The sequence below is a fragment of the Aegilops tauschii genome, chromosome 4, assembly GCF_002575655.3.
Source record: "Aegilops tauschii subsp. strangulata cultivar AL8/78 chromosome 4, Aet v6.0, whole genome shotgun sequence".
Taxonomy (NCBI): domain Eukaryota; kingdom Viridiplantae; phylum Streptophyta; class Magnoliopsida; order Poales; family Poaceae; genus Aegilops; species Aegilops tauschii.
The window spans coordinates 185033017-185105105 of NC_053038.3; the positions used below are offsets into that span (position 1 = coordinate 185033017).

A 72089-nucleotide genomic window follows, 5' to 3' on the forward strand; every position below is an offset into this window, starting at 1 on the left:
ACACCAATGAGGCAACGGGTACTCTGCGCCCGCTGGCGCCCGCCTGGCCTTGGTCGTCACGGCTCACGTCACGTGCACCTCGCGAGGTGCCCCCTGCATAGATATCTCCGCTCCTCGGGAGCCAGCCTAGGGAGGCTGCCCCTAAGGAGGTCTTGCGTCGTCCACCTCGCGAGGGTCTTGAGTGGTTGTTGATGAAGATGGGCCGTACCAGGCTGCTGGATGAGCCACGCCCTGGGCCGCAGGCAGGCAAGTCTGGGTACCCCTGTTCCCAGGACGCCGATAGATATGCATGTCTATGTCTATGTGTGTGTGTGCGACGACTCTCGCGACTACTCGTACACACCATCGATGTCTTGTTCTCCCTACACACACAAACTTAGTACCGCCTCATTTTGTTCCTACGATAGGAATATCATAGGAGTGGGAAACAATATGAAGTGAGATAAATGGAGTACGACGTACAAGAAGAAATGTACACGCACTCACTCTGCCTCCGAGATACCCGCGAGTACACGATGGAGCGCATTTGTACACGAAGAGGCAGCTTACGTACATACGTAATGATTTGACCCTTTAGTTTGTTCACTTAGTAATGGAGGGTCGGGGACCACACGTGAGCGATACAAACAGCGACCTGGAAGCGGGGGCGTGTTTTTGATCGAGTTTTCTTTCTTGGTACATTAAAAAAATTGTCCGCCAGTTTTCGTTTCTTTTTTCCGGGAACGCGCGTATTCTATTTAAAACCACAGCTATGGAGAGATTTTTTTACTCCATTGTATATATAGCCTCTTGTTTGATAGGGTTTCTCGCGTCTCGCTCTCTCACCCTCTCCATATTTAACCAGATGACAATGTCCACTCTATCTCTCTCCTCACCGGTGGTCACAGATCCGGCCAAATCCCGTCCGCTGCGGGAGGTGAGGAGGTGCAGCGTTGACGTTGTCGCCGTCGGCGATGGAGGAAGCCAATGTGCACCGTCCTCTCTGAGCCAACGCTGGTGCAGAGGACTGCGCCCTTGTTCGCTGCCGTCGTGTGGGCGGATCCCGCCCGCCCGCCTAAGCGATATCTCGCCCACATGAGGTATAACTTCTTTTGGTTTTCATGCTTCATTGTACTGGTCCAACTCCCTAGGTCGCTGCATGCGGGTTTTCTTCTATGCCACTACTCCCCAGCTCCCCATGTACAGTACTCCATCCGTCCCGAAATGTAAGATGTTTTTTGATACTATGATAGTGTCAAAAAACGTCTTACATTTTGGGACAGAGGGAGTAGCTAGGGTTCGTCGGCTGGTCCAACATCACCTATTTTTCACTATTATAGAAGAAAGGCCACTCGAAAAGTTGTCCTGGTTTATGCCTCGGTGGAGGTATACATGTTTTTTCGACAAAAAGTACATGGTGGTTGTGCGGTCATTGTCCATATGCTCCTATTGCTACTGCTAATCTAATACTATCACGGGTTAAATGAAGCAATGCCCATGGTAAAGTGACGTCCCTTTTAAGTAAATTCTTCTGTCCTGCTTTTTTTCTCGGGTATCCTGGTTTAATTCTCATCAAAATAATCATGATGCTTCTGTTTTTTGGTGTACTTTTCATAAAATTCTTATTGACAATTGAGATGTCGTTGTTAATCTTGTACCACTGCCAAAACAAAGTAACAACACTATATTCCATTTTCATATTTTTGCAAACAACAATGCGTATCTCCATACCCGGGCATGTCTTCCTCAATTATAGTAGAACTGCACGAAATTGGATGGCCATTGTTGTTCCGCCTCACTGTCCTCTGCCACGTGGTTCTTCCTTCCTCGAGCTTGATTACCGAGAAGAAACAGACCACGGTGAGGATTTGTCGAACTTCATTGGTGCCTCACCCAAACTTGATGCCAAAATGGATGATGCATCACCACGATGACCTAACGATGCTCATGGTTGTGTCTCATGGTTGCATCGGCTGGTGAAGCTGATCGATTTTCAACGAAAAACAAGCTGTCTTCCATCAGTGCTCTTTGCTTGTTACCGACAAAGATGATATTCTTCATCAGTTCACATTGGTTGCGTCGGAGACGCAGTCGTCTTTCAGCTGGTGCAATTTTATCACACAATTGGCTATGAACCAAATGTTTCCTCGAAGAAGGATCGACGTTGGTACTAAGGGCAAAAGTTTTGTATTGATTTCTAAGCCTTCTCACAACATTGTCTTCAGCTCTCCTTTAATTTTATTTGTCCAACTATTAACTAAATATGTGGTCAGACTTTGATTAAAAAAATGGTGTGGACTAAAAACCCAGATGGACATAGTAGCCCTCCATTTTTATTTACTCTGCATATTATATTTGACTGAAGTCAAACTTTGTAAAGGTTGACTTAGGCCGAACACAACAAACTATAATTATTGAGAGAGGGCAAACTGTAAATACTCTCAAACCTTTGCGATCATTGAAATTAAAATTATTTATTTGTACACACTCTCACACGTTTCCGATAATTTGGCGCATGTGTGGTTGTTCACTTAACAGAGGGTAGTGTACTGCACGTGAAGGACAGCAAGTGCGACCAGGATGCGTGGATCGTTAGTTGATCGTAAGTAGTTTTCTTCACTGGTACGTTAAATAAAGAGTTTCGTTTCGTACTTACACAATTTAAAACGATTGTTACGGAAAGAAAAAGAAAACCACTCCACTATATATTAGTAGTATACACGAATACTATATAAGCTGGAGCCTCAGCGGTTGTTTGCTAGGGTTTGCATTCTTCATACTCTCGCTGCACTATATATAGAGGAGATGACTATTTTGTTACAAGTAACAGAACTATATATATATAGAGGCCGATCCTTTTTTCTGAACCGGTATCGTTACTGTTTAGAAAACAAAACAAAAGGGACATTATCTCTCCCGTGTGGCCGCTCCACCGCCAACCTCCTCTCCCATGGCTCCGGCCGCCGCCCCGCGCCCCACTTTCTCCCCTGGCTCCGGCCGCTGCTCCGCGCCCCCATCTTCTTCCCTGGTTCTGGCCGCCGCCCCGTGCCTCACCTTCTCCCTGGCTTCGGCCGCCGCTCCGCGCCCTCCTTCTTCCCTGGCTCCGGCCGCCGCCCCGCGTCTCACCTTCTTCCTGGCTCCGGCCGTCGTCCCGCGCCTGACCTTGTCCCCTGGTTCCGGCCAGCGCCCCACGCCCCACCTTCCCCCCAGCTCCGTCCGGCACCCCATGCCCCACCTTCTCCCATGGCAGCGGCCGCCGCCCCTCCCCCATCCCCAGCGCGCCAAACCCCAGTTCTCCACCTACCCCATCGTGACGCCGCCCATTCTTCTTCCTCCTGACTTCTCCTAGCCATGGCGAGCGCCTCCTCCCTGCTCCAAGCTCGCTCCAGACTACGCAGAGTCGCCAACCCCCGCCGCCTCGCGTGGAGTACAACCCCGCCCATGTACGAGGTTCAAAGACCTTATATAGAGAAGGAAAGGAGATGTTAACGTCGGCATCTTCCTCGTCGCCATCCCGGTATGGTGCTTGTCCTGTGTTCATCCTCTGCCATTGATTTTACTAGCTAGTAGCAACATAACCTCCCCCTGCACATTTTTCCGGAAGTTCTAGAACTCTTAGAGATTCAGTCCAACTATGTTGCTTCTGCGATTATGCGTACACAGAAAATCACACTGAAGATTGTTTTGTTCTCTGAACCTAAACGCATTTGGTCTTTAAGCTTAAATGCATTTATTCTCTGAACTTACATAGGTTGGTTCTCTGAACATAAGTGTGTGCGTTCTGTGTGTATTGAAGCATCACAAATATTCAGTTGTACTTATTGGATGATCATAGTGACTATTGAGCTTACTTTTCGGCGTTGGTCGTGGCTTTGCTGTGGCACACCTCCCACTGCTTCTCCTCGCTGGACTAGTCGACCTGCAAGAGATCAACTCAAACAAAAATTACTCAAGGTGGACTTGAGCTGAACTAGTAAAGGTCTTAGAAACTGCATGTTTGAAACTGGTCATGGTTCTTGAAAGCTAAAAAGTTCGAATCTAGTAAAGGACAGCAAGCTTTTTTGCCATTTGTTTCACTTACTGGAGCGCTTTGCTAATGGGTACGATTAAGTATAACATAAATGAATGAAGAGAGATGTTTCCTCCAACTAATTAGTTTTCTCTGTATTTTCAGTTTCGTGCACTGTCCGATCAATTCTACCGTAGCTCCGAACAACAGGAGTAAAATAAAGCAAGTTCAAGTAAAATCTCAAATAAAAATTCAGTTCAAGTTGAAGCCCAGGAGTATACCCATATGGATCAGACACGACAGTCGATCTTGTTGATGATTCTCAATAAATAGATGGTGAAGTTGGCAAACAGCTGAATCAGATGGTGCCTACCCCTGTAAGTTCACTTGTCATTTTGCGGTTAGCTGAAGATTAATCATTTTCAGAAATTCAAAGGTTTATGGTGCTAATACCATTTCTTTCAGAAAGATTAACAGTTACAAGTAACTGCATTTTGTCGAAAGTTCTTCGGTATAGCCCCCTCTCCATCAAAGTAGAATAGTACGTGTTGATTTTCTCTCCCTTGTTCTGATTGATATCATACAGAAGCTGCTACAGATGAATGAATATGGTGCAGTTGTTCCATTCATTATTTGGGCAGGAACCTGCTGTTTAAATCCTCCTTTGGCTTGGCTGGAACATGAGTTTCAGTAACTCTTGCACAAATTATGGGGAATTCCACGTTCTGAATTGGACTTTTGAACTAAACAGGAAAGTTATCACGTACTGATTCTATTCATCAAACAGTACATCTCATACATAATTTCAAGTGGGAAATGAGACATACTAGTTCCTTATGATGACAATTTAGTACTGCACCATATTATCAATAAAGATATGAACAGATGTTTTCACCATGTTTCAGCCCCATATACTTGTAAAGTTGTAATCAACAGCTTACAACATGGTGTATTTCTTACCAATTTCATTTTATCTACACAATTTTCAGAATGGCCTAACACAAAGTACTTACACAAACACATATGAGATTGCCACGACATGCCGGTGCACAAGACGCCGCAACCACGCCCCCCCACGCGCCGCCGTGACTACCGTCCTGCACTAGCCGCCATGGCCACCAACCACAGTGGCGACTAGGGATCGAGGCGTGGCCTGCTCAGGCGGGTGCTCGCACGCTGCAGTGTTGCTTCTCCGGCGAGGACGCCATGCTGCACGGTGTGCCACACCACCGCATCTCTGTTTTCTTCGGTAAGTCTTCATTAAAAGACCTTGGAATAGTAAGTAGAAGTTCGACAAAAGGAGCTACATCAGTTTGGACCTTAGAATAGCAAGTAGAAGACCTACATCAGTTCCTCAGTACATATCAATTAGCAATGTTGAAAAGTTCAATTCAGCTGCGTGTGTAAGTTCAAAGAATTACTGTAGGAAAGTTTAGAAGTTTGGTTTCGTGAGAAAAAAGTATGATTTTCTATCAGTATTTTGTATGATTCATTTGCCTCAGATGCAACCTAAAACTAGACAAAAATTAATTATGTTTACTGCCTGTAATGCTCTCTCCACCCTACTGTCCGTTTTGGTTGATGGACAAGTATAGACAAAAATTCTTGTACAGGGAAAGTTCTTGCATTACTGCCAGGCAAGTTCAAAAAATAAACCACGACAAGTTCAAAATGAAAATATGGCAACAACAAAAAGGGAGTTCAGAAGTAGGAAGTTGGATGCATCTGCCATTGTTCTTTTTGTGCTCAGGTTTACATGAAAATACACTTCACATGCTACAGCACCTGGATCCATGGACAAAAATTAATATGAGAGAGATAATTTGGTTGTTTCATGCTCTTTAGTGTTTGTTTCTATTCCTGTTAGCACCAAATAGTATTTGAAAATGTATATTTTGTGCTCTCACATATTTGTTTTGGCAGTACAAACACATTATCACAGCGAGTATGGATGCGGCACCTTGGGGAATAATGCCTCCAATGTGCAAGCCCAGGATGACGACGCTGATCACTAGCACGAAGGATACCAAGCAGGCTAAGGATGAAGTACACGATGCAGGCAAGGAGGACAACCAAAACATGCAATCCGTACACATAGCAGCAGCTGCAAGTTCGTCTGTCTATGATGATATGATTGCAACTTCTTAAAAGAAGGTGCACATGATAGTTTGATGTTTCTGCAAGAAAGGAAAAAATGGTTTGAATTAAAAACATTGATCAGTACGAATAAAAGTTAATTATCAGTTCAAGTGCTCTCTCCTGCCATGCATCACTCTTCAAATCAAAACATTTGCTGTTGCTAGATAACAAAAAAAGAGTACTGTTAAATTTAGTAACAACTTACTGATGGAGTTATTTCTACCAAGAAAGTCATGGAATTTATACTAGAGTTGCCGATACTACAAATGCTACTACATATTACTGCACACTGACTATCTCACCTTTGCCATATTTGTGCAGACTCTTGGACTTTCACATGCTCTGCCTTCATTCATGTAGATCTGCAATCCTATTGTTGGCTTAGTGGTGCGTACCAACCTAAACATAGTTCTTGTGATGAAAAATGCCCTGCATGTCACAACCCTAGATTTCTGCTTGTAATTAGTGGCATTGCATCCATGCATCATTTTCAATTTCAATTAATCTTGAAATGGGGATGTTCAAACCCTAGCATCACTTGAATCAAACTAGGTTCAACTAAAAATTGCATTCAATGAAACCAAAATGATCCTTATTGATTTTTGGTATTTTTGGCAAGGGATTTGATCCAAACAAAAAATAATGAACATTTTTAAGGAACAATTTGGGCACTGAATTTAAGTCATAAAGTATTTGAATTGGGGCATTTAATTGCTATAAATATTACTAAATGCTCCAACAATTCTAAAAATAGCTAAGGGCCCGTGAGATAATTCAGTAATTGCCCATAATTAATTTCAGGATTTATAGAAGTGATTTGGTGTTGTTGCTAAATCAAAAACAAATTTGCAAATTAGAAAACAGAACAAAAGTAGAAATTAGAAGGAGAGAGAAGCCACCTGAACTTACCTGGCACTTTTGGCCCAACACTGTGCACCCCGGCCTGCCACCGCTGCCAGTCATCTCCCTCCTCTTGCCAGAAGGCAGAGGAGAAGCGGAGCACGCCCCCGCGCGAGCGCGCCACGCCGGCAGCAGCTTGCCTGCCTCCCCAGCTCTCTAGTCGCGACGCGGAGCTGCCACGAACCCTTCTGCCTCTTCCCCTCTCTCTGGTTCCTCCCTCTCTCCCTAGTGTTCGCGCGCGCAGCCACCGAGCGCCTCGTAGCGCGCCGACGAGCACTACCACGGCCACCGGCCTCCACACGCCTCCCCAACACGCCAAGAAGCTTCGCCGTCGACCTCTACACCGTCTCAGCCAAGCCACGCGAGCGGAAGCGCCCTGCAGCGTCGTCCCCGACCTCATCTTCAACCTCTGACCGCCGGCAACCTCACCGTGGATTCGCGAGCTCCAGACCCTCCCCGATCCCGCCGTTGCCTCTGATGGATTCGCTGTGAGCCTCTGCCCCTTTCCCCTCTCTCCCCGCACTCGTCCGCGTCCTCTAACCACCGTGGCCATCGGAGCCGATAGCTCCTCGCCGTCGGCCATGTCGCCACCGCGGCTACGGCCGTGCAAGCACGCGTCCGAGCTCACCACTGAACTCACCGCACTCCCGCGAGTCGAACACGACCATCCACGACTCCTCCCGTGCCCCGCATCGCCCAAACCGTTGTTGGCCGTACTCCGGCCGCCGCCTCGCTCGCCGCCGGCGCTGCTCCCGGCCACCCTGCGGCCTCCCGTCCGGTCCTTGGATGCGGACGAGCAAGAGCTCCTCCCCGACGCCCTCAGCGCGCCAAACCACCGCCCGTAGCTCAAATCCGAGCCGCGCCGCCGTCGATTTGGTCACCGTGGGCCAGGCCCGGTGACCGCCGATGTGGCCGCCATTAGTGGCTATTTGCGCCACTAATTAATCCTCCACTGAAACTGACAGCCGGGCCCCACCGCCTAACTAACCGGCTAACTTAATAAGATTAAGTTTAATCTAATAACAGCGGGCCCATGTGTGAGTTTTGACTACGCTGACGTGATCGTTGACCCGACCCCACCTGTCTGTTACTCTAGGCAGCTCTGGGTCACTGGCCAGTGGGCCCCACTGGTCAGGCTTGACCTGGTCAGCGCTGTTGACTTGCTGACACAAGCATGATACAGTGCTGATGCTGTAAATGATTTTCTGGATTTAAAATAATTCAGGAAATTTCAGAAAATGTCCTAAACTTCTAAAAATCATAGAAAATAATCTGAAGCTCCAAATGAAATAATTTATATATGAAAAATTATTAGAAAAATCCAAAGAATTTGTTTATAGCATTTTCATGCATTTTTGAACAACTTAAAGTTCCTGTATAAGACAATTTGAACTAATGGCATTTGAAATGTCTTATGTGGAGTTTGAATTTGAATCTAGTGTTCAAACCAACTCCATTTAAATCGTTGCTAGCTGCATTAGCTCAAATCACAGCATATTGCCATGTCACATTCATGCATCATATTGTTGCATTGCATTGATTGTGTTCCCTCTTGTTTGCCGGTGTTTGTCCCCTCTCAGTAGACGTGGTTCCGACGATGAGATCGATGACACCGATGAAGAATTATACTATCTTCAGAAGTGCCAGTCAAGCAAAACCCCCTTGTTCATTCCGATACAATCCCACTCTCTCGCTCCTGCTCTCTTTTACTGCATTAAGACAACAACGATTCAACTGTTATATGCTGCGGTAGTTGAACCCCTTTCCTCTGCATGACCTGTCATTGCCACAGTAAATAGATGAAACCCACTAGCATGAGTAGGAGTTGTTTGAGCCCTGATGTGCCTACTCATTCATGCTTGTTTGTCATGCCTGCTACTGCTTAAGAGTTGAGTCAGGTCTGGTTCATCGGGGATGAATTGGAATGGTGATGAACATGTCCTACCGTGTGTGAGCTAAGTGTGTGAACACGATTTGGTAAAGGTAGCAGTGAGAGGTCATGTAGGAGTACATGCTGGGTTGTCTCATTGAAACCGTTCTCAGGAACTGAGTTCTGCGTTTGTGATCCATGAACAACTACTACCACACATTGGGCCCTGAAATATGACCCCGCTCGACTTATTAACCCCCCTGTCCTCTGTCCAGGAGTTGCAAGTAGTTTCTGGTGTTTGTATTATGCTGGAGGCCGTTCTGATGATTAGTTGCATCGGACAGCTTTACATGCCGTACCGCTTTAAACGTCATCTATCTTTCTTTATGTTTTCATTTTGGGTTCTCTCTCCCATGGCTATGCTTAGCTGGTCGGTGTAGGTCATTGCGTGATCTACTTTTGTTGCTTTCTATTATGGTTTGTAATGAATCAGTCCGGGTTTAAAGACTGGAAGGTTTTATGTTGGAACGTGCGTGGTCTTAATTTTGAAGCACGGCAATTAGCGGTTAAACAAAAGATTGATGAAAGTGGCTGCTCTGTGGTCTGTCTCCAAGAAACGAAGTGTATGCATATTGATCACAGGTTTATTAGGAAGTTTTGTCCACGACGCTTTGATAATTTTTCGTATGTGCCTTCGGTGGGTGCCTCGGCTGGTATGGTCATCATTTGGAACTCCTCTTTCTTTGAGGGTAAATTAATTGAGGCATGGCCTTATGGTATTATTCTGGAATTCCACTCTAAGCATACTTCTGAAGTTTGGACCCTAGTGTCAGTTTATGGCCCTTGCCAGGGTCCGGCCCGCGATGATTTTGTGCAATGGTTATACAACCTTGACATCAACTGTGATGATAATTGGCTGCTTTTGGGCGATTTCAATTTTATGCGGTCGTTGGAAAATCGTAACCTACCTGGGGGTAATGTCAGCGACATCTTTCTGTTTAATGAAGTGATTGGCCATTTGGGTCTTGTTGAACTACCAATTAAGGGACGGCAATTCACTTGGTCAAATATGCAAACTGAACCTTTACTTGAACAGATTGACTGGTTTTTTACTTCTGTTGCATGGACTTCGGATCATCCCAACACGCTAGTATTGCCGCTTGCACGCACGGCCTCTGATCATGTCCCGTGCGTGGTCTCAATTGCTACTGCTATTCCTAAGGCTAAAGTCTTCCGCTTTGAAAATTATTGGATTGATTTGCCTGGCTTTTACGATTGTGTTGCTCAAGTTTGGAACAAGTCTGTGGCCAGATCCTCGGCTGCCTTAACTATTTCCTCTAAATTCAAGGCACTTCAATATGCCCTCAAGAAATGGCACCTCAATCTGTCCACAGTTAACGCGCTCATTTCAGACTGCAACAAAGTGATTCTATACTTTGATGGACTGGAGGAGATTAGGCCTTTGACTAGGCCGGAGTTTAATTTTAGGCGAATTGTGAAATTGCATCTGGAGGATATCTTACATTGGCAATTTGTATATTGGAAGCAACGTTGTACTATACGAAGCATTAAAGTTGGTGAGGAAAATTCGAAATTTTTCCATGCCATGGCCACTGAAAGGTTTCGGAGAAACACAATTTCTTCAATTAAGAATGCAGTAGGTGATGTGGTCTCGGATCACCAACAACTAGCTGGCATGTTTTGGTCTGATTTTAATCAGCGTATGGGCAATGCAAAAGGAATCCGCATGGGTTTTGATTTGGACACCTTAATTGCGCGTGTTGATGGCCTTGAGGATTTATCCCAGCCTTTCACTGATTCCGAGGTTGAATCTATCATTAAGAACATGCCAACGGATCGTGCTCCTGGTCCCGATGGTTTTTCTGGCCTGTTCTTAAAGAAGTGTTAGCCAATCCTAAAGGAGGATTTCATGCAACTTGTGAAGGAGTTCTATGAGGGCAGATGCAATCTGGAATGTCTTAACACTTCATTAATTACTCTGATCCCCAAAAAGCTGAGCCCTGAAGTTGTCGGAGACTTTCGGCCCATCTCGTTGACCAACACGTGCTTGAAGTTTTTAACTAAGCTGCTTGCTAACCGCCTTCAGAAAGTGATCCTCAGATGCATCCACCGCAATCAATATGGTTTTCTTCGGTGTCGTTCTATTCAAGATTGCCTGGCCTGGTGTTTTGAGTATATACACCAATGCAAGGCCTCGAAGCGGCCCATCGTCCTCCTTAAGCTGGATTTCACGAAGGCCTTCGACACAATTGAGCATGAAGTTATTCTCAGAATTTTACAATGCAAGGGTTTTGACTCCCGTTGGACTGGATGGATCAATAGCTTGAAAGAACATGCGGTGCCTCCATGTTTGGTTTTGGTAATTGATGACAATCTCTATGGACTAATGGTTGCCTTGAGTTATATTTGAAGGATTTGTCCATAGGCATTTCTTGAAGTCAATGTGTTGGTTTCAAGGAGTTTATGTGGTGACCAAGGTGTTATTAAGGAATTATCCAAAGATTGGTCATGTGGGAGTTGAGCTTATTGCAAGCATGTCTTGAAGAAGAAGATTGTGTGATCATTCATGTTTACCTTCAAGACATCATCCAAATAAAAAGAGTTGGAAAGATTCATGGTTGATCAAGACTAAGTCGAGAGTGAATCAACTTGATCAACTCACAAAGCGTAGAAGATGTACCGAGAGGGATCAAGCGATCCCATGGTGTGGTAAGCATTGTCAATTACGCTTTGTGTACTAACCCATGATCTTCGTGAGAGTTCTTTGTGGGGTTAGGTTGCGGTGTGCAAGTTCAAGTGAAGCATCGTGAAGAGATCAAATGCTTGAAGCTTGCCGTCCATTGTGGTGACAATGGACTTATGAAGATGTTGCGGTGTGCAAGTTCAAGTGAAGCATCATGAAGAGATCAAATGCTTGAAGCTTGCCATCCATTGTGGTGATAATGGACTTGTGAAGATGTGCCGAAGAGTGGCTCACCCATAATGGAGTATGGGGGAGCAATCAACTAGTCTTCATCGAGCCAACGCAACCTAGAAAGGTGGTCCAACTTGAGGGAGTCAGGATCGTCATCATCTAGCTCAAGTGGACCATGTGCAAGGCAAAGGTTTGCCCTTGATAGGTTTTCTATTTTACCAGTCTCATGATGGTAGTTGGGAGACCGGGTTATAGGATCGATTTCCGTACTATCAAGGGGGGCTCTCGATGAGTAGCTTGATCGTATCATTCGTAGAGAGCTCAAACCATTGCATCCTTGCATCATCTTTCTTGGTTCTTGTTTGGTTCCTCTCTTTGTGAGTTTTGGAGCTTATGGTCATCTTGATGACAAGCTCGAGTTCATCGAAAACGGAGTTCACTCACATCTTCTATGATGTTTTTGATGTTGGAGGTTATGCCGGTTCTTCTCGGTTGGAGGTTTCACTCCTCTATTTGTTGGCATACCTCCACTGCCTCTTCTTACTATAACCAGTCGCTGTTTTGATGCTACTCGTCTTCCTCTATCCAACAAGCTTGAGTTTGCTCAATTCGGAGCTCATATGCAGAAGTTATGGCAGTTTTGGTCCCAGCGGTAGTACCGCGGGCTGGAGCGGTAGTACCGCTTGGGTGCTACAAGCGGTAGTACCGCTCAGGAGCGGTAGTACCGCTCCAGAGCGGTAGTACCGCTGGTAGCCCCCAGCCGTAGTACCGCTGCGGTCTCGTGCTAGTACCGCCTCGATTCGAGGGGTCTTTTTCGTGTCGGGTTTTACGGTACTAGCCGCGGCAGTGGGGGCCGTTGTACCGCTCGTATGCGGTAGTACCGCCCTGACCACCGCGGTAGTACCGCTCTGGGCCCAGCGGCAGTACCGCGATGGGGAGCGGTAGTACCGCTTATAGGGCAAGCGGTAGTACCGCTGGCCAAGCGGTAGTACCGCTCTCTGCGGGGCTGAAGTGGGGGTAACGGTTGGATTGTTCCCCTCACTATATAAGGAGGTCTTCTTCCCCAATGAACCTTATCTTTTGAGCTCGTGTTTTTCCCCCATTGTTGACCTTCTTCGAGCTTGCTAACTCTCAATCCCTCCATGGATTCTTGCTAGTTTTTGAGGGAAAAGAGAGAGGAGATCTAGATCCACATTTCCACCAATCACTTTCTCCTCTATGTGAGGGGAACCCCTTGGATCTAGATCTTGGAGTTCTTGGTGTTCTCCTTCTTGTTCTTCCTCTCTTTTTCCTCCCTAGCATTAGTTGCTTTGGTGGGATTTGAGAGAGAAGGACTTGGGCACTCCGTGTGCCCTTGCCATTGCATTTGGTGCATCGGTTTGAGTTCTCCACGGTGATACGTGGAAGTTACAAGTTGAGAAGCTTATTACTCTTGGGTGCTTGGTGCCCTTGAGCTTGTTCCTCTTGGGTGCTTGGGCGCCCTAGACGGTTGGTGGTGTTCGGAGCTCAATCATTGTGGTGTAAAGCTCCGGGCAAGCGTCGGGGTCTCCAATTAGGTTGTGGAGATCGCCCCAAACAATTTGACAGGTACCGGTGACCGCCCCCAAGGGTTGCCAAAGTGTACGGGTTCGGTGACCGCCCCCAAGGGTTGCCATTTGTACGGGTTCGGTGACCGCCCTCAAGGGTCCCTTAGTGGAATCACGGCATCTTGCATTGTGCGAGGGCGTGAGGAGATTACGGTGGCCCTAGTGGCTTCTTGGGGAGCATTGTGCCTCCACACCGCTCCAAACGGAGATTAGCATCTGCAAGGGTGTGAACTTCGGGATACATCATCGTCTCCGCGTGCCTCAGTTATCTCTTACCCGAACCCTTTACTTATGCACTTTACTTTGTGATAGCCATATTGTTTCTTGTCATATTTCTCGCTATCACTTAGTTGTTTATCTTGCTTAGAATAAGTTGTTGGTGCACATAGGTGAGCCTGTTTGTTGTAGGTTTTGTGCTTGTCAAATTAACCGCTAGGTTTATTCCGCATTTGTTCAAGCCTAAACCGTAATTATTTTAAATCGCCTATTCACCCCCTCCTCTAGGCGACATCCACGATCTTTTAATATTGTCTACGGGATCTTCTTCTGTGCTTCTCAACGGTGTGCCGGGCAATCATTTTGTTTGCAGAACGGGCGTGCGTCAGGGGGATCCTCTATCACCGTTGCTCTTTGTGATCGCGGTTGATTTATTGCAATCTGTAGTCAACGAGATGTGTTCCAGGAACATCCTCTCACTGCCAATCCCAACCAGCTCCAGAGACTACCCGATTGTACAATATGCCGACGACACTTTAATTGTTCTGCCTGCGATCGATGATCAGCTTATTGCTTTCAAGGAGATGCTTGACACCTTTGCGGCGTCAACATGATTACGTGTAAACTTTAGTAAGTCCTCACTCATTCCAATCAATATGACTGATCAGGAAGGTGCTAGGGTGGCTTCTTTGCTCGGATGCGACGTTGGGTCAATGCCATTCACGTATCTAGGATTGCCAATGGGAACTTCTAGGCCTGCAATCTATGATCTGCTGCCTCTGGTTGATCGCGTTGAGCGACGCTTATCTGCTTCCTTATGCCTGCTAAATCAAGGAAGCCGACTACAACTTCTACAGTCGGTGTTGTGCTCCATGCCAATATATTTCTTTGTGTACCTTATCTCTTCCCAAGGGCATTTTGCAGCAGTTAGAGTGAATCATGAGACAATGTCTGTGGAGAGGCAACACGGATAACCCACGCCAATCATTGGCTGCTTGGGATTTAGTCTGTCGCCCTAAGAATTTTGGTGGTTTGGGTGTTCTTAACTTGGGCATTCAAAATGAGGCTTTGTTACTAAAGCATCTCTTCAAGTTCTTTAATAAAGTGGACGTGCCTTGGGTATCATTAATTTGGGACACTTATTACGCATCGTCACCACCTCAAAGCACTCAGATCTGTGGCTCCTTTTGGTGGCGTGATGTCATGCGTTTATATCCCAATTTCTGCAAGCTAGCTGTTCCACAAGTTCATGTTGGCGACACGGTGCTTTTTTGGCTCGACCGTTGGCAGCTGGGAAATCGTGCTGTCCTTTTACAAGACTGCTTCCCAAGGCTACATTCATTTGTAGTTGATGATGCAAGCACTGTCAAGGAGTTTATGGAGCTGCTTGATGCCTTGGATCATTTCCATTTGCCTCTGTCACAGGAGGCCTATTCGGAATTCACACAGCTTCAGGCCCTGCTGCCTTTGATCAATCTGGATGGAGAGAGCAAAGACATTTGGAAGTGGCCTTCGAAGTCTGGTGCTTTTATGTCAAAGATATACTATGACTCTTGCTTCTCACACCTAGTGGTTGACCCCACCTTCAAATGGATTTGGAAGTGTGCATGCACGCTCAAGTTCAAAGTGTTTGGCTGGCTTCTCTTAATGGATCGTTTGAACACTAGGGATATGATGCAATGTCGAGATTGGATCATTCAGGATGACACATGTGTGCTATGCAACCTTGCACAACATGAGGATCGGGCTCATCTTTTCTTTGCTTGCAATTTTAGTCAAAGGGTTTGGAACTATCTTGGGATATCTTGGTCCGTTCAACCGAACCAAACCACATATGAGATGGCTCAAACAGTTAGGAGGGATTTCGGTCATCCTTTTTTCACTGAGGTTGTCTTCACTGCTACTTGGAATATTTGGACACAACGGAATGGGAAGATCTTCAGAAATGAGCAACCTTCTTTTAGAGCTTGGAGAAGGAACTTTATCCATGACATTTCTCTGCTGTCTCATAGAATTAGATGTAAATATAAAGATAGTTTATTGTCTTGGATAGCTAACCTTTCTTAGACCCTATTCTTGTAAGTATCTCTTCTCTTTTCTTGTAAATTTGTAAACTTGTAACTATACTTCTTTTTTAGTTATTAATAAAGGACTGTGAGGCTGTTGCCTTGCAGTATATAGTCAAAAAAAGAAGAAATATGTTGAATTTGTTCGACATACTAATCCATGCATCCACAACTCAGAAAAACATATGTTCCTTTGAGTTGTCCCTCTTTAGTTGTATCCTAACCTCCGTCTATCAAGTGATAGTCAGAAATAGTTGTGCCTTCGTGTTCATCGGTGCCTATTATTCTTGTGGTCCGTCAAGCCGTTCTAATTAAGAATGATTAGGAGAAACATACTCCAGTACCTTGTCCATTTCTAGGATTGGGTCAAAGTAGTTGTATTCCACAGATCAAAATGCCAATCCAGCCTTTGATCTGTTCTACCTTGGAGTGTCACCCTCTTTCATATCAAGAATTACGTGAGAATTGCACAATCTCTCATGAATTCTTGATGCAGTGATACTTCTCGCCATCATTATTCATCCCTCGGTCTCCGTGTTGGTTGTAACCGGAATGCTGACAAGTGAACTATGATGTGTGAAATCAATACTCCACAATAATCTTATTCTTAGTGTGTTGGTTATTGAATCATCATCCTAAGGTTTATCGTGCGACCTAGTCCATTTTCCCTGGTGCACTCCTCGATCAATGAGATAGGATTGTGTCAATCCATGACTCTCTTGATCACATCATCTTGCCCCAAAAATCAAGATTGTTCTCGAGCTTAGTGACATATCGGTGGTTCGTGATTTTCGGAATATCTTCTCGGAAGTGTTACCAGGTTGTCACCTGACCGCTATGTTGAGTTTGTGATCAAGTTGGTTTCTTGTAAACCACCCCTTCTCCAAGAATCCGTGTTGGATACCCCTGAGCTAGTTGGTTAAGCCAAACAACAACTTGGAGAGTTGGAAGATAAAAGCTTGTCTGACTTAGTTCATTTTAAGGGATATCACTTTGTGTGTGCGTTGAAGAAAGATGATACCTTCATCAATTTGTCCTCGTATCAGTTGTTGGATCTGTTGTCTTGTCAGAACTTTGGCTTGAGTGTGGGCTATCGTCAAATCAAATCAGAACAAACGGTGTTCGTAATGCTGTCTTATTCGTGATGATCCCTCGAGAATGCACCATTATATCTTTTGGTCTGACCAACGCTATCGCTTTGTTCGCATAGTTGTGGAATTCCATCTTCATGGAAATCTGGATGACTTATTGTTGAGCCCATCGGCAATAATTTCATCTTGTCTATGATTCATGTTGAACATTAAGCTAGTGTTGGAAACTTTGAAAGCATTTCTTCATGCTAGCTCATGAAGCATATGTTCGGTGTAAAAAGTGACTTTCTCCAAGTTCACGTGCATTAGGTGCAAGTTGCCGCCATGAATTTGAGAAATGTTTGTTTTTGTTTCCTAAGGGATCATCCCAAGTCAGTCATGCAGGTGCGAAGTATTCTATGGTCTGATAGACTAATCATCTTCATTCCATATGTATTTCCTAGCACACAAAGCCACTGATTGATTTGTTCAAGGTAAAGATGTCTAATTTAAGTGCACAAGACTTCGATATCCTCGATGATGGTTCCCCACCTGGACTCGGTAGTGTTTCGTTGTAAGACTACTATGTGGTCATGCTTGTCTTGGACAGCATGTTCACATGTTTGTAGCAGAACCCGCTCATGTTTTGGAGCTTGCTATCGTTGCTCATTTCCCGAGAATCTCGCAACGTCATCTTGTCGGTTTGTGTTGCAAACTTTCTTTTCCAGATATGCTGACTGAAATATCCTGTTACCAACCAGATCTGAATCTCAGGCAGATATGATGGTTGGAACTTTTCCAAGGTCTATGATGTAGGTCCCGACAAGGTTGATGTTCTGGCCGACACACCTAGCCGGAAGATCTATTATTCTAGCATCTTGAATGATCAAGTTGACCATCTTCTCCATGAGGATGTTGTGTGACTTATTTTAGAAGTTGTTCCTTATGGATCCTTTGTTCTCCCGAAGTCAGACCTTTACTTGATGTTCCAGATACCGAATGGTATTGGGTTAAGCCGGTACATTAAGGAGAACATTAGAAGCGGAGTGTTAAATGTCTCTCGGTCGATCATCCAGGTTTTTGTTCCTTGGCATTGCTAAGAACAAATCTGAGAAAGTGTTGTCTTCCTTTGCATCGGCATCGTCCATCACTATTCATCATGGTAGTATGATGTGTTGCCAGGATCCTCGACGCGGATGTTGTAAGACCCTGATGAATATAGAAATGTTCAAGTTCTTGAGAGCACGCTCAGACACTAGATTATATCCTCGGTATCAATTGGAATGTGCCTTCCGTTTGCCGAGTTGTCTTCTAACTCTAGTTCCCTTTCCAAACTGAGTATGTCATTCTTTTGAATTCCTTCAAACGATCAATTGTGAATTGCATCAGGCTGGTATGAAGAGTTTCAATGATATTTATATCAAAAGTAATTCTTTTTGCCACTTAAGGGAATAGCTCTACGAGTCACCTCCCCTAAGATGTCTCGTTATGGTATTAAGGGCATTATATCTCCTCGCTACTTTGAAACGCATCCACCATCCTTTTAAGCGTGGGATTGTTGCTGAAGGATCCCTCTGCCTCTTCCCCTCTCTCTAGTTCCTCCCTCTCTCCCTAGTGTTCGCGCGCGCAGCCACCGAGCGCCTCGCAGCGCGCCGACGAGCACCACCACGGCCACCGGCCTCCACACGCCTCCCTGACGCGCCAAGAAGCTTCGCCGTCGACCTCTACGCCGTCTCCGCCAAGCCACGCGAGCGGAAGCGCCCTGCAGCATCGTCCCCGACCTCATCTTCAACCTCTGGCCGCCGGCAACCTCACCGTGGATTCGCGAGCTCCAGACCCTCCCCGATCTCGTCGTTGCCTCTGATGGATTCGCTGTGAGCCTCTGCTCCTTTCCCCTCTCTCCCCGCGCTCGTCCGCGTCCTCTAACCACCGTGGCCATCGGAGCCGATAGCTCCTCGCCGCCGGCCATGTCGCCACCGCGGCTACGGCCGTGCAAGCACGCGTCCGAGCTCACCACTGAACTCACTGTCGGTGTCAAAACCGGCGGATCTTGGGTAGGGGGTCCCGAACTGTGCGTCTAAGGTCGATGGTAACAGGAGACAGGGGACACAATGTTTACCCAGGTTCGGGCCCTCTCTATGGAGGTAATACCCTATTTCCTGCTTGATTGATCTTGATGAATATGAGTATTACAAGAGTTGATCTACCACGAGATCGTAATGGCTAAACCCTAGAAGTCTAGCCTGTATACTATGGTAATGAGTATATCCCCCTTTGGACTAAGTCCTCCGGTTTATAGAGACACCGGGAGGATCTAGGGTTACACAAGGTCGGTTACAAAGAAAGAAATCTACATATTTGGTCGCCAAGCTTGCCTCCCACGCCAAGGAGAGTCCCATCCGGACACGGGTGCAGTCTTCGGTCTTCGTATCTTCACAGCCCATCAGTTCGGCCGATGGCTAACAGGCCGGACGCCCGAGGACCCCTTAGTCCAGGACTCCCTCAGTAGCCCCTGAATCTGGCTTCAATGACAAGGTATCCGACGCGTAGGTCTGTCTTCGGCATTGCAAGGCGGGTTCCTCCTTTCGAACTCCAAGATAGTCTTCCGACGTATTGAACGTGTCCGGACCTGTAACATAAGTCTTGTATACTTCCACGGAGGGCACAATAATTTATAAATCTAATCCACCGACAACTGTTTATAGCATGATGCCACGTCACCGTCGGGACATTACTTTAAACCCGTTGTTGGCCTGCAGCCCCGGGTTTCGAGGCGCGGCTTTATTGACACGTCTTATCCCAGCCGAGATTGTGTCCCCTTTATTAAGGGATTCTTATTAACACAGACGTGGGTAACCCAACCGTCTCTGTGGTACAACTCCTTGGAAACAGGCAAGTTTCAAGGCCCGAGAGTTGACGTTTAGATACTCATGGCCTTTATAAGGGGGTACAGACCCGCCTCCCCCTCTTCCACGTTTGCTTTTTCCTCAGCCCTTGCTATCTCGAGTTCTAGAACCCAAGTTTCGACCACCTCAAACCTTAGTCATGTCCGGATCCAGCGTTCCCGGTCGGTGGGCGGCTTCTTCTGTTACAGAGGAGGATATTGCGAAGCTTAGGGCGGCGAGATATCTGACCGCAGAAATCCTCCATCGGCTCCCTGCCGAAGGGCAGGTTATCCCTACCCCCAGATCCGGCGAGAGGGTCATGTTCATCTCCCACTTCCTCCGATGGTTAGGCTTTGCCCTTAATCCCTTTGTTCGAGGGCTCATATTCTACTACGGGCTGGATTTTCACGATCTGGCCCCGAACTCTGTTCTTCTTATCTCGGCGTTTATCGTCACATGCGAGGCCTTCCTTTGAATCCCTCCACACTTCGGCTTGTGGCTCAAGACCTTCAATGTGAAGCCGTAGATGATAGGGGGGAAGCAGGCAGAGTGCGGTGGCGCCACCGTGAGCAAGCTTAATAGCGCTTTTTGGCTTAAAGGATCCTTCACCGAGTCCTCTGACCTATGGCAGCGGGAATGGTTCTATATCACCGAGCCCCGCGGCTCCAAGTGGGCGGCTGCGCCTGCATTTCGATCCAGCGCTCCGATTCAGCCCACGTCATGGATCAATAAGGGGTTGGACTGGGGGTCAACTGATGAGGTACAGACTCTGCAAAGTTGCATCCGGAGCCTCCTTGAGAGGGACATTGATCTTATCAACGTTATTCAAGTAATGCTGGTTCGTCGGACCTTGCCGTGCCAAAGGCGACCTCTCCGCATGTGGGAGTTTAATCCCGAAGGGCCGCGGACACTTCAACACTTCTTCGGCACTACGCACAAAGGGATGTGGAAATTATTTTTCGGGAAACGAAAACAGTGGCCGGATACTACCGAAGACATCGGCCTTGACTGTAACCATCCGGATACCACGGTAAGTATCCATCCGCCGAACACCTCCTAATCAGGTATCCTGTGGTAAGACACTAAGCAAACCATCTTTTTCCAGGGCTGGATAAAGAAAGCGGAACGGATTAGGTGTCCGGCCCCTCTTCCCGAAGACTCAGCGGACCCCGTGTTAACAAGGATGCTGGCACCGGCACCGTACCAGGCGCCGGTAGAGGGGGGCAAGGTGGAGAGTGGGAAGACCTTCGTTCCGGAGGTAAATCAGATACCGAGTCCGGAGAAATCGACATTTCTTCGCCCGAAGACAAAGGCGAAGGAGAAGCAAGCATCCCTTCTCCATTCAGGAAGAAAAGGGCCGCCTCCGAAGGTTGGGAGGGGCGGTCTCCCAAGAGGGGCAAGATGCCATCGTCGGGCGGCTCGGGATTGGAAGGCGACGCCGCTGAACAGCTCCGTCGTGAGGACAAGCCTTTGACCAAATCGTAAGTGAATCCGGGGTGCTTTGATCACATCCCGTTCCTTTCCTGTTACCGAAGAGACATGTAACGTACATGTGTATCTTTATAGTTCGGCGCAGAGTTTTCCTGGGCAGTCCTCTTCTTCGGGAGATCTTCTCCCAGAGATGATGGAAAGCGAGACGCCTCCCCTGACCTCGCCCAATAAGGCGGACGACTCCGAAGTGTCATCTCGGAAGGTTTTTCTTGATCAACAAGCGGCGCGGGGGATGAAGAAGGCAGTACCCGAAGGTGAGCCTCCGATCGTCCGGGATTCGGGGGCTAACAGTGAAGGCCCCGGACTATCCGGTTTTCAGCCAACGATGATTCTGGAGACGGGTGAACAGGTTCCTTCAAAGGATGGTCGTGCTCCTACAGCGGCTTCCGGAGACCCGGCGGCGCCGGATATGTTGATGGATATGCTGCGAAAAGCATCTGTCTCGGAGGAACAGCGTACCTTGATGGGTACGGTGGTTGAGAAGATTCTGTCCGCGAAGAGCGGATTGAATGAAGCCTTCATGAGCCTGCTAAGAGGCTTCGAGGTTTGTGATGTAATATTTTCAACTATATTTTATTTGCAAAAATGCACCTGTGTATAGGTAGTAGCCCCTGAGACTCGGGTTGGCTTCCCATGGGAGGCGAACGGAGGATCAAGAAGAAACACTAAAGGACTAATCTGGTTAACTGGAACACATGTTGTTTCCCCCCGACGACTATCCGGACTACGGATATTGTCGAGCTGCAGCGGAAGCTTGATGTGGCAGGGGATGACATTGCGTTAACCAATATGCGTCTTGACGAGTCGCAAGGTATGTATTCGGAGCAGTCCTTACACATACGTGTTTGTAATATAAGCGTGACGCTGAAAGTTGCATACTGGGATATGCATGGCTGCAGATGGTGCCGCCGCCGTTGAGATTCTTCGGGCGGAGCTGGCCCGGGCCAAGGAGCAGGCCCGGTAGTAATGCGGCTACCGAAAAGGCATCGGCTGAGTTAAAGGCCGAACAAGCTGCTCGGCACCAAGACGAGGAGAAAATATCCATGATGGTGCTCGAACTAAAAAATTCTACTAGCCGCTATGAATTCCTTGAGAAGGGGAATGAAGCCAAAACGGCTGAACTTGACAAGGCCTTGCGATCGGCGAGAGAAGCGCGGTCCGAATCTAGAGCAGCCCGTGAGGAGATCCGGCAAGCTGGGGAGATTGCGGCCGGTAAGCCATTTTTACTACAGACTAAGTTCGGCGATCCGAACTATGCTGAGTTTAACCAAGTGTGGAGTTCTCCAGACGAGTTTTTAGACTTGCCGAAGAGTTCTTCTGATGCGGCACAGTTTTACCAAGCGCGAGAGGGGTATGCAACGGAGAAGCTTTTCTGGTCACAATTTGGCGCATCAAAGCGCCCTCTGTTGCTGAATGAACAGATGTCCCAATGGGCCGAGCTTCATAGGATATCCGGCGCTGCCATGAAACGTCATAATCCGGCTGTGGTCGACTGAGTCTATTTCGAATAGCTACTTCGGCTTGGTGCAGCGGCTTGTTGATGCGGCGCCATGTATCGACGCTGTTAAGCGGTCGGCGTGCATTGAGGGTGCACGGATGGCCTTTGCCCGTGTCAAGACATATTGAGTGAAGATGAAGGCCATCGATGTTGCGGCGAAGAGTCCACCCAAGGGCAAGGACCATCACGCACCGGAGCATTATTTTGAGGACGTCTTGGAGGCTGCCCGCTTGATAGAGGGTCAATGCTCAAAAGGCATAATATTCGAGTGAACTCTGTACGAATTGTAAAAGACAATTTTTATAATCAGTCTATATTTTAGTTTTGCCTAAAGGCTTTTGTTCCTCCTGTGCGGCCGTTTGTATATGATCTGAAAGTTTTCCAGTCGTCAGCTTCAGCCCCCTCGTAGGAAATACGGGGGTGTTCGGAAAAGCATATGATCACTCTTGACCCAACGTCTTGGTCCGTGAAGGAGGTGTCAATGCAGCGAACTAGGCAACCGGACTATAGAGCTTAACACTTTCACTTAGCCATAGGAGTTTTATGGTGGGTCTACGATATAGCCCCTGGTATGTACGCGGCTTATTCTCGATGCGCTTACATATTTGACCTGGGAGAGGTCCTTCGTGTGACACGGAAGGAACTACGAAAGATTTCAATAAGTCATCGAGTGGTTGACCAGCTCTCGCTGCATCATGACAGTCAGTTTTCGGCTTTCTCTACTGAGGTGCTTAACCAGGTTAACCGGAAGCACAATCGCAGTAGTTCTCCCTTTACTACCTTAGCCGATATAGCGGAACGTAAGGTAGCAAGCACAGGAGCTAGGCAACCCAACTATTGACCCAAGACATGATTCGGAGCTGATGCATATAAGGCCAAACTCGCGACGCCGAAGTACGCCATAGAGCTGTTCGGACTTGTCGGCAACTCGTTTTGTTCCCATACCAAGCCCCTGGCAAGTTATGCCGAGGTGTATGTTTGAAACAACCGTAGGGGCAAAAACTCGGTCTTTTAGAAAAGAGTGGATTATTTTTACCGGGATCTGAGTGATGTGCCAATCGTTTATATAAATAACGAAGCCATACCCTGGCTATTTCACATGCCAAGGGTGGAAGGCTGAGGCTAAAGGTACTTTACAGGCTAAAAAATACTGAGTACGGTCTACAAAAATTTATTTTGGACCTCCTGTCGCACGTCTGCGTCGCCTATCCTCGGTTAGGGTATTCCTTGACGGAAATGACTTTTGGATGAGTGTATGAATCCGAACTCTGATAGAGCCCGTGGGTGACCAGCCTTTGAGCCATCTGTAGAGAGGATAGTAAAAAAAGGAAAATAGTTAGGAAAACAAGAGAGTTTATGGGAGTGCTTGTAGGCCTATCCTTATTGTGCTCCCGCTGATGCCCAGGGTATTTTAAGTGCATAATTATATATGCGTGGAACTGACTTCGCAGGCATATTAGGCGAGCGGCGGAAGCCGAATTGCTAGTCCAGTATGAACATTGACCGGTCGCGTTGAACGGAGACTGGCGGCGTCCTGACCGATGAAGTATGCGGTGAGGTGAGGCCGCTTTGTGGTTCGGCTGAGGTATCCATAGTATGATCTTCTGTATGGGGGGAGTTTTCCATGCATTCACCTCTAGGGGTGTATGTGACATATATCATGTTTACTGTTTTTACTTCGGGAGGAAACTGCTTTTGTCCCCCGGTGTTCTGTTGGTGAGTCTCTTCGCCGTCGCTGTCGCCGGGCGGCCCCTTCTCCTTGTGTCCGGCATTCAACTTGCCGGCCTGTTTGAAAACCCAACAGCTTCTATTAGTGCGATTAGTTGGTTTATTGGGGTGGCCATGAATCTGGCAGGGCCTATCCAATATACTGTCTAAATTGGATGGTCCGTCCCTTTTTGTCGTGAACGGCTTTTTTCGTTGGCCGGGTCTGGGGCCGCTGAATCCAGCGTTGACCGCTATGTCACGTGTTCCCTCATTGTTATTGAGGTGCTTGTTTTTATTGCGTCGTGGCTTCCCATTGCCGTCCCGGACTTCGGAAGTGCCCGGGTCGTTGGCGCTATTGCTTCTATGAGTGAGCCAGCTGTCTCCTCCCGCGCAAAAGCGGGTCATCATAGCCGTAAGGGCTGACATGGATTTTGGTCTTTCCTGACCAAGGTGGCGGGCGAGCCACTCATCCCGGATGCTGTGTTTGAAGGCCGCTAGGTCTTCTGCGTCAGGACAGTCTACGATTTGGTTCTTTTTAACTAAGAACCTGGTCCAGAGCTTCCTGGCGGACTCCCCGGACTGCTGGACAATGTGACTTAAATCATCGGCATCCGGTGGCCGGACATATGTACCCTGGAAGTTGCCGCGGAAGGCGTCTTCCAGAACCTCCCAGCCGCCAATTGAGTTTTCAGGCAGACTGTTTAACCAGTGCCGAGCTGGTCCTTTGAGCTTTAACGGGAGGTATTTGATGGCATGAAGGTCGTCTCCGCGGGCCATATGGATATGGAGAAGGAAATCCTCAATCCACACCGCGGGATCGGTTGTTCCATCGTATGATTCAATATTTACGGGTTTAAACCCTTCAGGGAATTCATGATCTATCACCTCATCAGTGAAGCAAAGGGGGTGTGCGGCTCCTCTATATCGGGCCACAACGCGACGTATCTCTGATGGAGTTCGTCTGCGGTTTTCGGCCCGGGCGTGACTAGGTTCGGTACGTCCGAATAGATGGCCGTCGTCGCGTGTTGAGGTGCGTCTTTGCGATCCATAGATCGATCTGGTATATCCTGTTATGCTATCCAGGTCCTGTCGAGTGCCGTGTTCATAATTCCGGGCTGCTTTATATTTGTTTTCATGCTCCGGTGGTATAGGCTGCTTTTCGGCTTGAATTGCCGCTTCCTCCCGACCACGTAGTGGTCTGTTAGCCATATTGCGCGAGGGAGGTACGGACTTCGGTGCATCCTCATCGAACCGAGGCAGCAGTTTGAGCTTCGGTAACTCTTGGCGGGGCGTTTGAGGCCGTATTCTTCGGCTGCTAGGACATCAGTCCATCTATCGTTGAGCAGATCTTGGTCAGCTTGAAGCTGCTGCCGTTTCTTTTTCAGGCTTCTTGCTGTGGCAATGAGCCGGCGCTTGAAGCACTCCTGCTCGGAGGGTTCCTCTGGCACGACGAATTTTTCGTCGCCGAGGCTTGTCTCATATTCGGAGAGCGGGAGATAATTGTCATCCTCCGAATTGTCATGTGTGGCCTGTTCATCAGGGCTAACTTGTCCGTTTCCTGGTTCCCCCTGTTTGGAAGTTGCCTCAACAAGGTCTTCATCGTTTCCGGCATCTTCCGGAGTATTATTTCCTCCGGTGCCAGCGTTGCTGTCTTTGGAACGACGTGACTTAGAGCGGCGCCGAGGACGCCGGCGTTTGTTCTGTGTCTCAGGAGTTTTATTCTCAACTGGATCTTCTTTGTCATCGTCATTGGTTGTTCTGGGTGTGTCCACCATGTACACGTCGTACGTAGGAGTGGCCGTCTAGCGTCCAGTGAATGGCGGATTTTGATTTTGCTCCTCATCAGCATCGTCGTCCGTACCGTCGATGTCTTCGGAGTCGTAATCAAGTGTGTCAGTTAAATCCTCGACTGTGGCTATGAAGTGGGTGGCGGGTGGGAAGCAAGATTCTCCATCATCAGCCCCTAGTTCGAACCGGACATAGTTCGGCTGCGGGTCCCCTGCCAAGGACAGGTTCTTTAATGAATTCAGCACATCGCCCAAGGGCGAGTGCTGGAAGATGTCTGCGGCGCTGAACTCGAAGATGGATAAGCGATCAAGTTCGGCATCCGCGGACTCACATGGTTCGGAACTTATAACCAGAGACGAGTCCGGAGTTCCGATGACACAGATGTTGTGTGAGGTTAAGTCCGTATGCGGCTCCAACGCTGGGGAATCTGTGGCCTCCGTGGTGGGGTTGAGCCTCCAGTCCTTGGATGGCGCCGTATGCTCCGGATCTAAGGCCAGAGCAGTTACAGGAGCTATTTTCTGAATGCGGTCCGATGACAGATTTAGGTCATGTTCATCGAGGTGAACAGGAGCGGTCGCCGCGGTCTCGAATCCAGTGAAGATCAAATCTCCACGGATGTCCGCGACGTAGTTCAAGCTCCCAAATCTGACCTGGTGGCCAGGGGCGTAGCTATCGATCTGCTCCAGATGGCCAAGCGAGTTGGCCCGCAGTGCAAAGCCGCCGAACACGAAGATCTGTCCGGGGAGGAAGGTCTCACTTTGGACAACATCGTCGCTGAAGATTGAGGGCACCATCAAACCTTTAAGGGACGGCACAGTGAAACTCTCAATGAAAGCACCAATGTCGGTGACAAAACCGGCGAATCTTGGGTAGGGGGTCCCGAACTGTGCGTCTAAGGTCGATGGTAACAGGAGACAGGGGACAGAATGTTTACCCAGGTTCGGGCCCTCTCTATGGAGGTAATACCCTACTTCCTGCTTGATTGATCTTGATGAATATGAGTATTACAAGAGTTGATCTACCACGAGATCGTAATGGCTAAACCCTATAAGTCTAGCCTGTATGACTATGGTAATGAGTATATCCCCCTCCGGACTAAGTCCTCCGGTTTATATAGACACCAGGAGGATCTAGGGTTACACAAGGTCGGTTACAAAGAAAGGAACCTACATATTTGGTCGCCAAGCTTGCCTACCACGCCAAGGAGAGTCCCATCTGGACACGGGTGCAGTCTTCGGTCTTCGTATCTTCACAGCCCATCAGTTCGGCCCATGGCTAACAGGCCGGACGCCCGAGGACCCCTTAGTCCAGGACTCCCTCACTCACCGCACTCCCGCGAGTCGAACACGACCATCCACGGCTCCTCCCGTGCCCCGCATCGCCCAAACCGCTGTTGGCCGAACTTCGGCGCCGCCTCGCTCGCCGCCGGCGCTGCTCCCGGCCACCCTGCGGCCTCCCGTCCGGTCCTTTGAATGCGAACGAGCAAGAGCTCCTCCCCGGTGCCCTGCCAAACCACCGCCCGTAGCTCAAATCCGAGCCGCGCCACCGTCGATTTGGTCGCCACCGGCCAGGCTCCGGTGACCGCCGATGTGGCCGTCATTAGCGGCTATTTGCGCCACTAATTAACCCTCCACTGAAACTGACAGTCGGGCCCCACCGCCTAACTAACCGGCTAACTTAATAAGATTAAGTTTAATCTAATAACAGCGGGCCCACGTGTGAGTTTGACTACGCTGACGTGGTCGTTGACCCGACCCCACCTGTTTGTGACTCTAGGCAGCTCTGGGTCACTGGCCAGTAGGCCCCATTGGTCAGGCTTGACCTGGTTAGGGCTGTTGACTTGCTGACACAAGCATGACACAGCGCTGACGCTGTAAATGATTTTCTGGATTTAAAATAATTCAGGAAATTTCAGAAAATGTCCTAAATTCCAAAAATTATAGAAAATAATATGTAGCTCCAAATGAAATAATTTATATATGAAAAATTATCAGAAAAATCCAAAGAATTTGTTTATGGCATTTTCATGCTTGTTTGAACAACTTAAAGTTCCTGTATAAGACAATTTGACTAATGGCATTTGAAATGTCTTATGTGGAGTTTGAATTTGAATCTAGTGTTCAAACCAACTCCATTTAAATTGTTGCTAGCTGCATTAGCTCAAATCACTGCATATTGCCATGTCACATTCATGCATCATATTGTTGCATTGCACTGATTGTGTTCCCTCTTGATTGCCGGTGTTTGTCCCCTCTCAGTAGACGTGGTTCCGACGATGAGATCGATGACACCGATGAAGAACTATACTATCTTCTGAAGTGCCAGGCAAGCAAAACCCCCTTGTTCATTCTAATACAATCCCACTCTCTCGCTCCTGCTCACTTTTACTGCATTAGGACAACAATGATTCAACTGTTACATGCTGCGGTAGTTGAACCCCTTTCCTCTGCATGACCTGTCATTGCCACAGTAAATAGATGAAACCCACTAGCATGAGTAGGAGTTGTTTGGGCCCTGATGTGCCTACTCATTCATGCTTGTTTGTCATGCCTGCTACTGCTTAGAGTTGAGTCAGGTCCGATTCATCGGGGATGAATTGGAATGGTGATGAACATGTCCTACTATGTGTGAGCTAAGTGTGTGAACACGATTTGGTAAAGGTAGCAGTGAGAGGCCATGTAGGAGTACATGGTGGGTTGTCTCATTGAAACCGTCCTCAGGGACTGAGTTTTGGGTTTGTGATCCATAAACAGCTACTACCACACGTTGGGCCCTGAAATATGACCCCGCTCGACTTAATAACCCCCTGTCCTCTGTCCAAGAGTTACAAGTAGTTTTTGGTGTTTGTAGTATGCCGGCCGTGCGCAGCGCTGACCCGAGGGGTGGGCTGTGATGCGGTAGGCACGTGGCACGATGTACCAGGACGCCCGTTTGGTGCCTCGGGAACCCTGCACACGTCGTTCGGGGCCATAGTGGAAACCTCGGTCGAACTACCTGCGGATGGAACCTGAATAGGCGATAAACCTGGACTAAGGACTTGTGTGGTTAGTCAGGTCGTGGTCTACACCCACGTCGGCTTTCGCTTGAAGTCTGCCGAGCGCATGTCGTGTGCAGACGCTAAGTTGTGGAAACATGTGTGAAGAAGTACACCCCTGCAGGGTTATAAATGATCTATTCGAATAGCCGCGTCCACGGTAAAGGACTTCTGGTTTGCCTATACAGTTCATAGATAAGTGAAAGTGGATACTCTAAAATGTGCAAGGTAAGCATGAGTGCTATGGATGTCGTTCTCGTAGGGAGACGGGAGCGGATCCATAGTGGTGTATTGATTGGTGAATATGTGGACTCGTGTGCGCCAACTCAAAGAAAGTGCTCGTAGTACAGGATAGCCACTGAGTCAAAGCTGGCTTGCTGCAGTTAAACTCCACCACCCCTTTGTTGATACCGATGCATATGTAGCTAGTTTTGATGTAAGTCTTGCTGGGTACATTTGTACTCACGTTTGCTTAATTTATGTTTTGCAGAGAGACTCCAGTCTCACTAGTAGTTCCGCGTGGACTTCGATGTTTAACTTGTTACCTCATGTACGATCTTGTGCCCTTGGCATGGTCTTGTAGATAGTCAGGCTTCTCAGCCTTTTTTATTTGTAGTTGTCTGTACTCAGACAAGTTAAGCTTCCGCATGTGCTTATTGCTTGTATGACTTGAATGCTGGGTCATCAGACTCATATTTGTAATATCTGACTCCTCGGAGCCTAATGAATAAATACTTTGAGTCGTAGAGTTTTGTTGTGATGCCATGTTGTATTTGCACATATCGAGCATATTGTTTGTATGTTATTGAAATGCTTGGTATGTGTGGGATCCGACAACCTAGTTGTTTATTCTTGGTAGCCTCTCTTACAGGGAAATGTCTCCTAGTGCTTCCACTGAGCCATGGTAGCTTGCTACTGCTTCGGAACACTTAGGCTGTCCGGCATGTGTCCTTCTTCGTTCCTGTGTCTGTCCCTTCGGGGAAGTGTCATGCATTGTTCCTTTAAGTCCTTGTAGCTTGCTACGACTTGGGTTCATACGTTGATGACCGACACGTTCGTTGCTGGGTCATGTATACCTGTCCTTGTAAGTTAGTGCCACTTTGGATTCACGACTAGTCTTGTCGGCCCGGGTTCTCTGTCATATGGATGCTAGCGACACTATCATATACGTGTGCCAAAAGGCGCAAACGGTTCGGGCCAGGTAAGGTGGCATCCGTGGGAATACCGTGCGTGAGGCCGCAAAGTGATATGATGTGTTACATGCTAGATGGGTGTGACTTAGAATCGGGGTCCTGACACTGCAATAGCATAAGATCCATTTTATCATAGTACTAGTGCTAGATACTTTTCTTAATTCATAGTAAACTGTAAGTTATCTCTCAAGCACTCTCTGCAGGAAATTATCTCATGAATTGTGTGTAGCGTTTGTGCCTGGTGAGTGTTCGTATAAATCCCTAGGCAGCTTCCTTTCCCTCTCTCCACAATCTGAAACTCACGGGAGGTGCATCTTGTACAATAAGAGGTGAATCCCTCCCGTTCTGCCTGCTGCTGCTGCTATTTCTTTATATTCGTGACATGTTCCTGCACAATCTTGTCATATTAATCTATGCACAAATTGATGCTCTATATCTACAAGATAATGATCTAGATTTCTTTTTCTAATATAATGTTAAAAGTCGACTAGATGAAAAATTCTCTGTGTTAGCAAGATCAGTACTGCTCAACAGTACGACAAGTAGCAGTACTGATCAGTACAACTTACACAATATTAGTACCGATCAGTACTATTCTTAATGTTAAAAGTAACACCCATATAGTACTGATGAGTCGTAGTGACAAGGATGCAGTCTACAAATTCTGAACTTATTGTTGAGTCGTACTAGTACTGATGAAATGGGAAGCAAGGTTGTGTCACATGAATCTTAATTGAATAGGAAGCAAGGTTGCAATGAGACCCTAGAAAATCACTATTTATTTTATCCTCGGTTCTTAGAAAAGCATGGAAACAATTCTCTGTGTGTTAGAGTATCAGTTCATGTGGAGAAGAACATGTTTCCTATATGAAAAAATAATATATTATTATCAGTTCAATGTGTATTTTGTCATTAGTTCATACAGAACAACCGTAAAAAATATTTTGATGTGTGCTAGAGAGAGCTCGACTTTATATTATATGGTAGCTCACTCATTGCACGATTGCACAACAGTTTGGCAAGAAAATTGACATCAGTTCAGGGATGCCCACATCACGGCCTCACCGTGCCACCGCAATCTCTCCTTGATATGCCACCGGACGAGCCCCTCCTCACACTTTGGCAAGCTGTCACTTCTTGCTCCTGTGCCTGGATCCCGTGTGAGGACTGCTTAGATCTTGGTCAGGCGAAGGCCATGTAGGTTGCAAATTGCTCTTCTGGTATGTTGGGGGTGTGTCTAGGCCGACCGCTTCAGATTTGTTTTGTGTTAGCTAGATTCTAAGCTAGAACGGTCTGATTTAAGCAATTGGAATTTGAATAATCAAGTTGCCATCTGCCCTGCTGTCACAAAGAATCTATTTTTACCAATGTTGTACTTTTTTTTGCAGTTGCCGTTGTAGTTGTACAATAGTTTTGTCTCATAGTGCTCTTAGTTGTGCACTTAAATGATCCCACAATATGGCATTATCTTTGAGAATAGAGTTCATCAATAGTTCAGAGTTGTGAATAGGAGGGTGTGCCTGTACCTGGTGGGTTTGCTTATGATTCTGGTGTGCTTACCGGTTTGGCCTATTCGAAGTTGTGTAGTTTGCAATTTGTTTTTCCGGTGGCAGCCGTCCAAGTTGAGCGCTGATGGTAGTCATCTATGTGCGCCAGTGGCACTCTCTCACAGCAATATCTCTCTTTCTTTGCTCCTGCTATTAAAATGCATAAATGTGGTATTCTGCTAACTGAGTAGTTGGGAAGATGTGAGAAGAACATGCTCTTTAGGTATTTGTGACTATTCCTGTGAGCACCAATGTATTTAAATGTTTATTTTGTGCTTCCGCGCATGTTTTTGGGAAGCACAAGTACATCGTCATAGTAAGTACAAATGCGGTCTTATGGGACTTTGATAGTGGTTGGATGCTATTCCAAATGCCAAGATCATGCAAAACGGTTGTTGCTAGAATCTAGATGATATTTAATGTAGATACCATAGTTTCACCCTATTTTTTGGTTCTAATTATTGCTGCATACCTATTTAAAAGAATGTTCCATAAATGTTTGTGATCATTGCTTGTAGGTATTCATGTGGACTTTAAAATAACGACTGTTCTTGTAGGAGGTTCGAAGATTATCGTGGAGCAAGTTCAAGAGATTAGTTTCGTGAAAATGAATGTGATCTTTTGGTCAGGATTTTGCATGATCCATAGCCATCGGTGGCAACAGGCGAGCAGTTTGAGGCCTCCTACGTGAGTCATCCATCGTCTTCTATGCGTAAGATTGTTGTCTCTACACATCTAGCATCAGAGTATCTCCTCCCCTTGCCGCACAGACATGTCAGGTGGTCGAGCTAGTGTTGTTTGTGATTACTGGTCGTGACTCTTATGATGTCATTGGACAAAGAATTTGTTCTGTAACTCTGTATTTGCAGGACCTTTAGCAAATATTGTTGTGTTCTGAGTATTCCGATGTAGGCCAAAATGGTGAAGATTTAAACATCAACCCGAATTAATAAGACTGAGAAGTTCTACTTTAAGTAAACGGGTGAACCTAGATGCAACAAAGCTCTGCCATTATCCGTGGAGATTATTAGTTCATGTGTATTGTGTTCTTTTTGTCGGTTAATGTATTTTCTTGTTTGTCAGGTCGTGTGCAAGTTTCTTATCAGTTCATGTGTATGTGTATTGGTGATCACTGCTATTGCTGCTAGCTATCGATCAGACTGTGGTATTACCACGACTGCTCAATGAAATTTAGCCCCTTTGTTGGGTGAATCTCCTACTGCTTGCTAGCTTTGGAATTGTAAAAACACAATAAGTTCACAATTTAAAAAGTTGTAAGTTCAACATGACGTACCAGATAAGCTTGAGGAAAAAGGTCAAACAAAAGGAAACCACATGGAAATTCAAATGGTAAAAGTTCAAGTCGTGGAATGAGAGAAGTCCAGAACAACGTTGAAAAAAATGTTAAGTTGAAAAAAGGAAACACAATTTTTTTCTTTCGGTTCAACGATATAAAACCATACAAGTTCGGGGACGATGATATCGTAAACCGTTGAAAAGTTATGAGGAAAATGACACCGAAAAAACAGAGTAAAGTCTAGTATGTGAAAACACGCTCAGTACAAAATCATACAGGCATCCGTTCAAGTACTCTTTTTCGAAACCAATCAAAACTACTGTGAAAAATACCTCAATACAAACACATACATAGATCAGTACAAAGTACTCTGTTTTTTCTGACGGGAAAACAACACGATGGATCTCACCGCATTTCAAATCACAGAATAGTTGGCATGTGTGCAGAAATGTCGTCAGTCCAAGTTTTAAAATTCTGTAAGTTTAGATATATCACCTAAATAAGTAATGATTTGCAGCGAGTTTCTACAAAATTCTGTAAAGTTTAGATATATCACCTAAAGTATCGTTACTGCAAGTTTCAAAATTCTGTAAGTCTAGATATATCATAAAGAAAAATTGATAAGTCATCATCTGCTTTATATTCATGTTCTCTGCAGCACAAGTAGTAGTGGGACTGACTGGGAGTGATCCCTGAACCATTTCATTAAACGCCATGGTTTCCAACAATGCTAATGGTACTAGAGGGTGTTAGAGGCCATGAAGCCTCTTGGCTTCTCCAATAAGCAGGTTGGGCCAGTCCTGAAGCGCCTCCTCAAGTTTCTGAGTACATGATGCGTCGATGGACGCATCCCAGGCAGCCAAACACGACGTGTTTTGTCCTGCACCTAGAAGCTTTGGCGGCGATGTGTTTCTCTTTGTACCTTATCGATAAATCTAGCAGTGATGGTTCATATAGAATTTGAAATTACCTATCGGCCACGGGGATGAACTGCCCTCAGTCCTCTCTCAACAAATCTAGCAGTGTAGGTTCTCTGGTGCACCGAGTATTGCCGGCGGCGATGCCTGCTTATATATTTCCGCTGTCATGCATTAAACCTTACAATCTGGTACTATTTCATGATAATATGTGAACTGAAAGAAAGGTTCAACTATTTGTTATTTGAGTTGAGTTTAATTTCTTATTCCAGTTTAGTTTCAAATTCATATTCTACTTCAGTTCAATTTTTAAATTTGGTTTAGTTCAATTCAGTTCAATATATTTATGCCAATTTCTTCTTGTGATGCTTATAAGTAGCTGGAAATGCAGATGCTGCTGTTTTGGAATTTATCATTCGGTATGGAATTAGGTGTGGTGTACCATCAGTCACTGCTGTTGATTTAGCCAGTTTGGTAGTATATGATAGTAGACGTCTCAAAAGTATTTTTATGTTTGATGCATGGCTTATCTTGATACTAGGCATCACGCCACTTTACAAAGACATTACAGGGATCAGACCATTCTACAGCCTAAATATTAAACTACACGCCAGGAAATTAGTACCTTTGTGCTTGCTAGGTGTTTGCATATGTCTCTAAGAACCAAACAGTACTAGTAACATCCCTATATAGGGCCGTGAGTGTGCTATTAAGTTTGTTGATATGTCTCTTAAGGAAAAAAAATGGAAAAGTTGCATCCTTTTCAGTTCATCTTGGGGGTCAAGGACAATTAAATTTAGTGTCATTGCTAAAATATAGGGCGCTCGCCGCCGCCATCTCCGACCGGATCCAGCCTGGCTCCCCCTGGTTGCTAACACGTCTTGTGCTGCTTTGGTGCTAATGTGGATGGCTAACAAGTTCAACTACGAGTCCTGACCAAATTCTGGTATGTTGCATGTTCCCACACATTCCCTAGGAAAAATACTTCTTAGCATTCAGTTCAATTCAATTATTATTTTAGTTTCAATTTAGTTCAAATTTCTATTTTTCATTTCAACTCAATTCTTATTTTTTTGCTAGCTACAATCACAACAAAATACTCCTGCCTTCACCAGTTACCCTTCACCACTTGATAAACAGGTGGCCCGGCCTCCTCCCGACGAAGCACCCGCGCTGGTGACACGCAGCGTGCCTCGGCCCCATGTCAGTTCCGGCATTGCCCTCTGCCGCCTCAGCGCAAAGGCCGTTCACGTACGCCACCCCAAGCCGTTCACCATGGTCACCAGAGCCCGTTCAATGCCGCAGCGCTCAAGCCGTTCACCCCCAACAACCCCATGCCGCAGCGTTCAAGCAGTTCGAAGATTGTCGTATCACAAGTTCAGAAGTGTGGCTTCGGGAAAGAGAAGTGTGGGTTTCTATCAGTAATTTCGGCAGAAGCTGCGTGTGATTTGTAGAGCTTTATGTAAAAAATGAGCAATTGTAGGCCTATAAGCTGATGGACATGACTAGTATTGACTATTGAGGCATGACATAAGTAGGCACGAAATATGGTTAGGTTTCTGCACTCATTTTACAGAAAAAGCAATTCGTAACACATGCTAACTTTCACGCTAGAAGAAGACATTACAGTTTAGCAGAGTGTTGTGTTGACTGACAGTATCCGTGTAGCAGTGCTGAAAAAACCAGAGGAGAGGAATGGTAGCTTACAGAGGTAGGCGATGCGGGGGTTGCCCGTCTCGACCTCTTTGGCGACACGGAGGATGGGTGCGATCTCCACGAGCGACGACAGCACCACCTCACTGTCAAAGATGGGCTCGCCGAGGTTGACGGCGGTCTGCGTCCTCATAATCCGGCGAGGCCCCGACGGCTGCATCAGGCCGGCCCGGGAGAGCGTCCGTGACAGATACGTCATCGCGATCAGTCTCTCTTGTTGGATTGTACCGTTGCATGTACCTGTATTGTATGAGATGAGATGGCTGTTGTAATTAGGCCCTAGTCTTCCGCCTGTAACTCCACTCACGCCATCCACTCCCTGCATGTAGGGAGTTCGGCTTCGTGCCTCCGTGTATATGTTGAATGAAATAGATGCGCTGAGTTATTCCACCATTCTTCTTGGTAATCAGAGCTTAGGTCTCTCCCCTTCCCATGTCGACCAGCCCACCTCCCTCTCCCGTCGACGGTGGCCTCAGCCACAACCCCTCTGCCGATGAACTCGCCGCCGCTGAGCGTCCCCGCGCATCGCTCACCTCAGATCTCACCAACTCCGGCGGCTTGCCTCTCGCTACATCCCCACCCAACCCCATTCCCCCGATCCCTCTCTCTATGCCCACCACCACTCCCCTTCCCGGTGGCCTTCCTCCGAGCATCGCCGGGGTCATCGACTTCAAGTTGGCCCGGATGGGACCAACTTCACCCACTGGCGCAACTACCTCAACCTCCTCTTCACGCGGTACCAAGCGGAGACGCACGTCCAGGCCAGGGCCGCGGCGCGCCTCTCCGATCCACAGTGGCGCAACGACGACAACACTATCCGCCTCTGGTTCTTCTCCACCATCGAAGGTGATCTCCTCGACCTCGTCGCTCCGCCCGACTCCACCGCCTACACCATTTGGCAGCGCCTTCACGAGTACTTCCTCGCCAATGAGGCCGAGCACGCGATGCACCTCGGTCAGGAGTTCCGGGCGTGCGTCCGCGGTGACCTCACCATCAACGAATACTGCCGCCGCCTTCAGGGTATCGCCGCCGCCCTCGCCGACGTCCGGGAACCGGTCACTGACCGCACCCTGACCCTGCAGATGCTCGATGGCGTCGGCAAGAAGTTCGAGCTGCCGGCCACCATCATCCAGTCCATTGTGCCGCTTCCCACGTTCGCCCAGGTGCGGTCGCGCTTCGTCCTCGCCGAGCTCGCCATCGACAAGCGCGCGTGCACCGAGGGCGCGCAGGTGCTGGCTGTCCTCCACGACGACGCGCGGGGCGCCGACGGGTGTGGCGGCCGCGGTGACCGCGCTCCTCCTGGCGGCCCTCCTGGCGGCCCTCCTGGCGGTGGTCCTCTAGGTGGCGAGAACGGCGGCCGTGGTGGTCATCCAGGCGGTGGCAACCGCGGGCGTGGCGGACGCGGCCGTGGCGGCCGTGTACGGGGTTGCGGTGATCCCGCTGGCGGTGGCCGCGGGCCGCATCCGTGGCTGGGCTATTTCTCGCCCATGGGCATGCCCTTCCCGCCGCCGCGCTCCCCGTGGGTTCCACCCAACTCTGCGGGCGTCCTCGGCCCGCGTCCAGGAGTGCCCCATGATGCCTACTCCGCGTACGCCACTGCTCTGACCCTGCCTCCACCACCTCCGTACGCCGCTGCCTCGCCTTACTCGTGGGATGCGACCGCGATGTTCCACGCCGCGCCCAGCCAGGGGCACGGCTACCCCCAGGCCGACTGGATCATGGACACTAGTGCGTCCTCGCATGTCACCGGCGACCCAGGTACCTTGCTCGAGTCTCATTCCCTTTTAGCGCATAATACTCGTCATATCATCGTCGGTAATGGGGCTCGTCTCCCTGTCGTCGCCATCGGTAACACTCGCCTCCCTCCTCGCCCCTTCTACCTTACTCACATCCTGTCATCTCCCAATGTTGTGCAAAACCTTATCTCTGTACGAAAGTTTACATGCGATAATCTTGTTTTTGTGGAATTTGATCCCGTTGGCTTTTCCGTGAAGGATCTTCACACCAAGGAGGTGCTTATGAGGTCCAATAGTGGTGACGACCTCTACCACTTCTCCGGCGACCATGGCGGCACTACACCGGCGGCTTACGCTCTTGGGATTTCGGATCTTTGGCATAAACGGCTAGGGCACCAAGGCTCTTCTTCTTTAGCTCATTTTCCCTTTGATATTTCATCCAAATGTAATAAAACTCCCAAGTCTCCACTATGTACTGCTTGTCAAATGGGCAAACATACTCGCCTTCCCTTCTCCACCTCGACAACCTATACCACTGCACCATTTCAGCTTTTGCATTGTGACTTGTGGACTTCTCCAATTGTTAGTTTTTCAGGCTACAAATATTATCTTGTTATTTTGGATGACTATACTCATTACTCTTGGACCTTTCCTCTCCGTGCTAAATCCGATACATGTGCCACTTTGCAACGTTTCTTTGCGTTTATTCTTACTCAATTTCATGTGCTTGTGCAATGTTTGCAGTGTGACAATGGCGGTGAATTTCTTACCACCAGCCTTCGTGAGTTCTTCTCTTCTAACGGCATTGCTTTCCGTCTCACGTGTCCGCACACCTCTCCCCAAAATGGCAAAGCAGAACGATTCATCCGTACCACCAACGATGTCATCCGCACGCTCCTCTTTCAAGCACACCTACCACCGCCCTTTTGGGTCGAAGCTCTCCATACTGCCACCACACTGCTCAACATTTGTTCCTCCCGCGTCGTCCACTTCTTTATGCCCCATTTTCTTCTCTACGACGTCCACCCAACATACCATCACCTCCGGACCTTCGGCTGCTTATGCTTTCCCAACACCTCTGCCACCGCGTCGCACAAGCTCTCGCCCCGCTCCACCAGATGCGTGTTCATCGGCTATCCACGCGAGCAGAAGGGCTATAGGTGTTTCGACTTGTCCACACGCAAGGTCATCACATCTCGTCATGTTATTTTTGACGATCTTGCTTTCCCTATGACTGCGCTGCAGACCCAGCCGTGGTCGCAGAAGATCCCAACCCACCTGCCGCACCCACTTCGATCCCCCTCGAACCGCTCACCTCATACTGGGCCGCACGCGCTCGTCAGTCGCCAGCCGCTCCGCACCTGCCGCGCGTCCCGACCGGTCGCTTTCACCCGACCCACCCACATCCACTTCCACCCCTCCACCCAATTGCATTGCCCCCGCCCAGCCCTGCGGGCCTGCCACCCATGCATCTCCATGCAGCCCACGTACTCCCACCAGCTTCATGCCTCGGTCCGCGGCTCTCACTCCAGGATCCCTCCCCACCACCTCGTCAGGGAGTAGCTCTTCCTCGGGATTGACGTCTGCTCCCCACTCCCCGGCTCCACCCTGTCTCCCCCACCGCGACACCTTCCCCCATGTGCTATTCCCGTCACCCCGCACGCCAATCCACATCAGATGGTCATGCGCCGGAAATCTGGTTTTGCTATGCCCAAACAACACTTCGACTTATCCGTCACCACCACACCATCTCCACTTCCCTCTTCTTACCGTGCTGCTCTCAAGGATCCCCATTGGCATGACGCTATGTTAGACGAGTTTAATGCGCTAATTCGGAATGACACTTGGTCTTTGGTGCCGTGTCCTGCAGGTGTTAATGTGGTGACGGGCAAGTGGATTTTTCGGCACAAACTACATCCTGATGGCTCCTTGGCGCGCTACAAAGCGCGGTGGGTGGTTCGGGGCTTCACGCAGCAGCCGGGCGTTGATTACAGGGAGACCTTCAGCCCCGTCATCAAACCTTCCACGATCCGTGTGGTCCTCAGCCTCGCCACGGCGAGCAAGTGGCCCATACGACAAATGGACGTCAAGAATGCCTTCCTCCATGGCGACCTCGCTGAGACTGTCTACTGTCAACAACCCTCCGGATTTGTTGATTCTGCTCATCCCACACACGTTTGTCGCCTCAACAAATCCTTATATGGTCTTAAGCAGGCTCCGCGGACATGGTTCCTCCGCTTCACACATCACCTCCACTCGCTCGGTTTTGTCTCCTCCAAGTGTGACACCTCCCTTTTCATTCTTCATCGAGGGGATGCCATGGCCTACTTGCTCTTGTATGTTGATGATATCATCCTGACAGCTAACTCCACCTCTCTCCTCACTTCCCTCGTCGAGTCTCTCGCTAAGGAATTCTCTATGAGTGATCTTGGCGATCTTCACCATTTCCTTGGCATCACCGTGCACCGCACCGCTGCTGGGCTCTTCTTGTCCCAAGAGCAGTATGCTCTCGAGATCTTGGACCGTGCCAACATGCTGAACTGCCACTCCATTTCTACGCCGATTGACACTAGCTCCAAACTCTCCATGTCCGGTGGTACACCCTACTCCGATCCCTCGAAATACCGCAGTCTTGCCGGCGCTCTCCAATATCTTACACTCACTCGGCCCGATATCACCTATGCTGTCCAGCAGATTTTCCTCTTCATGCACGCCCCCCTCGACACCCATTTTCAGTTGATCAAACGTGTCTGACGTTATCTTCGTGGCACTGCTCACTTCGGCCTCCAGCTTCATCGTGACTCCTCGCACGAGCTGATCTCTTACAGTGATGCCGACTGGGCCGGGTGCCCTGACACCCGCAAATCTACATCCGGTTTTTGTGTGTTCTTGGGCTCCAAGTTGATCTCCTGGTCGTCTAAACGACAACATATGGTGTCTCGCTCTAGTGCGGAGGCCGATTACCGAGCCATGGCCAACTGTGTGGCTGAATCTTGTTGGTTACGGCAACTTCTCACTGAGCTCCGGTGACCTCCCACACGCGCCACCGTCGTCTATTGCGACAATGTCAGTGCAGTGTATCTCTCGTCCAACCCCGTGCAGCATCAACGGACGAAACATGTAGAGATCGATCTTCACTTTGTTCGAGATCGGGTGGCTCTCGGTGAGGCCAAGGTGGTTCACGTTCCGACCACGTCGCAGTTCGCCGATATCTTCACCAAGGGGCTCCCCTCGACGGTCTTATGTGATTTTCGGTCCAGTCCCAACGTTTTGCCGAGCAACGTTCGAACTGCGGGGGAGGGGGGGGGGCGTTGAATTGTACCGTTGCATGTACCTGTATTGTATGAGATGAGATGGCTGTTGTAATTAGGCCCTAGTCTTCCGCCTGTAACTCCACTCACGCCATCCACTCCCTGCATGTAGGGAGTTCGGCTTCGTGCCTCCATGTATATGTAACAGCTCTGTTGAATGGAATAGATGCGCTGAGTTATTCCACCATTCTTCTTCTCTTCCCGTCACTGCCCTAACCTGAACGGGCACGCACATACACACACAGATGCGGAGCTGAGCATACAGTACATCGAGATAGCTCCAGAAGGTTCTAGAAGGCGGGGCATTACCTTGCTCCTCTGGCCAACTGATTCAAAATTCGGGCATGAGTGGAACTGGATTCCCCAAACAATTCCACCAATCGCCCGGAGACAAACGGAGCTCCAGGCCTAGCCCATGCGTTAGATTCCCGAAATTCCGGAAAAGTTAGCGCGCTCCGCAGCGTGCGCTGCTCTCAATGACCTGGAATGAGACGAGAAGCTCTGCGGGGGGAGCTGTAGAACCTCCTCGAAACTTCTAGAAAAGTAGCAAGAGGCGAGGCGGAGGTCGCCGGAGCGAGCGATTAAGCACCGCGCCCGTGCGGGGGGAAAAGCCAAACCAGCCAGCCCGCCGCCTTGGCCACCGAGACGTCCTTGCGTGTCGGCGCACGAGAGCAGAGCGCCAGAACTGGTAGAGGCCTCCGCCGTAAGCTTCGTGCGCTGTGGTGGGGTGGCGCGGTTAGTCGCGGGCGAGGTTGTCGGCGGGAGGCGGAGGGGGATTTATTGTTCTGTCAGTCGAAAGCATCAGTTCAACCACTGGAATTCATCAGTTCAACAATAGTAATAGAATAATATTCTGTTACGCGAAACAGAATAGCATATATATATTCGGGCAACACTATTCTAATCCCAGGATTAGAATAACTATTTGGATCACGGCGGGGCCCTGTCGGGCCCTCACGAACTTCCAAACCCGCTGAGAGAAAAAACAAAAAAGGCCACGCCCACGCCTCCACCACTTCCTCGATCCCCAACCTCCCCCCATCCAGCGTCCTCAAGCTCTCGACCCCCGCCACAACCGCCGCGCCGCCAGCCCAGCTTCCGACCATCGCCGCGGCACCATCCCACCACCTCCATCCGACGCGCCGCCGTCCCGGCTTCTCACCATCTCCCCTCGATCCACCGCTCCGCCTCCACCAAGATCCCGTCGTAGCCCCACCTCCAACAGCCCCGCCGACGACCGGATCCCTGCTTCCCGACGAGCTCTGGCGCCACCTCAACGAACGTCACGGCCTTCACCCCCCTCCCAGCGCGCTACCGCCACCGTCACCTTCGGCCACCATGGGCACTGCAGTCGCGCCCTGCCTTCTTCCTGCCGCCGCGCCTCCACATCACCTCCACCCCGCCGCCGCCGGGGAACAGGGAGGTCGCCAACCGCACCTGGATCTGGGCGCGTGCCCCTAGCTTCCTCCCTCGCCCGTGCCATGCAGGCCTCCTCCGCTGCTGCCCGAAGTTCAAATGTCATAGCAGTGGCCGGACGGATTCGACACGCCGTCGTTGGATATTCTCTGTTGTCGCTAGATCGATCGCCGGTGCATCACCTCGGTCAAGCTCTTCTCTACCTCATGTGCGTCCATGGTGCTCGCTCCCAGAACTTGGCCATTTTTGGACGAGGAATCAAGCTCGCCCCTGCTGCTTTGTTTGGATCTACTCGGTTGCTGGTGTTTGCTTCGAGGCTACTCACACCCGAGCTCCCACTAGCCACGGCAATCTCATTCCCCGCAGCGGATGTCGCCGACCTCGACTAGTGGTTGACGGATTTTGTGTTTCTTCTGTACAAAACTGATGCATTTCTTCTCTTGTTTTTGCAGTTTTGTTAACTAAACTTTACGTCTCGACTGATTGAACTGCACAGAACTTAACTGTCTAGGCTGCAAGGGTGTCACGCGGAGGTGGCTCGAGCCGGCGGGAGATGCAGCAGTTCGATGCAGCCCCTCCATGCCGTTCAACTCCTGCAGTCAGCTGGCTCAAAGCCAACAGTGAGCTCCTACTTTGACTCACTGCACACGTAGCTTCTGGGCATGTGTCGATGTGTGGCTGAAGCTCTTTCTTTTTAGTCTCATGTGCTGATCCTGCCCTCTCAGTCTCTCTTATCTCAGTTTGGCACACCCAAAAAATGTTTTTTGTTATTCTTAAAATTGTAAGTAGAGATGCTTAGCCAAAAAGCCAATCGTTATGTATTCTGAATGTGAACCGGGTGCACTCTATGTGTTTGCTATTATGCGTGCTAGAACTGAAGCATTTCTGTGCTTAGCTTTTTTTTCTTTCCTGATGAAGCAAGTACTAGTTGCTCCTGCCATGCTACCTATGGTCGAGAGCGCATAGCTCAGTAGACAGAGCTTGACAAGATAGAAATGCAACATGTGGTGCAGAGAAGGCCACATTTCTCAGGTGGCACACATTTACTTTTTTCTTTTTGTGTGTAAAAAGGGTGTTTAGGCTTACCACCACATTTAGGGATCCATTTTCGGTCTCCCCCACCATGCTCCTGCAGGTCGACTGCGCCGCCACATGAAGTTCACTGGCCATAGCTGCGGCACAAAATTCCAACTCAACTGCAACCCCTCAAGATCCACAGGTAAAATGATCCACAATCTCATAATTTTCACACCGATGTATCATGTGCTGCAGCAAAGTGTCCATGCCTGATCTTTGTTGGGTTTTGTTTTTTAGTGGCCAAAGATGGCGCTCCATGCTACCTCTTGAGCACTGCGTTGGTTTTCCCTTGAAGAGGAAAGGGTGATGCAGTAGAGCAGCGTAAGTATTTCTCTCAGTTTTTGAGAACCAATGTATCAATCCAGTAGGAGGCCACGCACGAGTCCCTCGCACCTACACAAACAAATAAAAACCTCGCAACCAACGCAATAAAGGGGTTGTCAATCCCTTCACGGTCATTTACGAAAGTGAAATCTGATAGATATGATAAGATAATATTTTTGGTAATTTTATAATAAAGATGAAAAGTAAAATAAAAGGCAATGAAAATAGCTAAGTGCTGGAAGATTAATATGATGGAAAATAGATCCAGGGGCCATAGGTTTCACTAGTGGCTTCTCTCGAGAGCATAAGTATTATGGTGGGTAAACAAATTACTGTTGAGCAATTGACAGAATTGAGCATAGTTATGAGAATATCTATGTATGATCATGATTAAGCCCTCCGTGATCGATGCCCTCCTCCGGCGGAGCGCCGGAAAAGGCCCTAAGATGGGATCTCACGGGTACAGAAGGTTGCGGTGCGGCGGTGGAATTAGGTTTTTGGCTCCGTATCTGGTAGTTTGGGGGTACGTAGGTATATAGAAGGAAGAAGTATGTCGGTGGAGCAACGTGGGCCCCATAAGGGTGGAGGGCGCGCCCAGGGGGTAGGCGCGCCCCCTACCTCGTGCCTTCCTGGTTGATGTCTTGACGTAGGGTCCAAGTCCTCTGGACACGTTTGTTCTGAAAATCATGTTCCCGAAGGTTTTATTCCGTTTGGACTCCGTTTGATATTCTTTTTCTGCGAAACTCTGAAATAGGTAAAAAACAGCAATTCTGGGCTGGGCCTCCGGTTAATAGATTAGTCCCAAAAATAATAAAAAAATGTATAATAAAGCCTAATAATGTCCAAAACAGAATATAATATAGCATGGAACAATAAAAAATTATAGATACGTTGGAGACGTATCAAGCATCCCCAAGCTTAATTCCTGCCCGTCCTCGAGTAAGTAAATGATAAAAACAGAATTTTTGATGTGGAATGCTACTTAGCATAATTTTAATGTAATTCTTCTTATTGTGGCACGAATGTTCATATTTAATATGATTCAAGATAAAAGTTTAATGTTGACATAAAAACAATAATACTTCAAGCATGCTAACCAAGCAATTATGTCTTATCAAAATAACATAGCCAAAGCAAGTTATCCCTACAAAATCATATAGTCTAGCTATGCTCCATCTTCCCCACACAAAATATTCACATCATGTACAACCCCGGTTTTAGCCAAGCAATTGGTTTATACTTTTTAACGCGCTTTAGCCTTTTCAACTCTTACGCAATACATGAGCGCAAGCCATGGATATAGCACTATGGTGGAAATAGGTATAATGTAGTGGCTATGTGGGAAGACAAAAAAGGAGAAAGTCTCACATCAACGAGGCTAATCAACGGGCTATGGAGATACCCATCAATTGATGTCAATGCAAGGAGTAGGGATTGTCATGCAACGGATGCACTAGAGCTATAAGTGTATGAAAGCTCAAAAAGAAACTAAGTGGGTGTGCATCCAACTTGCTCACGAAGACCTCGGACATTTTGAGGAAGCCCATCATTGGAATACACAAGCCAAGTTCTATAATGAAATTTCCCACTAGTATATGAAAGCGACAAAATGAGAGACTCTCTATCATGAAGATCACGGTGCTACTTTGAAGCACAAGTGCGGTAAAAGGATAGTAACATTGTCCCTTCTCTCTTTTTTTATTTGGGCCTTCTCTTTTTTTTGTGGCCTCTTTTTTTTTCTTTTAGTCCGGATCTCATCCCGACTTGTGGGGGAATCATAGTTTCCATCATCCTTTCCTCAGTTGGGACAATGCTCTAATAATGATGATCACACTTTTATTTACTTACAACTCATGAATTACAACTCAATACTTAAAACAAAATATGACTCTATGTGGATGCCTCCGGCGGTGTACCGGGATATGCAATGAATCAAGAGCGACATGTATGAAAGAATTATGAATGGTGGCTTTGCCATAAATACAATGTCAACTACATGATCATGCAAAGCAATATGACAATGATGGAGCGTGTCATGATAAACGAAACAATGAAAATTTGCATGGCAATACATCTTGGAATGGCTATGGAAATGCCATAATAGGTAGGTATGGTGGCTGTTTTGAGGAAGATATAAGGAGGTTTATGTGTGATAGAGCGTATCATATCACGGGGTTTGGATGCACCGGCGAAGTTTGCACCAACTCTCAAGGTGAGAAAGGGCAATGCACGGTACCGAAGAGGCTAGAAAAATGCGGAAAGGTAAGTGTGCGTATAATCCATGGACTCACATTAGTCATAAAGAACTCATATACTTATTGCAAAAATTTATAGCCCTTGAAGCAAAGTACTACTACGCATGCTCCTAGGGGAAGGGTCGGTAGGAGTTAATCATCGCGCGATCCCGACCGCCACACAAATGATGACAATCAATAAATACCTCATGCTCTGACTTCGTTACATAACGGTTCACCATACGTGCATGCTACGGGAATCACAAACTCCAACACAAGTATTTTTCAATTCCACAATTACTCAACTAGCACAACTATGATATTACCACCTTTATATCTCAAAACAATTATCAAGCATCAAATTTCTCATGGTATTATAATTAAAGCAAATTGCCATGATATTTTAAGACTCTCAAAATAATATAAGTGAAGCATGAGAGATCAATAGTTTCTATAAAACAAATCCATCGCCGTGCTTTAAAAGATATAAGTGAAGCACTAGAGCAAAAACTATATAACTCAAAAAATATAAGTGAAGCACATAGATTATTCTAACAATTTTCGAATCATGTGTGTCTCTCTCAAAAGGTGTGTACAAGAAGGATGATTGTGGCAAACTAACAAATAAAAACTCAAATAATACAAGACGCTCCAAGCAAAACACATATCATGTGGTGAATAAAAATATAGCTCCAAGTAAAGTTACTGATGGAAGTAGACGAAAGAGGGGATGCCTTCCGGGGCATCCCCAAGCTTTGAATTTTAGGTGTCCTTAGATTATCTTGGGGTGCCATGGGAATCCCCAAGATTAGGCTCTTTCCACTCCTTGTTCCATAATCCATCAAATCTTTTATCCAAAACTTGAAAACTTCACAACACAAAACTTAACAGAAAATCTCGTGAGCTTCGTTAGCGAAAGAAAACAAAACACCACTTCAAGGTACTGTAATGAACTCATTCGTTATTTATATTGGTGTTAAACCTACTGTATTCCAACTTCTCTATGGTTTATTTACTATTTTACTAGCCATAGATTCATCAAAATAAGCAAACAACACACGAAAAATAGAATATGTCAAAAACAGAACAGTCTGTAGTAATATGTAACTAACGCAAACTTCTGGAACTCAAAAAATTCAGCCAAAATAGGACGACCTAGAAAATTTGTTTATTGATCAGCAGCAATTGGAATCAATATTTTATCATGTTCTGGTGATTTTTAACAATTATTTTCGTGAACAGAAAGTTTCTGGAATTTTCAGCAAGATCAAATAATTATCATCCAAGAAGATCCTATAGGTTAAACTTGGCACAAACACTAATTAAAACATAAAAACACATCTAACCAGAGTCTAGATCAAATATTTATTCCTAAACAGAAGCAAAAAGCAAAAAACTAAAAATAAAATTGGGTTGCCTCCCAACAAGCGCTATCGTTTAACGCCCCTAGCTAGGCATAAAAGCAAGGATAGATCTAGGTATTGCCATCTTTGGTTGGCAATTCTTTAATGAGACATCTATCACCCTTAGGAGTTTCTTTCTTTTTATTGATTATCAAACTTCTAGGCACAAAATCGAAAAAATCATTTGTAGCAAATGGTTTCTTAATGATAGCAAAAAGATTGGGATGAATACTTATAGATTTGAGATCCACAGTTTCCTTGCTAGAGGATTCACCCTTATTTTTAGGAACATACATAAGCTTTTTACGGAAGAAAAAGCGGTTCCCAAGTTGGTAATGATACCCTCAAGTTTATCGATTCTAGTGAAATCCTGATTTATTCTTTCATTAACTATGGGTTCCTTCTCCTTAATATTTTTCAAAGTGACTCCTACTTTAGATCCATATTGGGTAATTCGGTTGTGGATCTTTTTATCCAAATTTTCAATTAACTCTACGGTAGCAACTTTATTTTCAATAATTTCAAGTCTTTGCATTACATGCTCCAAAGTTAACATAGTTCCATTAACCAAAAGAGGGGGTGAACCAAACAAATCTATCATAGCATTATAAGAATCAAAAGTATGGCTACCCAAGAAATTCCCTCCGGTAATGGTATCAAGGATATATCTGTACCAAGGAGTAACGCCTACATAAAAATTGCGGAGAAGAACGGAAGTAGATTGCTTCCTGGTAGATCTATTTTGAGCATTGCAAATTCTATACCAAGCGTCTTTTAGATTTTCTCCTTCCCTTTGCTTAAAATTAAGAACTTCATTTTCGGGAGGCAACGGAGAAGATAGGGGACTAGCCATAACGACAAGCAAGCAATCCAACACATGAGCAAACAAGAAGCGAGCGAAAAAGAGGCGAACGGAAAAGAGAGGGCGAATAAAACGGCAAGGGTGAAGCGGGGGAGAGGAAAACGAGAGGCAAATGGCAAATAATGTAATGCGGGAGATAAGGGTTAGTGATGGGTACTTGGTATGTTGACTTTTGCGTAGACTCCCCGGCAACGGCGCTAGAAATCCTTCTTGCTACCTCTTGAGCACTGCGTTGGTTTTCCCTTGAAGAGGAAAGGGTGATGCAGTAGAGCAGCGTAAGTATTTCCCTCAGTTTTTGAGAACCAAGGTATCAATCCAGTAGGAGGCCATGCACGAGTCCCTCGCACCTACACAAACAAATAAAATCCTCACAACCAATGCAATAAAGGGGTTGTCAATCCCTTCACGGTCACTTACGAAAGTGAGATCTGATAGATATGATAAGGTAATATTTTTGGTATTTTTATAATAAAGATGCAAAGTAAAATAAAAGGCAATGAAAATAGCTAAGTGTTGGAAGATTAATATGATGGAAAATAGACCCGGGGGCCATAGGTTTCACTAGTGGCTTCTCTCGAGAGCATAAGTATTACGGTGGGTAAACAAATTACTGTTGAGCAATTGACAGAATTGAGCATAGTTATGAGAATATCTAGGTATGATCATGTATATAGGCATCACGTCCGAGACAAGTAGACCGACTCCTGCCTACATCTACTACTATTACTCCACACATCGACCGCTATCCAGCATGCATCTAGAGTATTAAGTTCAAAATAACAGAGTAACGCTTTAAGTAAGATGACATGATGTAGAGGGATAAACTCATGCAATATGATATAAACCCCATCTTGTTATCCTCGATGGCAACAATACAATACGTGCCTTGCTGCCCCTACGGTCACTGGGAAAGGACACCGCAAGATTGAACCCAAAACTAAGCACTTCTCCCACTGCAAGAAAGATCAATCTAGTAGGCCAAACCAAACTGATAATTCGAAGAGACTTGCAAAGATAACCAATCATACATAAAAGAATTCAGAGAAGATTCAAATATTGTTCATAGATAAACTTGATCATAAACCCACAATTCATCGGTCTCAACAAACACACCGCAAAAGAAGATTACATCGAATAGATCTCCACAAGAGAGGGGGAGAACATTGTATTGAGAACATTGTATTGAGAAGGTGCTGGTGAACCGGAGTTGAGTTCTCAACCTTATTATTTGGGTTACATGAACCGGAAGTGTACTTGAAGGCTTGCAGCCGCCTAGAGACTTGTGATTTGTTTTTTATGCAGGACAATTAAAGACAGCTCTTTAAGCTTAAGGAAAGCAAATGATCAAACATAACCCGGAGGAATATAAAAAAGTAGCCTAAATTGTAACACCCACGATGCGGCTATATCTCCCACGTGTCGAGGCACGACTTAGAGGCATAACCGCATAGTGGTTTTGTCGCAAGAAGGGTCATCTTCACACAATCCCATGTAATGAACAAGAATGGGATAAAGAGTTGGCTTACAATCGCCACTTCACACAATACATAAATATTATTCATACATCATCCAAAATACAATCATATAGACCGACTACGGTCAAAATCCAGATGAAAATAAGATAACCCCAATTGCTAGATCCCCGATCGTCCCAACTGGGCTCCACCACTGATCATCAGGAAAAGACACATAGTAACGACCACGTTCCTCGTCGAACTCCCACTTGAGATCGACGCCATCATCTGCACTGGCATCGTCGGCACCTGCAACTGTTTTGGTAGAATCTGTGAGTCACGGGGACTCAGCAATCTCACACCCGCGAGATCAAGACTATTTAAACTTGTAGGAAAGGATGGTGCACTGAGGTGGAGCTGCAGCGGCAGAAGCATATATGGTGGCTAACTTGCGCAAATGAGAGCGAGAAGAGAAGCAACGGAACGGACGTCATCTAGCAATGACCAAGAAGAGGTCCTGAACACCTACTTACGTCATGCATAACTCAGACCGTGTTCACTTCCCGGACTCCGCCGAGAAGAGACCATCACGGCTACTCACGCAGTTGATGTATTTAATTGGGTCAAGTGACAAGTTATCTACAACCGGACATTAACAAATTTCTATCTGCCTCATAACCGCGGGCACGGCTTTCGAAAGATAAAACCCTGCAGGTGTCGTGGAATTGTCACGGCAGATGTCCTCGGGTTAGGACTTAGTCGTGGAGCCATCGCAATGGGGAAGCTTGAAGGGGTTAAGTGGGACAAGGAACACGAGGGTTTATACTAGTTCGGCCCCTTACGGTGAAGGTAAAAGCCTACGTCCAGTTGAGGTGGTATTAATCAGGGTTTCGATAACCAGGGAGCTAAACAGCTATGCCCGGCTTTCGATCAGATTGTTGTCGCCCTAAACCGCTGCCGGGTCGTCCCTTTATATAGGGAGGTTGACACCCAGCGACCCTTAGAGTCCCGGCCGGCTCATAAGAGTGTCCGGCCCGGACTCTAAACAATACTTGCCTTACACTACAAGTCTACTATAACAATAAAGATTGTACTACGGGCTTTAAGCCATCCCGGGTCTCAGCCCATCTCTGGCCCATTATCTTGAAGCTTAGCTCTGGGCTTCTGGCAATGCCCCTTAGTGTAACCCGGCCCTCCTAGCGGGTGACTCCCAGGTCTATATCCTCAACAGCAGGGGTGTCCCAACTTAGCCCATCATAAGCTCTCACGGTCAACGAAGGATAAACCTTCTCCCGAAAAAACCCGATCAGTCTCGGAATCCCGGTTTACAAGACATCTCGACAATGGTAAAACAAGACCAGCAAAGCCACCCGAATGTGCCGACAAATCCCGATAGGAGCTGCACATATCTCGTTCTCAGGGCACACCGGATGAGACATCCTACGAGTAAAACCAGACCTCGAGTTTCCAGGAGGGGGCCCCGCAGTCTGCTCAGTTCGGACCAACGCTCGAAGGAGCACTGGCCCGGGGGGGGGGGGGTTAAAATAAGATGACCCTCGGGCTCGCGAAAACCCGGGGGAAAAGGCTTAGGTAGCAAATGGTAAAACCAAGGTTGGGCCTTGCTGGAGGAGTTTTATTCAAGGCAAACTGTCATGGGGGTCCCATAAATCACCCGACCGTGTAAGGAACGCAAACTCAAGGAACATAATCCCGGTATAACAGTAACTAGGGCGACAAGAGTGGAACAAAACACCAGGCATAAGGCCGAGCCTTCCACCCTTTACCAAAATATATAGATGCATTAATTAAATAAGAGATATTGTGATATCCCAACATATCCATGTTCCGACATGGAACAAACTTCAACTTCACCTGCAACTAGCAACGCTATAAGAGGGGCTGAGCAAAAGCGGTAACATAGCCAAACAACGGTTTGCTAGGAAAGGATGGTTAGGGCTGACATGGCTAAAATGGGAGACATGATATAGCAAGTGATAGGTAGCGGAGCATGGCAATAGAGCGAACAACTAGCATAGCAAAGATATAAGTGATTTCGAGGGGTGGTCATCTTGCCTGCAAGGTTCTCAGAGTTGTCGAAAGCTTGATCCTCGTAAGCGTACTCGACAGGTTCCTCATTCACGAACTCTTCTCCCGGCTCTACCCAAGACAAGAACACAACAAACGGAACCACAATCAACAACGAGAAATGCACAAGCAACATGATGCAAAACATGTGTGATATGCAAGATATGATATGCGATGCATATGCGAGCTCCGGAAGGAAAATGATGAACATGGAAGTAACTTGGCAAACCAAGTATGCCACTGGGAAGATGAGATGATTTCGGTCGAAATCGATATAAAGATCACCGGAATCGGATGCACGGTTTGCAAATGGCAAGCAAAACAAGAATGACACTAATCTGCGATAACAGCAAGATAGCACTTAAAATGCAACAAGTAACAATGCTACAGCACCCCAACATAGCAACAAAGCACATGACAGTAATCTACAGGAGATGTTTGACAAAAGATGAACACTGAGCTACGGCTAGTTCACAACATATCAAGCTCAAACAAGCATGGCAAAAGTGCAAAAGATTACAGGTTCACAGACTTAGTGAAAAACTGGACATGGCAGAAAACAGCATCAGGTAGCAATGTTCAGAGCACGAAATCAACTCTACAAGAACTTAACATAGCAAAACAAGGCATGGCAGTGTTCTACTAAATGCACATGACAAAAGTCCCTTACTGACCATAAGCCAAAAAGGACCAGAAGATATGATGGCAAGCATGTAAACATAGCAAGTTTCGTTATCAGGTTTCAGACTTGGCAGAAAACAGAGCATGGCAGAAATAATAATATGTAGGCCTGTTTGTGAGCTTGATGCACTCACTACAGAGCAATGCATGACAAACCAAGCATACCTACAGCAAGATGGCATGTTTATGAAGCTATCCATGGCAAGAACAATTGCATAGCATGTATGGATCAACTACAATAAGCTTGGCAAAATGCATGTCATGTTAAGAATCTGCCAGAAATATTTTATAGCAAAAGTAGAGCAAGATTGAGTCATGCTATGGCACTCCATAATTGCAAACAATTGCAGGAATGGATCAATTACAACTATAGCTACAAAACATCCTTAGTGAACATCTCCAAAATATGCATGGATCTCTCTGTAGCATCAAGTTTACATGGCAACAAAATTACAGCAGACGAGGACTTGGAGAAATCACTAAGTCCCTGAAATCAGAAATATTACGGGGTCTACTTTGCATGCTTGTGCTAGTCACCACAGAGATCACAAAAATACATGGACTATACCACTGGAAAGATGGCATGACATACTCTAAAACACATGTAGAGCTAATGCTCAAAAGATGCAAAGAATAAATGATACAAAAATGACAAATCTCCAAGTTCTGCTAAGAACCAGAGAATAACAACAACTAGCCCTCTTCCAACGAAGATTTGGGCATCAAGATGACCTCTAATGAACATGGTGCAATTGAACAAAATGAAGAGCATCACAAGACGAACAATTTGACATATTATACGCGCGAATCGGAGCTATATGCAAGAAGTTATGGCATCGGGAACAGAGGCACATGCTGATAAGATTTAGGGACTTCAGAGAAAAGAGGGGGTCGCGAGAAAAAGTCTAACGTACGGTGGCTTCGATCGGATCTGGCCGGCGCACTGGTGCTCGGGGCTGCGGGGCTGCGGGACTTGCCGGCGGCCTTCGCCGGAGGGAGGAGGGAGAGGAGGAGGCGAGGCCGGAGGAGGGGCGCCGGCCGGAGGCGGTGAGGGACGCCGGCGGCGAGGGGCGGCGCCGGAGGCGCGGCGGCCGGCGGTGCCGGCCGGCGGGGAGGCCGCGGCGGCGCGGGCCAGGCGGCGGCGGAGTTGCGGGCTCGGGCGGCGGCGGAGTTCGGGCCGCGGGGGCCGGGGACGGGCTCCGGCGGGCCGCGCGGTGGAGGAGAGAGAGAGGGTGACGTGGCGCGCTGCGATTCGTCCGGCAGCACGGGCGGACGTGTCCGGCGCGGGCGGACGTTGTCCGGCGCGGGCGGACGTTGTCCGGCGGCGCGAGGTGGAAGACGCTAGGGTTAGACTGCGATTCCGTTTTTCGGGATGCCCACATATAAATAGGTAGAGGGAGCTAGGAGGCTCCAAATGAGGTGCGGTTTTCGCCCACACGATCGTGATCGAACGACCTAGAGCATGGAAGAGAGTTTGGTGGGTTTTGGGCTGGTTTTGGAGGGGGTTTTTGCTGGACACTCAAATGGACTTTGCGGATGCCCGGTTAACCGTTGGAGTACCAAACGACCTCCGATTGGAACGAAACTTGACCGGTAGTCTCCGGGTGGTATAATAAGACCACTTGACAAGCCTCGGTCCATTCCGAGAAAGTTTGACACACGCACACGAAAGAAAACTAGAGGGGTGCACCGGAGGAGATAGGAGCGCCGGATTGGAAAACGGACAACGGGGAAAATGCTCGGATGCATGAGACGAACACGTATGCGAATGCAATGCACATGATGACATGATATGAAAATGCATGACATGACAAAATACAAAACGAAAGACAAAACCCGACAACGGAGGGAAAAACATATCACATAGCCGAAAATGGCAAGAGTCGGAGTTACAAATATGGCAAGTTACATGCGGGGTGTTACATAAATAGAGTTGAGCGCTGCACACGTGCACGATGGCACGACAAAATTAAGTGTTTGTCCTACTCTATTATAGGACTCCCCGAGTCCACAAGGTGAGGCATTGTTTTTAAGGCATAACCATGAGCCGCCTATGAAATTAATGTGCTTGTTGGGTTGAAGCTTCTGGCTCATCCCTCTCCGCTCCTCCGGTTGTTTCCATGACCTGGAAGGTTGATGATTTCCAGTCAATGCCGCTCAAAGCTTCAAATTGAGCCTAATCATCAATTAACCTGGCTGGGTCAACTTCAGGGGTGAAGGTATGCTTACGAGTCGGAGGGATCAGGCTGACTGCTTCATAGCGTGGAGTCGGGATCCTCTGATTCTCTGCGTCATAGCCCGGTTGATACTTGGTAAGGTCTGTGTCATTCCCAATCAAGGTGGCCACCGGGCGCACGCTCTTCACACAGGCGGCGAAGTCTTTCTCGTCAAAGGGGGTGCCGTCTTCTTTCAAGCTGGGGTATCCAAGAGCGATGTCGGCCGGGTCTAGCTCCGGTAGAAACGCCTTGGCCCGGCTTAGAGCAGCTATAGCTCCGGCTCTTGCAGAAGCCCGTCTCAGCTCTTGGAAGCGTTGAGGAAGTACGGCAAGCCGCCTAAGTACGTCTGCCAGGTGAGTGGGAACCTCGTTTGACAGAGCCACAACGGCTAAGGCACGCTGTGACCCGGTGTAAAGTTGCTCTACCAAGGTATAAACCGCCTTCAGCTTGGTCAGCACGTTCTGATTGAGATTGGAACTTCTGGGACCTGCATGACAAAGTCAGGTGAGCTGATGGCAATGGTATGGTTTATGGGAAATGAATGGTGTAAACTAGTTAGAAACTTACAGAGTAACTTACCGAAGATTGCGGAGACCATCTGAGATACATGACGTTTTAAGCCGAAAAGTTCGGCGGTTCTTTCAGTAAGAGCGGCCTCCGCTTGGTCGGCCCGGCTGAGCAAGGCAGTCTTCTCATCCACCAAGGCTTTTCTTTCTACTTCAAACTTTTTCTTCAGTTTCTCTTGTGCAGAAACACTGAATTCAAATTTGGCATTGGCCTTTTGGGTCTCACTTTCCTGAGTCTTCAGGCGGTTCTTTAGATCAGAGATTTCCGATTCAAATTTCTTACAGGTGGCCTGTACAATTTCCGGGTTACAGTTTGGGTGATTATCATGCAACAATAAAGTCCTAAGCACTTTGCAAGCAAAGCCACTTGGCACTTGGGGGCTAATGTATGCTGAGAAGCTCTATTTACTGTGCCGGTTCATGAAAATAAGTCCCAAGCACTTTGTAGACAAAGGTACTTGGCACTTGGGGGCTAATGTGTAAAGCTGTTCAACTACTTGATTAAAGTAAGGAAAGAACCGGGTCAACTATGCTGTTTAAGCCGGCCTTTGAGTGGTACCAGGTAAGCCGGTTTTCTTGCAACAGTTATTAAGCCAGTATTAAGTCTACAACATATTTTATCATAAGTCATAGACTTAGGGGCTGGCATGGTAAGGGTAACTATGGAGTAAGCAAGAGAATCATACCTCAGATTTTTGCTGGATTTGCTTCACCATGTCAATTTCCAGGTCCCGGCTGTTGTGCACTTGATTAACATAGCCGGAGACAATATCTCCAATGCTCAAATTAGCATAGTCAGTGATATCCAGCCCGGCCCTGCGGCGTTCCAGCAGTTCTTCCTTGGCAGAGCATCTAGCTAACACAGTGGGTCTCCCCGGCTCGACAAACTCTGTCCGGGTGATTACAACGTCCGGATCATCGGCCGGTTGAGCCGGGCTGGGGATCTCCGGGTTATCAGAACCCTCCATGACTTGTTCTTCAGATGGAGCAGTGGTGGTTTCAGGAGCCGAGGCAGACGGCGGCTCATGAGCAGAAGCCTCCGGTTCAGTTAGGACCGACTCTTCGGCCGGCTTATTCTTCTTCGGCCTCTTGCTGGGCTTTACTTGTACACTGAAAGTCAAAGAGTTAGTGCAAAACCATGAGTAAGATAAGCACAAAGTAAGCTGATCATCATTACCCGGGGGCGGTCTTGAAGGCCGGCAAGTTAGATTGCATGGAGTCGCCGGACGAAGGTGAAGTTCCCTGATAGTTTGAATCAAAAGAATTGAGTGGTTGACGAGTGACGCCCGCCAAAGGATGAAAAGGATATAAGTCGGAGATAACCTCGGTCCGGCGCTTCCTTGATGCTTTGGGTAAGCCGGAGGAGAGGTCTGCGTCCTTGCTAGTCCGGGTTTGCCTCCGACTCTCATGAATCTGTCGCTTCAAAAGAAATTGAGGATCTTGATAAGCTAAAGGATGTGAAAATCTTACTTTCCGGGTTACTCTTCGGACTTTCAGTCTTGGCAAGGGCTCCGAGTCGGAGGAAAGTATAGTTACCTCTTCAATCACCGGGTTACTCGCTCCGGTATCCTCCTGCTGATAATCAGTGTCAATAAGACGGTTAAAAAAAGGAGCCTAAAGAATCAAGGGCTACCTCTGACTCGGAGGTGTCTTCCAGGTGAAGCAGGTCCGAGGCGCTAGGCTTACTCCCCTTCTTGCGGGGAGCGGCTCTCCTGGCGGCTTTTTTAACCTTCCTGACTTTCTTAGCAGCTTCATGGTCATACCTGACCTTCCAGAATTTGTCATTAGCCTGTAAAATGCAACGAAGGTTTCTTGAAGTTAAAGACGAAAATTGTTGAAATGAAAAGTAAGGTGTTCAGGTCAATAGCTTACCGTCGGGGCCGGGTTAGCCTTGCAGAAGGGGCTTAGGCCTGTCCTCCCGCAATCTGCTAAGCTCTCGTTCAGAAGAGACTTGGTCATGTCATCAACGACGTCCTCAGGTAAGTCGTTGGGGCTGTGCCGAAGAGGTTCATCCTTCCGGCCCGTGTAATCACACATTAAGCCGGGGCGGCGGCTTAGAGGAATCACCCGCCAAGCAATCCAGACCCGGACCAGATCAATGCCGTTTAGGCCGTTTCCCAGAAGAGCTTTGATTTTGTTGATGGTGGGAATAAGCGGTTGACGCTCAGTTTGAGATAATTTGTCTGGCAGAGGGTGATTTGACTCCAGACGCAGGGCGCGAAAGCCGGGCAGAGGGTTCTCATCAGCCGGAGAAGTATCTTGGCAGTAGAACCATGTCTGGTTCCAGTCCTTCGGGTGGCTTGGCGGCTCAGCATAAGGAAAGAGACAATGTCTCCGTCGTTGGATTGAGATTCCACCAAGTTCCAAGCTAGGCCCGTTGGCGCATTCATTCTGGCGGTTCAGGTAAAATAACTCCCTAAAGAGTAGCAGGCTGGGTTCTTCTCCAAGGTATACCTCACAGAACACTTGAAAGTTACAAATGTTCGACACGGAGTTGGGTCCAATGTCTTGAGGTCGTAGATCGAAAAAGTGCAGAACATCTCTGAAGAATTTTGAGCCAGGAGGAGCAAAGCCCCGGCCCATGTGGTCAGCAAATATGACAACCTCTCCGTCCTTTGGTTGAGGTCTCTCTTCGGACGGGTCAGGAGCTCGGTAGGACATGACCTCCTTCTTAGGCAGGTAACCCGTTTTTACGAAGTCATCTAAGGTGCTATCAGTAACGTTGGATCTCACCCAGTTGCACGTAATGGGCGCTTTGGGAGCCTTGGGCAGCATTGTGGAAAATGGAAGCCTATGACAAAAGAGAATTCCCGGTTCAAATTTAAGCCGGAGGAAGATTCCAGTTCAGTATTCAAGATGGCGGTTTATGAGGGGGCCTAATGATATATGACTAACTGTGTCAGGTTATTTAAGCCGCCGTGGATATCTTAAGCAATTTAAGTTATTTAACTCTATTGTGAGTGAGCCGGAGATTTCACAAAGCAGGGTTTCTTTTAAGCCGGCGATATGACCCGCCATGGTTAACAGATGCAGTTTTTTGCCTAAGTGTTGCACAAACAGGTTTCAAAGATTACAGGAATTATTTTGGATCAAACGATCGTCCAGAAAGGAAAAATTTCTAGACCTAAAAACTGGCACAGAGGAGTTCATGAGTTATAAGGAGGTCTTTTTGCAAGTAAAAGGGATGTGTTAATGTTGAAAATGGGTGCGAAACAACTACCGCATGAGCTCTGTATTATTTTTGGATCCAAGGGGACCGTGTAGGAAGAACTGTGAAGGAATCGCGATGAACTATGAAGAACACGGAGAACCTGCGAACCCTAATGCGGAGCTAATGTACGGGACGGCAAGAACTTACTGGTGCTGATGGGCAGCGGAGGTGGGCCGCGATTCTCTGGTCAAGACAGGTTGATGCAGCGGCCTTGGTCGATGCAGATGAGGTGCGCGGCAGCGGCGGCGGAGCTCGAGCTCTGGGGTGTCAGAGGAGGAAGACGATGGATCGAGAAGAGTGACGGAAGGCTTATGGGCCGGGCCTATTTATAAGGGACGGCTGGTAAATGGGCGCGAGAAACGAGGAGGCTGAAGACATGATTATCTTGCCGCAGAAACGCCTCGATTCTCAGGATGGTCATTAAGATAAGATCCGTTGGGATATGACAGAATAAAAGATGAATTTAATGGAAGATGACATCATGGCGGGTTACCAAGAATCCAGAAGATGACGTCACGGCGGGTCATAACCTTCGCACAAGCAGAAGCCGGAAGATTTTCTCTTAAAGGTATTAAAGATTGACATGAACCGGTTCAAATCAATCTCAGGCCTAATGTTGAGGATATAACCATTAGAGTCACCCGCCCAGGAGGGGCCGGGTTATGTCATAATGATCATCACGTGAAGCCCAGTACCAAGCTCGAGGATGGCGGTTCAGTAATGGGCTTAAGACCCGGAGGCGGCTTAAGGCCCGTAGTGATAAACCGCCGCTAGGGCAAGACTTGTAATGTAAGGCAAGGATAGTTAAGAGTCCGAGCCGGACACTGTTATGAGCCGGCTGGGACTCTGAGAGCCGCTGGGCGTCAACCTCTCTATATAAAGGGACGACCCGGCGGCGCTTCGGGACAGGCAACATCAGATCGATAGCCAGGCATAGCGGTTAAGCTCCCTGGTCATCGAAACCCTAAGTAATTCCACCTCAACTGGAGTAGGCTTTTACCTTCACCGTAAGGGGCCGAACCAGTATAATCCTCGTGTCCTTTGTCCCGTTTAACCCCTTTAAGCTTCCTAGCTGCGATGGCTCCACGACTAAGTCCTTGCACGAGGACATCTGCCGTGACAATTCCACGACACCGCCCGATGTGTCGACAATCCCGATAGGAGTCGCACGTATCTTGTCGGGGATATACCCCACGGTATGACCCGGCCGGTAGTATGACCCGGCCGGACTTGGCATTTCGCTGATGACCCGGCGGAGGACTAGCGACTCATGGGTCTGGCGGCTCATTGGTCAGACAGCTCATGAACCAGACGACTCATGGATGGCCCCGACGACGGGTCAGATAGAGGACAAGGCCCAAGGCCCAGAAGGCCGGTTCACGTTTATGATGGGCCGGCTTAAGAAGAAAGGGATGACGAATATTTCCTTTACGAGGAAGCAAGACCCGGACTTGTAATTAACTTGTAAGAGAAGATAGACTAGTCCTAGTCCTATTAGGACTCCACATGTAACCCGCCCCTCTAACTTATATAAGGAGGGGCAGGGCACCCCAAAGAGGAACAGGCAACAAGAAATAATCTCTAGGGCTAAACACCGAGAGCCGGAGCCGGCGACTCTCCAATGATCATAATGAGACCTAGCCTCAAACAGCACGTAGGGTTGTTACCGGATGATGTTTCCCGGGGCCCGAAGCTGTCTAAACCCTTGTCTTGTGCGTTGATCCGCCCTGCGTCTCTCATCCCAATCAACCCCTCTCAAGCTACTACATAGATGCGCTGGCCTCACGACTAAGTCCTCACGCTAAGGACATCTGCCGTGACAATTCCATGACAGTTGGCACCCACCGTGGGGCTCGCGCACGGTGGTGTTGAGTTCTTGGAGGGATCTGTTCTTAGGGTTTTGAGAACTTTGCGATCAGCCGGATAAAGAAGAACCGACGCGGAAGAATTGTGCAAGATGACCCGGCGTGGGACAGTCATTTGGCAGAGCCGACGTGTTCATTGTTTATGATCATAGTTGTGATTAATTCTACAGAGCCATGACAAGAGCTAAAGGCTGCGAACGGCCGCCGGAGGCGCCCTGATGATACACCAGCCAGATCGTTTCCGTGGACAGCCGCAAGTTGCCAATCTGAGACGGTCAAAAAAATCCCGTTGCGGTAGTCCGAATACTATTCTATAGACCAAAGGAGGTATTGAATTAAGTCCCAAGGCAGCGTTCCGGTTTGATCAACGCGTCGATATCCGCATGCTTTGTTGCCGCTGATTATACTACTTCCAAACCATAGCTACTGGTGCGACTACATGTCATTGTACAAAAGAAGAAACAAAAAGCATGGCCGGAGGCCCAAGCGTGCACGTCACCGACCGCACATGCGTATGCTGCAGTTGCAGGAGAAAAAAAAATTGCGACGGCCGCCGATGGATCATGTGCGTGCACGGCTGCTGCATCGGTTGAGAGGATATTCAGGTGGATCAAGGAAAAGGAGATAAAGCCGGCTACGTACGGATTGCACTACTAGTACAATACAAAATCGGACTGATGTGCCATCACAAAGGCTTAAGGGATTTGAACTGTTATCGTACTCTTCGAAGACCTGGAGTCCAGATAAAAAAAAGCAGTTTATACCAATCTAATGTCGCGTGGGATGGCTGGGCCCAGCTGCTCGTTTTATCTGCTGGTGCACGCTGTCCAGGGTCAAACCTCGAAGAGAGGAGCGCAGCAGTGCTTCCCGCGTGCACGGCAGGGTGCTGCATGCCCTTTGTCCTATCCGTTCAACCCATGAGCCGCCAGAACAAAAATTGCGCAAGGATTAAAGCAAGGCACTTATTGCTATCCTCGTGAAGGCCATGGTACTGGAGTACCAGTACTCAGACAACAATCTGTCTAACTACATCCAGCATTATACGGCGCCAGTGTCCGTGTTCACCCGATAAGAAATATCAGGTGCTATTTTCCCTTTATTTTTTCATCACATACATTATTTCATCTGAAAACAATTACTTTGTCCCGCAATATTTTTACGCAGGATAGTCATTCAGGACAAGGGTGTTGTACAGCGGATATGGAGTGCCTACCAGTATAACTCTGCACTGGCATCCGTTCGTGTCATGTTGCTTGACGGATACGCGTACAAGTCACCGCCCCCGCTGTTCAGTTTACATCCGTACGCACCTGCGGCCGATTCTCTCGTTCGTGTTAGCTTACAACACCTGCAATCGACTCGCCTGCCCGCACCGGCTTACAACGCCATGGCCGGCTCATCTGTCCGCTTCGGCGAACGACTCACTGGTGGTTAACTTCCGCTTCACCATCGTGATCTTCAAACACCGTGGTTGATAATTTTCGGCCTAACATATCAAGCTCGCGCCACCATTATAATGCGCTAGCATCTGACCATACCATCAAGCTTGATGAATCTATGTGCAAGCCGTCATTCTGCAGACCAGTTTACGTCAACATGATTGGCCGACTCGCTGCCCGCGCCGGCTTACAAACATCGCGGTCGACTCACCCGTCTGCACCGGTTTACCACGTCGCGGCCGGTTCACCCGTGAGCGACTTCAAACTTAACCTAGCAATCATCAATTTCATGGCGGATTATTTCCGTCCTGGCACGTCAGGTGATATCCATCTAAAATATATTTTATTGGTACATATTATTTTTTGTCAAAGAACAGTTTATCTTTGCCTTGGTCTGCGATATTGTTTATACAGGACAATTGCCGCGCCTTGGGCTACCAGTTGCCATCTCCACGACCGCGCATTGAGCCGCCGACGCCTTTACCGGTTTCCGCTTCTGAACCGCCCACCGCGATTTAAGCCTGAGCTGCACCTGCCGTGCGATGAGCCGCCGGGGCTGTGTTGAGTCGCCCCTGCTGTGTTGACCCGCCATGGGTTGCCGGTCTACCTGAGCTGTTTTCTGTTGCGTTGAATGGATCAACGGTCATCCGAACAAATCAGGTGATATCCATCTAACATTATTTTATTAGCGCATATTGTTTTTGTCAAAAAACAATCACTTTGGTATATACACTTTTATGTGCAGGACAATGATTCATCATAAAGATGGTGTAATGCCGTATCCATGGAGTGTGCGGTAGCATCATCATGTAACGGCATCTGCGACCGCTTACTGTTCAACAGGCGGGCGCAAGCCGCCACCCCTGCGGTCCGGTCTACATCAACGCGCCAGCCGACTCGCCCATCCGCGCGGCCTTACAAATGCCACGGACGACTTGCCCGTCCATCCTCACGACCGGCTCACATGTCTGCGCCGACTTACAAGGTGACGAACAACTTACTCGTCCGCCCCCACGGCCGACTCGGCGTCCGTGTCGCTTACCGCTCCTGCGATTGACTCGCCCGACCGCACCGGCTTACAACGCCGCGGCCGGCTCATCTGTCTGCTCCCGCGGCCGACTCGGCCGTGATTGGTTTCAGCTTCACCGTGATGATCATCGACTCCGCGGTGGATAATTTCTGGCCTGACATATCAGGTGAAATCAATCCAGTAAATTTTTATATATTATATACTGTTTTCTTTAAAAAGAGCAATTACTCTGGCTTGCGAGGTTTTTGATACAGGACAATTGTTCACTACATCAACACAACGTGGTTGACTCGCCCATCCGCGCGGCTTACCGCGCCGGCGATCGATTCGCCCGTTTGGACCGGCTTACAACACCACGGCCGGCTCATCTGTCTGTGCCACCTCTGATGCAACGGTCGTCTTTACCATCCGTCTCTCGCGGGTTAGTCTATATAAACACACTGGGCCGCACCTGTATGCATGAGCTGTTTACTGAATATGAGCGAGTCACTGCTTGGGAAGCCCGGTTTTCTTCCAACAAATTGGAGGCGAATTATCATGTATTATCAGCCGCTGTCTGCACTGGATGGTTCAATGGGCAGGCGCACAAGTCGCCGCCACTACAGTTTGGTTAACTTCAAAACATCTAGTTGGAAGGAACCATTGGCCGAGTTGCTGACACGGCTCATACGGGATCATTTATAACCCGCCGCAGTCACTTCAACCTTCTGTGGATTCACATCGCGCTATCAGTACCAATGATATACACCTTATGCTATGATCAATATGGAGAATCTCAAAGCCAACTCCTCGAGTCGTCTTGAGACTCGGGGGCTACAATGATATGACTCGGCAACATTGGTCGGTTTCAATGCATTCAAGAACTCCGGGTCATTGGAGGGAAAAATAACCCGGTCCCGGAGGCTACCGCCATATTGGTAAAAAGTTTAAAGGCCGTCAGAAAATTTTCGGCTTAAAAAGAAGGATTCCGGTTTAGATCCGGCTCAAGAGACTTGACATCTCCCACAAAGCACTGAAGCTCTTAAATATCCGGTTTAAAATCCGGTTCAAGGGAAATTTATCTGCCACAAAGTTTTGAAGCTCTCAAATCCGGTTCAAGGTAAATTTGTTTATCACAAAGCTTTGAAACTCTCAATATCCGGTTTTTCCGGTTCAAAAAGAATTTATCTCTCGCAAAAGTTTGAGTTCTCAGGAAAAATTAAAGGGACCAAAAAGAGTCTGTTACAAAGCACAACCCAAACATAGGTACCCTGCTTTAATGACCATTGGGAGCTGATCGTATTCGAATTTAGCTTAACCCTTTTGGTGTGACCCTGATCGTATTTGAATCAGAGTCGTTAAATATTCTCATGATCACTAGGGGGCTTCCTGTTCAAACATAGGTCGTATTCGAACCAAAGAGAACATAACTGTCGGTACCCTTTTGATTGGCACACTGCCGAGCTCACTAGGGGGCTTCTTGATCGTATTCGAATCATAGCTCAACCCCTTTGGGAACCGACGTGGATCATATTCGAATCAGCGTCGTTAAACAACTCTCAAGGTCATTTGGGGGCTTCCTGTTCAAACATAGGTCGTATTCGAACCAAAGAGAACATAGCTGTCGGTACCCTCTTGATCGGCAACGCCAAAGCCACTGGGGGCTATATGATCGTATTCGAATCTTACCTTAACCCATTTGGGACGGTTTTCTGATCGTATTCGAATCAGAAGCCTCAAATTTTTTGAAATCTCTTTTTGCAAACAATTTTTGGATTTTATTTGAAGCTCTTTTGATCATATCTAAAGTGTATATGAGGGGTTTCTATTTAACCCGGTTTGACTTTGGATGATAAGTCGCCATCATATGACAATCATAAACATTTGGAAGTCTTGATTTCTAAAGATTGGGTTATCACCCTTACTGCACAGGTCACATAAACCGGCAGTGAAAATTCAATATCACAGGTATAATAATATTATTATAGTTATGTTTCAAAGTTATGATTCATAACAGGCTTATCTGTGACTCCTTGTTACACATCAATGGTTATATGTGAGATATTATGACCCGCCCTGCGGTAAACCGCCAAGGGATCTTGTGATCTACTTGTGTGCAGGGTAAGACTACATTTGGGTGGTTACCCGCCCTGGCTCTTGACGTTAAAGTCGCCAGGGCATATGTTATTTAAACTCTGTGCAGGATTTGTAGAACTATGACTTATATAAATGCTTCAGTCCAAGCTCATCACTGAAATTAGTGTTATCAATTATTGATTTTCTCAAGGGATATAGGCCACCGGATTACAAAAATTCCGGCTTACAATGAATGCGCATTAAGTCGTCATCGGCCAAGAGCCGCCAGGTATTTAAACTCTGGATTTACTTGTCAACCGATGAGGTATTCAAATCTTTAATATCCAAAACTGGCTGGATTTTCATGATGATATTGAATGATTGAGGTTTTCATACCGGATTATATTATTCAAATCTTGAATAGCCATCATGGCTGGATTTCTATGGAGATTATCAATAACCAGTGTTATGATTGAGGTTTTCAAAGTCGCTTTAGCACAACGACTATTATTTTTATCAATGGGCATGATTTATTTTACAATGGAGGAAATAGTCCTGAGTCGCTGCAGGCTTACGACCCGGCACTTGGGGGCTACATTATTCAAATTGAAATTACATCGAATATGCAAAGTCCCATGTCACTGCCAGCATGCACCATGGCACTTGGGGGCTAATGCAAAGTCATTTTTTGCTCAACTTATTGAAGACCCGACTCATCACATTCTAAATGAGCCGGCCCTTAGGGGCTACCAATTGCTCCTGTCGAAAATTCAAGGTACACAAGCCTTAATCCATTATATTGAAAGATCCACTATTCAGTTGGTAGAGTACAAAGCTCTTAACCTTGTGGACGTGGGTTCAAGCCCCATGGTGGAGATTACATCATATACTGTTATTATCAATGAATCATATACAAAGTCCCAGCTCGGTAATATCTTACTGACCCGGCCCTTGGGGGCTACACGTTGCTGGTCAAGTTTACATGATCATATTTACAAAGTCCCTGCTCATTATTGCATAATGACCCGACCCTTGGGGGCTACGCTGGTTAAAGTTTATATGAGCATAAGGCAATTACAAGTCCCAGGTTGCTGCAAGCATGACAACCCGGCACTTGGGGGCTACAGGTATTATATTATTATCAAAGAAATATTTTCAAATTCTTTGTTTTGAGCAAACCAGATTGACCCGGCGTCACCAATCATTATGACCCTGTGTCTACAACCCGGCGTCATCAATAATCATGAACCGGCGTTGGCAACAATCATGACCCGGAATTATCAGCTTTTATAACCCGACAATGGTGGTAATCATAAACCGACAAGTTTTACATCTTCAAGCCGGCTGGATATCAGTTGAATATTTCAGAGACTAATATTTTTGTCAAGTCAGAGCATTGAAGGCCAATTCAAATGGATTCTTTATTTACAAGAGCCAATATCAGCAAATGGGTTATGAAGCTGGCCTATTGACCCGGATATTCCAGGAGAAAATGTCAAGGACTCAAGGATGATCAGGTGCCGGTTTACAAGAATATTTAACCCGGAGCACAACCTGTCAAATTTGTTCTTGTGTTTATGTTGCAGGATCAGTTTAACATGGATAATTCCAAATTAAACTGGGGGCTAATGTCGGGGATATACCCCGCGGTATGACCCGGCCGGACTTGGCATTTGGCTGATGACCCGGCGGAGGACTAGCGACTCATGGGTCTGGCGGCTCATTGGTCAGACAACTCATGAACCAGACAACTCATGGATGGCCCCGACGACGGGTCAGATAGAGGACAAGGCACAAGGCCCAGAAGGCCGGTTCACGTTTATGATGGGCCGGCTTAAGAAGAAAGGGATGACAAATATTTCCTTTACGAGGAAGCAAGACCCGGACTTGTAATTAACTTGTAAGAGAAGATAGACTAGTCCTAGTCCTATTAGGACTCCACATGTAGCCCGCCCCTCTAACTTATATAAGGAGGGGCAGGGCACCCCAAAGAGGAACAGGCAACAAGAAATAATCTCTAGGGCTAAACACCGAGAGCCGGAGCCGGCGACTCTCCCATGATCATAATGAGACCTAGCCTCAAACAGCACGTAGGGTTGTTACCGGATGATGTTTCCCGGGGCCCGAAGCTGTCTAAACCCTTGTCTTGTGCGTTGATCCGCCCTGCATCTCTCATCCCAATCAACCCCTCTCAAGCTACTACATAGATGCGCTGGCCTCACGACAAAGTCCTCACACTAAGGACATCTGCCGTGACAATTCCACGACATATCTCGTTCTCAGGACACACCGGATAAGCGAAGCGTACAGGTACCGACGTAACCCAAGTTGCCAAGGGATGGTCCCGCACGGTGCTCTAGTTTGGACCAACACTTAGACAAGCACTGGCCCGGGGGGGGGGGGGTAAAATAAAGATGACCCTCGGGATGCGTGACTCCCAAGGGAAAAAGGCTAGGTGAGGCAAATGTAAAACCAAGGTTGGGCCTTGCTGGAAGAGTTTTATTCAAAGCGAACTGTCAAGGGGGTCCCATAAATCACCCAACCGCGTAAGGGACGCAAAATCAAGGAACATAACACCGGTATGACGGAAACTAGGGCGGCAAGAGTGGAACAAAACACCAGGCATAAGGCCGAGCCTTCCACCCTATACCAAGTATATAGATGCATTAGTTAAATAAGAGATATTGTGATATCCCAACATAATCATAATCCAACATGGAGCAATCCTCATCTTCACCTGCAACTAGCAGCGCTATAAGAGGGGCTGAGCAAAGCGGTAACATAGCCAAACAACGGTTTGCTAGGAAGGGTGACAAAGGTTAGAGGTTCATGGCAATTTGGGAGACTTGAAGAGCAAGTGATAGGTAGCGCAGCATAGCGATAGAACGAAGCAACTAGCATAGAAATGATAGTAATGAGATCCAAGGTGACGGTCATCTTGCCTGAAATCCCGCAAGGAAGAAGAACAAGCCCATGAAGAAGATGAAGCCATGAAGACGAACCAATTGTAGACGAACGAATCCTCACGATCGCAACGAAACGGGAACTATCGAGAAGAAGCACACAACATGGTAAACACACCACACATGAACAAGGCATGATGCTCAACCAAGTATGTAGCATGACCAGGCTATATGAAGCTACTCATGGCAAGAGATGATGCATACAAGAACAACACATCAAAGCAAGTTTAAATGAGGCCGGAAACAACATAGAACAAATCCGGTAAGTCCTCATATGCAAATTTCGAAAATGGTCCAGAACTGAATTAACCTTATGTTCAAGTTGTTAAACATCAAGTTAAAATGCACCATGATGATCTACACGAAATTCTAGTCAAGTTACATATAAAGTTCATTAGATTCAGAGTTACGGCCTAGAAGTTCTGAGCAAAACAAGTTGAACATGGCATTGATGCAAAATGCATTCAAACATCAAACAAACACACTCAAGGAGTGGATGCAACATGATAATATGAAACTACATGCAAAACTAAGCAAGTTTCATATAGAGCATGCTCAAAACGGAGCAACGGTGCAACACATACACTCGAAACAAGATATAGCAACAATCTGTTCAAAACAGCAACTAGGCATATTGCAAGCATCAAATAAATATGCTACAGCAGCTTAACATGATAACAAAAGGCATGGACGTGATGTACAGGTAAAGCACAACAAAACATGAACACTGAGCTATCTTCAGAAATCAATAGAACATGCTCAAAAGGACATGGCAATATTGCAAATAATAACAGATTCACAGACTTAGCAGAAATCACTGGACATGGCAGAAATAACATCAGGTTGCAAGGGTTGGAGCTATCAAACAACAAGTTACAGGAACATATCATGGCAAACAAAGGCAGGGCATGAATCTAGTAATTGCATAGAACAAAAGTCCCTTACTGATCACGAGCCAAAAAGGCACAGAAGATATGATGACACCCATGTAAACAGAGCAAGTTATATGACAGATTCAGACTTGGTGAAAATAACAGGACATGGCAGAAACAACGATAAGTAGGCATGTTGGTGAGCTTGAACCACTCACCACAGAGCAATACATGGCATGACAAGGTAACCAACAGCAAGATGGCATACATGGGAAGCTAAGAATGGCAATAGCATAGTCATAGGGTACAAGGATCACTAGCAAAGCACATGGCAATAATGAACTTCATATTAACAGGCTGACAACAACATTATTTAGCAACTTGAAAGCATGATAACACCAAGCCACAGCAGGCTATAAATGCAAAAAAGGGTATGGATGGATTCATCATAACATGTATAACAAAACATCCTTAGTGAACATCTCCAGATTATGCATAGAATGACTTGTAGCAGCATGTTTACATGGCAACAAAATATAACAGACTCAGACTTAGCTAAGTCACAGAAATCAGCAACATCACGGAGGCTATTTTGCATGCTTGTGCTAGTCACCACATAGATCACAAAAATACATGGCATACACCTCTGTAAATATGGCATGGCATAGATCAAAACACATGTAGAGCTCAAACTCATAATATGCACACATTAAATGCAAAAAAAACAAATCACCAAGTGCTGATAAGTAACAGCAGTTAACAGCATATAGCACTCTTGCACCAGAGATTTGGGCATCAACATGGACTCAAACGAGCATGGCACAATTGAACAAAATGAAGAGCATCTCGAGGCGAACATTTTGATATATTACACGCACAAAACGGTCACACATGTACCGAGTTTCACCCGTCCAAACATGCACACATGAAGTTTTCAGAAAAAGACTGGCAAAAATAAACCTCGCGGGGGGGGGGGGGGGTTGACTGGACGGGCAGAGGAGGTTGCCATCGAGGGAGCCATGTCCGGCGGCGGCCCGATCGTCGGCGAGGCTGTGGGGCGCGGAGGAGGCCGGGGAGGGCGGATCTGGTCGTCAGGGGCCGGATCCCGCCGGATCCGTGGCCGGAGCGGGGCGACAGCACGGAGGCGGGGCAGGACGGGGCCGGCGGCGCGACCTGCGCTGAGAGAGAGAGAGAGATGGTGAGAGAGAGAGGGGGAGAAAGAAGGGAAGGAGAGGGGGCGGCGAGGTCCAGGCCTGGCGGGGCGCGCGTCCTCCGGCGAGGCGGCGGGGTCGGCCTCCAGTGCAGGGAGCGGGACGAGCGGGGAGGCGAGCAGGACTCGGGCAGAGCGAGCGGGAGAGTGCGGCAGCGCGGTTCGGGCCGGGCAGGCCCGGTGCGGCCCAGGGGCGGGCCGGATCTGGGCCGCGGCGAAGTGGGGCGCTGGGGCGCACGTGACGTGCACGGAGAGGAGGAGGGCGATGGCGCGGTGGCGGCTGACCAATGGGGCGCTGCCAAGTGGCGAGGTGAAGGTGGCCGGCGGCAGAAATTGAGGAGGGAGGAGGCTGGCGGCGGCTGATGATTGGAGGGGGTGCGAGTTTCGAGGTGGAGGGAGGAGAGGCCAAAAATGGCAAAGGGGGCTGCTAAATATAGCAGTTTTGCTAGGGTTAGGAGGGTTTAGGGGGGGTTTTGGAGCCCTCCGATCTCGATCGGACGTTTCCGGACGCGAGGGGGGGGGGGGTTAGGTTGGACCTTGTGGGCTGTGAGAGAGGCTTGGGCTGAGAGGAGAGAGGAGAAATGCAGCCCGGTAACGGTTTCGGAGACCGAAACATCCGACGCAGGTACCGGAAGCGGCACCGCTATACATTTAACGGTTGGGCAGTCAAACGGACTCCGAATGCGACGAAACTTGGCAGGCGGCCTACCTACACTATAATAAGACCGCATGCCAACTTACATCCCATTCCGAGAACATTTTTATGCCACGTATAAAATAATATTTCGGAGGTGCCGCGGGCGCGTGCGAGTGTGTCTGGACTCCGAACGGACAACGGGGAGAGCCGGTAGGACCCGAACGGATACAAGTTTTGAAAAACATGCAGATGAAAAGTAGATGATGACATGGAAAAATGCAACACGCAAGCAAACGACATGGCAACAACGACGAATAACTGGAAGACACCTCGCGCATCGAATCTGGGGCGTTACAGGCGAGGAGGAGGAGGAGGAGGAGGGTGAAGACGCCGCGCCAGATGGTGGAGCGGCCGGTCAGCCTCAGCTTGACCGTGCCTCCAGCAACAAGGCATGCGCGGGTGCACCGCCTGCAGCCGGCGATGATCAAGCCGAGACCCGCCAGCCGGCCACTCCTCCAGCCGGCGGCGCCGTCTCCACCGACCAGCCCGGCTCCTCTGCTGCGCCCTTAGTCTAGTCTGCTGCCTCTACTTTCCTGTTTTACCACTCTTGGAACAGTATTTTGTTAAGTTTGCACAATTCCACCCACTTGGGGTGTATTCGAACTATATTGACTGCCGGCCTGTTGAGGGCCTTATGTGTAAATATAATTATGCATGTGTTTGGCTTTCCCTTGTTTTTTTTGCTTTTCATCCTTCAGCTGTTTCCTTTGCCGCCCTCCCTTGGTTGCCGCCTTCCCAGCCGGACAGCTACTCTGCAATCTGTGGCTGGAAAAGTGTTCGGCCGGTTGGGAGGGCAAGTACTCTAGCTTTGTTGGATTATACCGAAGTGACTGGGAGGCCGGCCAGCCGGCTGTTTTGACAGCCGGTAGGCATGGTTGGAGGTCGTCTTTGCGTTATATAAGTTCGTTAGTCCTTAGCCATTTTTCGTGTGGGCATCCTTTCTGCCTTTGGCTCTTGCCAATCGGACAGTCGGTTCTTCGAGCTGCGACTTTCAACAAGAGAGGGCTCGGGTGCCGGCACACTACTTGTCTGACTTCAGGTAGAACTTTTAATATAACTTAAGGCGGCCAGTCCCCGGGCCGACTAGTCGAACCCAGTGCCAGACAGAAAATCAAATGTAATAATACATTCATGAGTATGACACTCGTCATTCATAGATAAAGGAGGGCAGTTCCCGAGTGTGCCTCGGGGGACCCGTTTGTCTCATATTTTAATAAAAACGGTAGCATGATACATACTGCTTTCAACTGTAAAATCTTCTCAGGAGGTTTGCGTTCCATGGTCGCTCCGACTCCTTGCCGGAATCATCCCTCTTGCGTGCTCTTGGTTTTTGTGCGTCGATCAGGTAGTAGGAGTCGTTGCCTAGTGCCTTGCTGACGACGAAAGGGCCTTCCCAAGGGGCCGAGAGCTTGTGCTGGCCGGCTGTTCGCTGGATCAGCCGAAGCACAAGGTCGCCCTCTTGGAAGGATCTTGGCTTGACCTTTCGGTTGTGGTAACGGCGCAAACCCTGCTGGTAGATGGCGGACCGGCTAAGTGCTAACA

General features: G+C 47.7%; 2 long non-coding RNA genes across 19 annotated transcripts; both read left to right on the plus strand.

Annotated features, from left to right (window-relative positions):
• Positions 1-2800: 2800 nt before the first annotated feature.
• On the plus strand, positions 2801-32892 carry LOC123493688 (uncharacterized). Of its 18 annotated transcripts, none has more exons than XR_012181724.1 (8): positions 2801-3496; positions 4154-4365; positions 4454-4529; positions 4630-5237; positions 5912-6142; positions 6449-6514; positions 28398-28464; positions 32471-32892. It is a non-coding gene; the product is annotated as an uncharacterized lncRNA (long non-coding RNA). The 18 variants fall into 18 exon arrangements; XR_012181726.1 differs by having other exon boundaries at positions 28401-28464; XR_012181723.1 differs by lacking the exon at positions 32471-32892 and adding an exon at positions 29664-29919.
• An 8792-nt stretch (positions 32893-41684) lies between these two features.
• On the plus strand, positions 41685-45587 carry LOC141021267 (uncharacterized). Its single transcript, XR_012181734.1, has 2 exons — positions 41685-43522; positions 43618-45587. It is a non-coding gene; the product is annotated as an uncharacterized lncRNA (long non-coding RNA).
• The last annotated feature ends 26502 nt before the right edge of the window (positions 45588-72089 follow it).